This window comes from Psittacula echo, assembly GCF_963264785.1.
Source record: "Psittacula echo genome assembly, chromosome: 2".
NCBI lineage: Eukaryota > Metazoa > Chordata > Aves > Psittaciformes > Psittacidae > Psittacula > Psittacula echo.
In genome coordinates, this window is record NC_137737.1 from 26,904,274 (window position 1) to 26,976,362 (window position 72,089).

The 72,089-nt window shown below is 39.0% G+C and overlaps 1 protein-coding gene across 1 annotated transcript; it reads right to left on the minus strand.

Annotated features, from left to right (window-relative positions):
* Window positions 1-31,405: 31,405 nt before the first annotated feature.
* SP4 (Sp4 transcription factor) lies at window positions 31,406-58,541 on the minus strand. The gene is made up of 6 exons (XM_080610197.1): window positions 58,214-58,541; window positions 57,442-57,542; window positions 55,394-56,954; window positions 38,089-38,317; window positions 37,655-37,854; window positions 31,406-36,136 (listed from the first exon to the last, which is right to left on the minus strand). Exons 1-6 carry the CDS (start codon window positions 58,218-58,220, stop codon window positions 35,889-35,891), a joined length of 2,346 nt encoding a protein of 781 aa, XP_080466323.1. The 5' UTR covers window positions 58,221-58,541; the 3' UTR covers window positions 31,406-35,888.
* Between the last annotated feature and the right edge of the window lie 13,548 nt (window positions 58,542-72,089).

Consider the following 72,089-nt stretch of genomic DNA (forward strand, 5'->3'; position numbering starts at 1 on the left):
GACTGCCAGGTGTGGAAGAAACCTCTAATTTAGCAAGCCGGGTCTGCCTGCGGAGAATTAAGTACTTTTGTCTGAGCAGAGATCATAAATTCACTTGCCAACCCACAAGGTGCGTCTGTCTGAAGCCTAAATCTGCTTCACTTACATGTTGAATAGTTAGGAGCAGTGGCTCCACCACATGCCTGAGAGTATTGCTGCATCTATATGTAGAACATGAAAAACCATCACCAGGGGCTCTAGCACAAAACTAGGGAAGATTTTATTTGGGTCACTAGTTTATGTGGCAGATAAAGCAATAGCTATGGCTATGCAAATGTACTTTCCAATATGCCACTTAAAGTAATGGAACTGTATTAACACTGTATTTGCACAGTGATTTTATGATTCCAGTTGGATCAGAGCCATTTATTTTCACAGCCCTGATGATTTACATCTACTGTTCTTACCAATTATTTTACTGCACATAAAAGTATCCATAAATTCAATACATTCAAAACCACCATTCAGAGGGGTAAAGGAGACTCTTATGTCCATCATGCTACAGTGTGCATGACACAAGCATTATTAGATATGCTAACGGGAAAAAGTTCAGTTTACAGAAATATTCCTGGAAAGGGAATGCTGAACCTGAAATCACAGCCTGTTTAATTGGAAACCTGTTTCTAAGGCTCATCCCAGCAGAGACAGCAGTGATTCCAGGTGGTCCTCCCTCACATCTTATTGAACCAGAGCAAGTCCTGAAGAAGATTGAAGTGGTGCAGATGGACTTAGATTGGCAACATACGGGGGAATTATTTCTGGTGCCCAACGTGGGGCTTAAAGGGTTGAGATAACAGCAGATCTGACGAGAGTGTGTCTAATCGTATTTGCAATAAGCATTTATTGTTTCGGATTAATAGTCATTCATCACAATGCTGATTTACTGGCTCTCAAAGTTGTTGTTCTTGATCTCAGAGATTCAGCATGTCGTACCTTACTTCCAGCCAGTATTTGCTGTTTTAGTGTTTATCATAGGCAGTGATCAGCATTTTCTCTGTTCCAGAAGTTAGCATATGTGCCACAGTGCACAATGCAAAAGCAGAAGCATACAGTTATCTTAACTCCTTCTTTGCTTTTACCATCCCTATCACAGCATGACAACCCCCAGTAGCAGAGCTGGCTACATGGAGTCCATAATTTTTACACAATTTAAGCCAAGACTCCTGCTGTAAAGTCTGATTGTTCTCTTAAAGCACTGCTAATTAGGCATGCAATTCACAGAATCACAGAATCACACAATAGTTAGGGTTAGAAAGGACCTGAAGATTACCTAGTTCCAGCCCACCTGTCATGGGCAGGGACACTTTGCACTAAACCATGTCACTCAAGACTCCTGAACGAAACAAATCTGTAAAGAACTTTATACCCATTGGGTTCAAGACTTTCTTCTGACTTTCTTCCTTTCAACTTTTTTTCCTTTTACTCAACTACTGTGCTGTCTATGAAGCCCTGCTATTCCTGTAGTGTCCTGCAAACTGTCTGGGACAGGGCTCTTTTGCTTCATACTTCCCATTCCCATTAGAACTCTCTTCTGCAGGGCTACTGTTAAAAAAACATTGCAAGGGCCTGTTATAAACCCCATCCTCTTTATTCTTTCACATACTGCCTTAGAGAAGAGACATCACGGTTTTACCATGTACCTTCACAGGGACCAGAAACCCATCCAAGAGAATAAAGTTGTAAAGAAAAGTCCCCAAAACAAAACATGTTCCAAAACATTTAGCTTGGACATGAGTAATGAATCCACTGAAACATCAAAGTGGTTGGAAAGTATGAGGAAGGGGTGGTACTGAGATGGATGAATTGCAGAAAGGGACAGCTCTGGAACCTGCCTTGGCAAACCTTCTGAGCTGCACATCCATCTGTTCCACATTAATCTGTCTCCACTGGATTTTAGTCCAATCACCAATGCTGCTCTGAAAATACAGATAAAAGTGTCAACAACTTTTGGTAAAGACAGGCTTCTGCTACCAAACAGACAAATGGACGCAGAGGAAAGCCCATTGCTCAGCAATAGCTCCTGGACCTTATTTTTTTCCAGCCCTACACCACCACTACCTAAAAGCCGCACAAAATAATCCATCTTCTCAAACTTATATATAACATACCTTTCTTGAGCTATTAAACACACAGGCAACATACAGCTGCACCTGGGAATTTGAGAGAAACTGCTGCACCCCCTCCTGGCAATAGAAATGCTGTGCACAAAATCATGGAAAGAACATCTAGTACATATATTTTTAACCTTGCCTAAGAAAAACAACTTCTTGAGGGAAACAGACCTTTACAAGGCTGATTTTCCTTAGTTCTGAAGTGGAATTTTCTAGCTTTCTGAATTTTTACTGAAGCTACAAAGGTTGTTTTGCTTTGGAATTATCTTGCAATTGGTTAACTTCAGAACAGGGATATTTTTACTCTGTATATCCTAAAACATAGCAACTACAATTTCAAAGACGAAAGAAATTTGAAAACCTTTAGTATTTTAAACTTGAAAAAAAAATCAAAATTATAACACTTTAGGGATCAAATCAAAAGTACAACTTTCAACATACATTCTAAGTTTTAATATTTTTTAAAAAAATCTTACATTAATGTAAACACTAATGTCCCAAAGTTTCTTGAGCAACTGTGCATCTTGTCAACTTCGTTTCGTTTGCTTCTTGTCTGAAATAGCTACTTCAAATGGTTTTGCAGACTCATGCATTAGTGACATTCATTTTTCCAGCATCTCAAGCTCTTCATTTGTCTTTTAGAGGAAAAGAGCACTCGAAGTACAGTATATTTGGCTTACCTAAACCTGGCAGTGAAATCTATAGATGCTATATACATGATAAGCTGAGAGCAATTATTTCAAAGAGGTTAAGAAGCTGCATTTGTATTGTCTCTGAAAGCATCCAACAGGCATACAAGGTACTCTACATTTGAACCATAAAAAGAAAAGCCACATATAAAACAGTTCATTTATACTCTTGTAATAAAAATCTCCTATTAAACCACTTCTCTTTAAAGTTCTCTAAATATTAACAAATTTCCCTGATGATGTTTTAAAATGATGCATCAAGTAGACCACTTCAGACTTCTGTATTCAAGAGCACATTACACTGAGTTTTTAAAGGAACGTGAATAAAGAATATGAGCAAGTAATCTCTTTTTTATATATATCAGTGAGCATGTGCAACATTGTAAGAGAAACATGAGAAACCCACATTTGGTGGTGCTAGAACCAAACCAGCTTCTCAGGGAAAAAAAACCAACAAAACAAAACAACAAAAAACAACCAACCAATCAAACAAACCAAACAAAAACCCACCAAAACCAACAATCCACCAACCAACCACAAACCCAAAAAAAAACCAAAAAAAAAACCCAAACAAACTGAACAAAAACCACCCACAAAACCAAAACATAAAAACCTCTCCCGAAAACCTCCAAATATTTAATATGTAAACCAAAATATCATTTCATTTAGTACTGAAAAATTACAAACAAATATGTTTTTCTGAGATTCCCCACTACCTTATCAAGATGACCATGTGTATTTCTGCACTAAACTGAAAGAGAGCTTCCATTTTAAATATTTCTCTGAATTCTATCTGCTTCCCCTGATGAAACACAGGTAATGACACCTGTCACTGATTACATTCTCATAAAAAAAAAACAACACAGAGATTAAAAAGACTGATACCAGAATTGAACATACATCAAGTAAAGTGCATTTGTCCTGATAACTGCAACCTGAAATGCATGAAGAGGAGTTACTTTGTGCTTTACTGACACAGCTCTGTTCTTAATGGCATCATGTTTTTCAGGCAATCCTTATTTAACAGATTAACATTACCTCGAGGAAAAAACCCCATCACACACAGCAGAAATATATCAGTATTTTTTTTTATTAAACTAAGGATACCCCAACACCTGTCTACGAATAAGAAATTACAGTGAAAGATTTATTTAACCACAAATTTTATACTATGTCACAGCTTTTACTAGAATTTTTGTCAACTGTAAAGTAATTAATTTTATGGATCATTGGTAATTATATTACTACTTACGTAAAGAACTCAGTTGTTATATGTATAAGCACATAAAACGTCATTCAAAAATAGGTTTGGAATCTTCCACTTAATCAGAGCTTCACTCCTGCTGCTTTAATGCATTTTCATATATATAACACTGACCTGGAAATAGCTTTCTCCTTCTACAAATCTCCCCAAGATCTCTAGAACAAAACATTCAATAAATGACATGGGAAAAAAAAAAAACCCCACAAATAAAACAAAAGCAAACAAAAAACAAAACCAAACAAAAAAATTAAAAACATCAAATAACCGGTTTATTGAATTCTTATACATAAAAGGCCCCAAGCTTATAGTTATTCCTTTAGTGCATGTAAACATGGACACACAAACTCCATTTTGTCTAATAGTGACAAATCTCTGAGATACTCCTTAAGCATCCAGCTCCATTTCTTACTAATGCTCATTTTGAAAGGTTTCATATCCACTTGAATTTTTCAAGTCTTCAGGGTTGCTTACCTGAACTTAAAGATTTCATAGCTGTCAATCTTGAGCAGAAGAGAAATAAATCTATATACTCCCCCAATTCTTTTCCCCCACTAAATAGCCAATTGCAAGGCTAGTTGCTTTCTTGCCTGCAATTTCAACAGTTTAACAGTTGGAGGCTGTTGAGAGACTTAATCAGTAAGAGGCATCTTTGTGGATGCTAAACCACCATCACTGAGAAGGAATTGCTTTATTAGCTCAGAATGGTCTTCCAGCCAGAGAGATGCCTAGCTAGCGAGAGTTCTTCTGTACTCCAGGGCTTTGTCATTAACATTTATCAGTCTGTCCATAACCTCCTGCCTGATTTCAGACAGATCAGACATATTGTCCATATCATTCTAGCATCAGAACAAAAGTTTTGTTATTTCAGTAAGTGAGACTGTAATACCAGTTGGTTAAATTTAGATGCAGATGAAAGACTGGAATTACACCCCTTTTCCCCAGAGACTGATTAACATGAAAAATTACAATTCATTCAGCTGTTTCTATTTTGGGTTTACATTTTGTTATATGAACACATGAAACCAAATTGAACACATACCCTTTGCAAATTATTCAAAGCTGAATTTTTAATGAACTATATCTCATTCTGAAAACCAGTTTAGTGCATAATCCCTCACTTGTCTAAGAGATTAAATTTCCACTGTGCAGATTTACAGAATTCAACATGGCACCCAAGGTGGAAGCTCACAGCACAAGAACAGAGAGATAAATATCCAGCTAACCTCAGTTAGCTTTGCCGGAAGTGGACAACTTCATTCTGCTGCTCATGGATAGTAGACACAGAAGGTTGCTTTGGGTTTTTTTCTGTATCCTAGACTATACATAGCTTTAAACCATGAAAGACTAATCTGCTAACTAGATTTCCAAGTAAGCTTTCCAAGAAGAAAGCTGTCTAGGAAAGGCATAGTGCAGTCCTTTTTGTGCTCATGCATCACTCACTTTCAGAAGCGCAGGATGCTTTTCCCTGGAAGCTGCATCACAGTGAGAGGAGTGATACTGGTGTCTTCCAATTTTTCAGCCTTAGCCACTAGCTAGAAGAAGGAAAGAAACAGTTTATCTTATGTTTATCCTTTCAGAAGCCTCAACATAATTACTTTTTTTTTTTTTACTTTGCATTTAATCTCAAATACAAAAGCATTGGAACACCTTTTTGATGACTGGAGTATAAGAAAATATACAGGAGACGTTTTAATTAGTATTCAGCAATTTAAGGGTAGGGATTTCAGGGCTTTTGAAGTCTGATAACTTAAAGAACCTCTGCATTTTACAAGGTAAGAGCTAACTGTCATTATTATATTCTTCCATGTGTCTCTGGAGAAACAATTTACTACTGAAACAGCCTTCCTTACTCTTTAAAGCAAGAACTCTGCCCTGAGCAGGTACAGGGCAACTAGATTTAGTGACTGGAAAACAAAGAAAATAAAATAAGTAAGATTTAAGATTTCATTATTTACTCATACCTTAGTATATTACTATCATTTTATGAGGTCAAAGAGAAACGCCACATACAGATTTAGTTACAATTATACATACATATCTTAGGATCGAAATTCACACTCAGGAGGTGATTTTGGGGATTATGCTTAATTACAGGTTGGTCTAAACTAAACTGACAAATTTCATCCACCTGAACTTTTGATTCACAGTATGTCTGATTTTCATATTGATCAAGGAATTTCAACATCTCTGCATATTTCTGAGAAATAAAACCAGCTTCTGGACTTTCTAAGACTATGGGGGAAAAAAAACCCACACCTAATCATTTTTATTCTTTTAATTCCATTTTTAAGCTACCCATAGCTTTGCCAAATTGAACTAGAAGGGGGAAAGATTCATAAAGTAAGAGGTGAGAACACTGGGAACAATTGAAACTTTGGGAACAAAATAGCATATGCCACTTTTGCATGTTACTAGGTATGTCAGTGGCCAACAGTTGGAGTTGTTATTACTCTATAATTTAATTCAGGTGTGTCTAACACTCATACAGGAGTTTTCCATCCTTTGTGCTGCCATATAAAAGCATGTTTGCTGGAGGATCAGGAAAGGAGAAGGAGATAAAGGACAATTTTCAAATAACCTGGATGTCTAGGTGTCCCATGAGTATCTTTGAAATTCTTGTCACCATAGACAAATAATACTGCTTATGTGGGATATGTTAGTGTTGATGTGAAGCAGAGAAATTCCTGGGTTTGCTTATTATTGACTTATCCAAACAACCATCAAGCAAATCTTAGTTATTGAAAAGCAATTCTGAGAACACTAATCAGTGCATTGCAACACAGAAACAGGAGGTTTCCAGAATATAGCAGATTTGAACTGTACACATGCACAGCATGAACGTTTAAATTTACTGAGTAAGAGATCATATTTTGCAAAGCACACTTGTTCAGTAATTAGTTATGCTTTATTTAAAGGCTGTTAACTTGCCACTAAATCAGTGGCTATGAACACTTACAGGTGAGACAGGACCAAAATATCCATATTTGTTCCTTCAGTTCTTTAGGCTATTTAAGGTTTCCTCAAGTAAGTGGCATATTTTTGTTAATTCTTTCATTCCCTCCTTCTGTCTGCTTATTAGAATAGAAATTAGGTCATTATGAGCCAACAAGAAAATAATCTTTCATTTTTGCATTGTGCAATACCTTTTAATGTGTTTATCATGTATGTCTGCAGTAAACCCAGTTTTTCATTAAACATTTCCACTGAAATATTGTAATTTAGGCTAAATACCTCCATGATGACAAGTTCTTTTTAAAAGCTTCCAAAGATGGTTAAATGATTAAAAAGAAAATAATGAAGAAAGACAAAAGAGGAAAAAAACCAGCAAAGTAAGCTTTAGAGTTCTCTTTCTGTAATCTCTACTTGAAAACTCATCCAAAATGCTTCTGAAGTATAAGGACTGGAGCTGTACTAAGCTATACTTTCAGTATGTGCATATGCTGATAAACAGACCATATATTTCCAAATATGCTTTTTTCCTTTGTTAAATATGTTAAAAACTGATCATCTCTGAGAAAATATTTTTTAATTGTTATTATTTATAGTTTGCTGCATGTCTGCTCTGTTGTAGCTGCTTGAAAAATAAAGGAAGAAATAAACAGAAGTGCCAGTAGCTATGTTGGATGCTTGAATACAATCCAGCATCTTTGGAAAGGCATATCAAATTAACTTTTTTATTTTAGAATCTCATTCCATTCTAATCCCCTTCCCCCTCAGGTAATGTGTTTTTTGTTTGTTTGCATGATTTTTTCTAAACGTGCTGCACAAACCCACACATAGCACATGACTGGATGAATTACACGCACTTTTCTATAGCAAATAAAGAAATTCAGATTTAGTTCTGTGACTAGGTGTGATATGTATTTAAAAATATATTTAACATATCAAGAATTTATTTGAGACAATCAGTCCAAGAAGCCCATATTTGTGCCCTGAAAGCTAAGCATCTTCTGGTGCTTTTTGGGGTCGGACCCCCCCAGTCACACCACAAACCAAACCATTGCTCTGCTCTGGATTTCAGGCAATTCCATCATATATTAACCAAACACATACTGCATACTGCCTACCCATAAGCATGTAAAACTTGTTCTTGGAAATATGTGGACGCTATCCACATATCATACACTGAATAGCATGAACCTTGGAGCTTCTGACAAACAAATAAGCTATGACAGCTATTGCTTGATAAAGCTTCTGATTAGTATTGTCAAACCCAGAATCAAATAGTTTCTGAAGAACCTGAGTGTCGTGGTTTAAGCCCCGGCCATAAATCAGAACCACGCAGTCCACTTCCCCCCCCCACCTTCTTCCCTCCGCTTCTGGAAGGACGGGGAGGAGAATCAAAAGAATGCAGCTCCCATGGGTTGAGATAAGAACAGTTTAATAACTAAGGTATAACACAAATCACTACTGCTACCACTAATAGTAATAATGATAAAGGAAATAACAAGGAAGAGAATACAACCGCTCACCAACCGGTACCTCGCCCCCACCCCGCAGTGATCCAGCCCTTCTGGGGACTCTCCGTTCTACATCCTGGGCATGACGTGCTGTGGTATGGAATACCTCTTTGGCTAGTTTGGGTCAGGTGTCCTGTCCCTGCTTCCTCCCGGCCTCCCCTTCTCCCTGGCAGAGCATGAGACTCACAAAGTCCTTGGTCAGTCTAAACATCGGTGTTATCAGCCCTGTTCCCAGGCTGAAAGTCAAAAACACAGTGCTGCAACAGCCACCAAGAAGGAGAAAAACTGACTGCTGCTGCTGAACCCAGGACACTGAGGAAAAAAATATTTTAGCAATGACAGTAAAAGCAGCACAGTAATTGATGCTTGGTATTCCACTTGTACTTCCTCTGTCAACACCGATCCTGTATACATGAGTAAAAGTGGCTCAAACTTGAAAACTAATACTCATTGACTGTACTTGGCACAAAGCTGGAAAGTCAACAAACTTACAACGCAGAATTGTTCAGAAGGTTGCTTTTGTCCTTAGTCTGTCATGTCTCTAAGGAAGGACCCACTGCCTCAAAAACGGATCAGCTCCAACCACTTTACAATCTATGTCTGACCAAATATAAGCTGCTAGGTAAAGCACAGCAATTAAAACTGTCATTCAAGCATCTCACCAACATTTACATTTATACACTGAGTACGCAGGGATTCCTCCATAGAGGTATAGGCAAAAACAGGCAAACTACATACAGACGTGGGAAAGGGTATCTTGAAACCACATCTCCTGCAGACAAGAATGTTTCAGAGAATCCTGCTGTCACAGAAGGAAAAGAGAAAAAAGCATCAGTAAGTTTTTCCTGCCACTCACTTCTCCATTCCCAGGCAGCCTTGTGCAGGAATTAGCAGGAATTTTAGTGTGAACCGTAAAGGACTTTGTCAGGAGCAATGAAATTTAGAAGTACAATATAGTGAGGCCTGACCTTAAGACACGGGATGCTTTGCTGTGGATTTGAAGCAGTACCAGCATTTTACCCCAAAGATATTAACAACTTTGAAAGGCTTCTGCATGAATTAAACCTGTGCCATTCATTTAGTTCAAATCTGGTATATGGTCATTCCGCTAGGTTTTAAATTACCTAGATTACGCCAGATATTTGCAAGAAAAATCAGTGTGTGTACACACAGAACATTTCCTACCACATCTAACAGAACAGTACATTTCTATATTCTGCTAATTATTGCATTATTATTTTTAGATATTATTTTAATAATAACAACAACTTTTAAAATTGGGTCTTATTCAGAAAATTTGCCTGTTAATATAACACCTCACTCATAATACATGTTCCTTGTACATGCAGTGCTCTCGCTCCTTAACACACTGCCAAAAATGGCACACAGCAGGTTGCAGCTTCCCAGGGCCAGCAAAGCTTATACTCGCAGGGAGACTGAGCCCACTGCTTGCATCTGAACAAACAGGGTAGGGCTTGTGGGTACAGAGGTGTCAGAAGCACAGGAAAATGGCACTTACATAGCTAGGAGGACCAGCTGGCCTGAGGATTTTGAGGGGAGGAATGGGTGTAAGTGTAAAATAAAACAAAGGTCGTCCAATAGAGAATCAAATTTCATTTAAGTTCATTCAGCAAACAGATTATAAGAAGTATAGTTTTAGTGTAGATTATCCTGTCTGTGATAGTAACATTTTGGATCAGGATGCCAAGAAGAGTCATCATGGGGCACCCACTAAATCTGCTGCTGGGGCTCGGGCTGCGTCGTCCCCCTGTTGCTGCCTTACCTCCACTGGCTGGGGAATGCCCTTGGTTCACCAGCCTCCTCCTTTTATGGGGAATTTAATCAAAACATCCTGCTCCCAAAGTCAGTGCTCTGCTCCACAAAGCTGCAGGGTAAAAAGGAAGGAAAAGAGAGGGAATTTGGCTGCCATTCCGCCAGCCATGCCAAGTGGAACAGCAAGCAGCCTGAGGAGCAGCCTAGGGGCTGGGTCACTCAGTGGGCACTGGGACCAGAATCTGCTCTGAAGGCAGCAAAGCCAACTGTATGAAACAGTAAGGTACTTTATATGAACTCATGTTGAGGAATAAATCCTGCAGAAAATACCACTTTCCAAGTTTACAGATACTTATAGCTATGAATTAAGACTGAAATCTTGAAAATTACCTCTCCCTGAAAAAATAAAAAGTTTATGAAAAGAACAGTAATAAACAGTCTTTCCATTTTATCAGATACACATACTGTGACTGTTAGTAAGCATAGTGTTAGGAATTATTTTAGCCTTTATTGCAAGACATCACCACATACCAGCATTTTAAAAACCATCTCTATCTTTCAAGTAGAATCTACTGATTTATTATTTAGACAAGAACTGCATATGAAATACATCCTAACACTAGGAAAATAAGCTTACAGAACCAACTGTCAGTTCTGTATATTACATGTCAATAATTAACTTTTTTCTTTTTTTTTTAGATTTTGGGCAATGTTGGTGGGAGATTTTGTTTCACTTTATCCAAATTTATTTTAATCATTCAAATTCTTTGGAAAAAGCTATCTGAATGCTTCTCCACATGTGGCACTTCTAAATAATTCAGTCATCTGATCAGAAGGAAGAATACAGAAATATTTTCTTAAGAAAATTAATTTCTGGTTTAAAGAAGTGGTAGACACTTGGATGCTCATCTCATGTCTAGTTCCTTTCAGCACTATAAAATTCACAGCTTCACAACCTCCAAGTTCATAGACAATTTTAAACAAAAAGGAAATAATAGCTTATGTGCAGGGTGCAAAATTGCCAAGTTATTGTAATCTGAAGAATCACATATTCTTTCTGAAAACTTCACAGCCTGCCAGGAACTCTTAATTCATTCTGCAGATCTGCTCACTTAAAATTTTCCCCTTGATTCCACCCTACTCCAACTTTTTCAGTTTTTGAAATTCCAACATGATCTAGGTATGCCTTTCTAAAAACCAGTAACAAACTTGATGTTTGAGATGGCTTTTGCCTCATTTGACCTTATATGAACCCTTATAGCTTTTTCAGGTAGGTTAAGCAATTTTTACATGCTCCAATACTACTTCAGTTTCTCCTTTGAAAAGATTTACTGGTGCAAGATACAACCTTGGAATTAAATTATGGACCTTTGGAATTTCCCATCTCCTAAAAGAGCTCGATGTATTTTCCCCGTGGTCTCAGATACAGATCAGTATTTCAGCTTCTGAAAGTTCTGCAAAAAGATAAAAGGGAAAAATCCTACAGTTTAAGAGATTATCACCTCCAAACTAAGCTAGACTCAACAAGGAATGCAAAATCATCCTTTAAAAGAGAAAGATATGTAGCTTTTAGGGGCATGTTACAGCTAAAGATTGCTCATAAAACTGCACTGAGGTCCATCACAGGTGGCTAGGATGGTTCTCATTTAGGATGCTTAACACTGTTTTATAATCAGTCTGTTGTTCCTCTAACCACTGCCAATCAGGCTAAGGATAAGCAGGAATGATTGCAGATGCCTAAGTCTTGGAAATGTTAAATTCCACCTTGGAATGTAATTTTGGAAAGTCTGAAGTCTGCAATAATTTTAAACAGGTGTGTGCTGGATAGGCCAGTTCTGTTCACAAACGATCAAATTATATCGACTAATACTCCTGACTAATCTGGCTTCAAGAGGCAAGTGTATCTTGCCGTTTTGGAAAGGGCTGTGTGCTCGCTCCACTGCACCTTTCAGCGTTGTGTTCAATGGCTTGGTGTTTTTCAGCAAAGGGGAAAAGCGCTCCATGCCTTCTTCAAGTGGGATGCTTAACAAACACTGACAACTTTTTCCCTTCATAGACTGCGGAAGCTTGTGATGTTTTGCCGTTAAGCAGAAGGCACAACAGGCATGCTCTGGACTGTGATGGGGAGGATTCTGACTTGTACAAGCAGTTTGGTTTGATCTGGTCTCTGTTCAACACAGATAAAGTCTGCCCTTTTACTGCTCAAAACTTTCATTAAAATTAAAATGAAAAATGAAAAATTAAATGAAAACTAAATGAAAATTAAAAATAAAATGAAAGTTTTAGAGCAATGACAGCCCTTGCAGGTGGCAAGGTCCTAGAGAAGAATGTCTTTCCATTGCCTGGTAGGTACTCCACACATCTCTGGCCTCAAAAACTCAGAAAAGACCTGAAAGTTTTTGCACTCTGTCACTGTAGACTGCTAACCAAAGGCACCTAATGAACTATAGAAGTTTCAATCCTTTCTTTTAGACATACATCAACAGAAAAGCTGTTTAAATATATTTCAGTTCATTAATATACAATTACCACCTCCATCAAGAAATCAAAATTTTAATGCTGTGACTAAAAACTAAAAATGTAAACATGTGAGTACTTTAAGGTTTTATTTCAAAACTTTAATGGTGTTCTTTAACCATGAGTAAAATAGGCAAGACAACACTTCTGCCTGTAAGATGTTCAGAAAGCTGGTATCTCCTAAAGTGAATAACATTATAAAAGCTGTCATTTTATTATATACCATTAAAGTTTAATTTCATATACAAAGTAGTATATTAGCTAAATATTATAGTATATTGGCTAAATATGTCTTTATTACTGACATTTAATTTCTTTTAGCAGTGGAATTTATCTATCTACAGATTTACTGCAGCTAAAGTATCAAAAATTGTGCTGAAAAAATGCACGTATTAATTGACTTTGCTACTGCTGTATCTCTCACCTGGTTGTATGACAGGAAAGTATCCACATGAAGTTTAAACAAAAAAACAAAACCAAAACAAAAAGAAAACAAACAACAAAAAATGAGACAGCTCAGCACACAAAGGAGCTTGCTGAGCTGTGTGCCCCTGCAGCCCTGGTATATCTCACCACCATGACCTACACTGATACGTCAAGACAAATTACAAATTATACTGTAACACACACACACACACCCCCCTACACACAGACAAAATATACATCTCATTCACTCTACACTTACCATCTTCTACTACCTTGAAAATGTCCTGAAAAGCAAGATAATAGCTGCTTTCTTTGGAGTTTAAGATCTTAATAATTTTTTTTTTTTTTTGTTAACAAGAGTCTGAAACTATAATTTAACAAAGGAGAAAGAAAGCAATTAAAGATCATGGCTTCCTGTCAAAAGAATATAAAGGGTAGAAAGAAGAACTCAAGCAACTTACAATTGCACTCATAGAATTAATGAATAAATGTATTTTAGGTCTTCTCACAGATAAAGGCTGATTTATGCCAGCTGAAATCCATGGAAAGGCCCCAGAAGCTTCCCAGTGATGAATGAACTGGACTGTTCATAACATTCAATCTCCTGACATTGCAACATTGCTAATAACAAACACAGAAGCAGCAGAGAATTAAAAGCACAGCTACCAACAAGATTTCATATTTCAAAAGTAAATAACCTTGCATAACGTTTCATATTAAAAAGAACCATTTCACTTGCAATAAGCTATGATTATTATAATAAACAATAACATCAGTTTCATAGCCAAATGTGGTAATTGTTTCCTGAATATAGATTTTGTTCTCAACCTCATTTTCTCCAAAGTTTGAGAAACTTCATGGGCAGAAATTTAGAAAAGATGGACAAGAACAACAGAATTCTTTACAGCTACATTGCCCTTCATCACTTTCAGTATCCTCTAATGTTTACCTCTGCTTATCTTTGGTAACTTATGCCAAAGCCTGATTACTCTGGGAAACCACTATAAGCTATTTGCAAAAATAGAACAACAAGAAAAAAAATCAGTTTGATATCTCATTTCAGAGTGCATGAGGAAAGCAAACCAAAAGAAAGTTCTCTTTGATGTTTACAATAAAGACTGAAATCACTTACTTGCTTATTTACATATAAAAGGCTGTCTCTTCTTCCTTTCCAGAAGTTCAGCTCAGTTTCTGGGTCTGTATGAAGGCTGTGCAGAAAGGTTCAGCAGAATCCCCGTTCACAGTGTGATGAATCAGATACGGCCACCTAATAATTGTTGTTTCGATGGCAAGTAGCACTGCCCTGGAATTAGGATCTTGTCTGCAAAATATGAAAAAAAAACCCTGAATTTCAAATCAATAAGTGTATTGTGACAGTACAGAGGTTTTCTTTTGTCTCCCCTCCTCCCTTACATTTAAGGATGAACATCACTGAAATTTGGAATTTAGTTCTGACCAGTGGAAAATCATAAGAAAAAACCCTGAAGACAGAGATAAAAAGGCTGTTTATGAAGACGCAGGTCACACTTCCAGACGTATTTATTAACCAATACATGGCCAAACACCCTCTTATGAACTATTGAAAGCAGACTCTCTGAATGGTTCCTTTGCAATAATTCAGAGGTGAAAAAAACACATTTTACTGTTTAATTTTTTAATAAGTAAGTTAAGTGGTAATTTGGTGTTTGAATGAATGCTGATAGTTAACATAAATAATAGATTTTATGCACTATATTTTTAATACATTTTGCCAGTGCTTACAAAAAAAGAATAAATAACAATACACAGCAAGGCATTTAAATAAAATATTAATGGAACATTAAAGTTTACATTCTCCCTTTCACACTCTATCTTATCATAGAATCATAGAATCATAGAAGAGTTAGGGATGGAAAGGACCTTAAGATCATCTAGTTCCAACCCACCTGCCATGGGCAGGGACACCTCCCACTAAACCATGCCACCCAAGGCTTCGTCCAACCTGGCCTTGAACACCACCAGGGATGGAGCATTCACAACCTCCCTGGGCAACCCATTCCAGTGCCTCACCACCCTCTCAGTAAAGAATTTCTTCCTTATATCCAATCTAAACTTCCCCGGTTTAAGTTTGAACCCGTTACCCCTTGTCCTTTCACTACAGTCCCTGATGAAGAGTCCATCCCCAGCATCCTTATAGGCCCCCTTCAGATACTGGAAGGCTGCTATGAGGTTTCCACGCAGCCTTCTCTTCTCCAGGCTGAACAGCCCCAACTTTCTCAGCCTGTCTTCATACGGGAGGTGCTCCAGTCCCCTGATCATCCTCGTGGCCCTCCTCTGGACTTGTTCCAACAGTTCCATGTCATTTTTATGTTGAGGACACCAGAACTGCACATAATACTCCAAGTGAGGTCTCACGAGAGCAGAGTAGAGGGGCAGGATCACCTCCTTTGACCTGCTGGTCATGCTCCTCTTGATGCAGCCCAGGATGCAGTTGGCTTTCTGGGCTGCGAGCTCACACTGCCGGCTCATGTTAAGTTTCTCATCGACCAACACCCCCAAGTCCTTCTCTGCAGGACTGCTCTGAATCTCTTCTCTGCCCAACCTATAGCTTTGCCTGGGATTGCTCCAACCCAGGTGTAGGACCTTGCACTTGGCATGGTTAAACTTCATAAGGTTGGCATCAGCCCACCTCACAAGTGTGTCGAGGTCCCTCTGGATGGCATCCCTTCCCTCCGGCATATCAACCGAAACACAGCTTGGTGTCATCGGCAAACTTGCTGAGGGCGCACTCAATCCCACTGTCCATGTCACCAACAAAGATGTTGAACAAGACCGGTCCCAACACCGATCCCCGAGGGACACCACTCGTTACCGGTCTCCAGCTGGACATCGAGCCATTGACCACAACTCTTTGCGTGCGGCCATCCAGCCAATTCTTTATCCACCGAGTGGTCCACCCATCAAATTGATGTCTCTTCAATTTAGAGACAAGGATGTTGTGTGGGACAGTGTCGAACGCTTTGCACAAGTCCAGGTAGATGATGTCAACTGGTCTGCCCCTGTCCATCAGTTTCGTAGCCCCATCATAGAAGGCCACCAAATTGGTCAGGCAGGATTTCCCCTTAGTGAAGCCATGCTGGCTGTCACCAACCACCTCCTTGTTTTTCATGTGCCTTAGCATGCCTTCCAGGAGAATCTGCTCCAGGAGTTTGCCAGGCACAGAGGTGAGACTGACCAGTCTGTAATTCCCTGGGTCATCCATTTTCCCCTTCTTGAAAATAGGGGTTATATTTCTGTTTCCAGTCATTGGGAACTTCACCTGACTGCCATGACTTTTCAAATATGATGGCCAGTGGCTTAGCAACTTCATTTGCCAGCTCCTTCAGGACCCGCAGATGGATTTCGTCAGGTCCCATGGACTTGTGTACATTTAGGTTTCTAAGATGGTCTCTAACCAGGTCCTCTCCTACAGTGGGCCTAGGATCCTCATTCTCACAGTCCCTGTGTCTGCCTTCCAAGACTTGGGTGGTGTGGTCAGAGACTTTGCCAATGAAGACTGAGGCAAAGAAGTCATTAAGAACCTCAGCCTTCTCTAAATCCTGGGTAGCCAGTTCTCCCAATATCTTCCGAAGGGGCCTACGTTGTCCCTAGTCTGTCTTTTACTCACTACATACCTATAGAATCCCTTCCTATTATCCTTAACATCCCTAGCCAAGTTCAATTCTAACTGGGCCTTAGCCTTCCTCACCTGGTCCCTAGCTTCCCGAACAGCATCCCTGTATTCTTCCCAGGCCGCCTGTCCCTGCTTCCACCTTCTATAAGCCTCTTTTTTCCTTTGAATTTTCCCGAGCAGCTCCTTATCCATCCAAGGAGGTCTCCTGGCCCTCCTGCTGCACTTCCTTCTAGTTGGGATGCGACATTCCTGAGCTTGGAGCAGGTGATCCTTGAATAACAACCAAGAGTCTTGGGCCACCCTGCCCTCTAGGGTCAGTCCTTTCGTTTAAGCTAATTCATCTCCGTTTTAGCTTCATGCTTACTTCCACTATTCTGTCTGGCACACCTGTTTCACTGCCATAACATAGAGCAAGGAGCTGATCCTGAACAGAGCCTTCAAATCATTTGTTACTGATGGGATGACAAATCTTCACTTACCTAACAATTTATTATCTACCAGTTCTGTTCACACTCTGCCCTAAACTGAAATCAAGCCTTTGGCTTACTTGAACTGTGAGTTCCCTGGGACATAGCTCTTTTTATTGCTGCTCTACAGGTAACAGACTCACATCCCAGTGATTAATGCCACACTCCTTTTTGATGCCACCCTTTAAGATTAGTACTAATCTCATCAAAAACAGTAAGATGCCTTTTATGATAAGAGTTCAGTTGACATTAAATGCTCAAGACAACAGAGAAGTGCAATCTACTGGAAACACAATTAAAAGGTAATTCAACAGAATAATCCTATTTTGTACTCAGGAAGCAGAGCTTCACATGATTCCAAATTCTGGTGACTCAATGGCAAGCTGAAGTCTTGCCTTTGAAATTTATAAGCCCAAAATATAAATTCCTGGAAATTCTTGTTGTCATATGACAAAGCAAGTAAAGTGTTTAAAATCAAATAATTGCACAGAAAATACTTTGACACAACTTTTAATGATTAAGAAAAAATATGGGTAATAAAAATATTTGGAACACTAAGCATTTAATTACTTTCTCATTAATGCAATTCACTACCAGTTTATATCGGAGACTAAAAATCACCAAAAGGAGTACAGTCTTTTTGCCCCCTTTTTTCCTCCCTCCAGTGTTGTATAGGTCACACAATAGTCTTTCCTTATTTATTTTCAGCATATATGCAATACAGGTCAGGCTTTATCGCAGATGTGCAAATGGGAACATGAGTTCTTCTTGACATTAGTCCTTTCACAATCTGTGGTTTACTTTTCATGATTTCCACATGATGCTTCATATCTTGGGAAACATAACCTGGCCAGGAGGTACGGTTTTTCTTATAGCTTAGAATAGGCACTAACACCTGGAGGCAGAGGGGGGAAAGTAACATTACAAATCAGTAGTAACAGTAACTTGGCTATTGGCGACATACTGCAAACTGCTTCTTTGAATCTGAGAAACTAATCCAAACCATTTCTCAAACTCATGACTATGTGAATCAAAACTCAACTTTATTTTCCTTTTCTGTCAACAGAAATACGTACTTGAATCTCAAATTGTACTGTAGATGGAAATCATGTTTTGGGGCAGTACTACTGCTCAGTCAGCTGAAAATGAATGCTGAGCAGCTTCCGAAACACAGACATTTACACCACTTTTATGATTTTTCTCCTTCTTCCCTTAGAAAACAGAGCCAGATGGGGAGTAGGGAAGAGGGAAGCAGGCATAGTTCTGTATCCCCTATACTCAGTATTTTCCTAACAGGAGAAATATATCCCATTAGTAGTACATATCCCCCTTTCCATGGTTGAATAGCCACTAATATATACCACTTATAGCCAGTTTCCTTGCAGGTTATAAGCTCATGTTTTAAATTATTTCCTAGAAATAGGCACCTACGATATCCTTTGGAAAGATATTTTTTCTGTGATGCAAATACATAAGGTTGACTATGAATTTTGCTTCAGGTCACACATTTATTTCATCTTCTTTCAGTACCTAAACATTTTCTAACTTTTCTCCACTTTGTTTTTTAAACCATGTCACTACAGAGTTCTGTTCAGGAAAGCATGTAGGAATTTGAAGTATGCTACTCTTTATCATGACAAAATTAAGCACATGGTCAAATCAAATTACTTTACTGAATTAGGTCCAAGCCATAGATTAGTTAAAACTTCACACCACCATCCCAAGTGAGCTTCACGAAGGAATGTCTTCATCACCATATGGACTTCAGTCACTTCATAAGGCTCAAAGTATTTTATCACCAAACATCAAAACTGATAAGTAATCTTTGAGTTACAGAATTCAGGCAGATGGACCCTTTTTATGAAATCAATTTCAGAGCCTAGCTACATCCATGTGCTGCTACATACATCTCCCATTAACTCCTCTTGCTGACAGAGTGATTTACCAATAAGAAGTTGAAAAATAACAGCAGGGAAGCAACAAGGAAAATAGTGATGCAAGTCTGCTCTTGCACAAGTAGTTACGAACTCGAGGTTCATTTTAAGAGTCCAGTTTTGCTTGTTTTGACAGTGAAGACATGAATAGCAGATCAGCCTTATCATACCTATTGCTTTGCAATTTTTACTCAACTGTGGTATGTAAGCAGGTAGGCAAAAATACGAGCTAAGGAAGCTAAGATGAGGAACACAGTGCTTCTGTTCATCTGTTTTAAGCATCATCCCTCTCTTGAGACCTAATTTATTAGGCCCTGATAGAGTAACCAATTGTGTTTTTTCAGCACTTTGAAGCTCCCATTCCATGCAAGCCTGCAGCAAAGCCTGTGGCATCCTGTTCTCCCCTCCTTAAAAGCCTTTCCCAAGATCTGTGGCTCTGGCCAGTTCCCATCTTGCTCTTGAAGAGGGGATGCCTTTCGCGGCTTGTATGCTCCCTAGAGACCCATAAGGCAGACATTAATTTAACGAGCTCATTTGTGGCTTTATGAAGGAAGTTATGCTCCCTTAACATAACAGACCCCTTGAACTTCCCAATCTTCATAAATCCAATAGGGTTTGCTCCAGTATGGAGAAGAGAAACAAAATGGGCATTTTAGGGGGTTATTTTTCTGTTATTGAGCACTGAAGTCAGAGTATGAGATGTCGCTTGAGTTCAGAGACTAGACTTAAATATCAAGGCTATAAATGAAATATTGTGCATATGCTGAGTGAGCACTAAATTCATGTCAAAAATCTATAAACTTTCATTCCTATTTAGTCTCTCCTTTGGAAAAGGTTTTAAAATATATTACTATTAAAATAAGTTTCTAAGCACTTTCGGCTGAAGATTGGTGGTTTTTTTCATAACACAAACAAGTAACACATGGAAACTGGAAGTTATGAGATATTTAAGTTAAAACTTCAGCATGTGCTACTGCTGGGAGAGTTTGGCTACTCTAGTTAAGTAAACAGCCACAGTAGCGCTACAGATGCTTTTGTGACAATCAAATCTTAAATATGTGTTTCCATAACATCAAATCAAAGGAGAAACAATCGCACTCTCATTTTAAGCAGAAATAACCAAGTCAAGTCACAAAAATCAGCTTCCTTAATATATAAACCTAGCAATGAACTGTGGACTTAGCTGTCAACTTCCTCTTTATGCTAGTCATGATTTACTCTTCTTCTCTTCCTTAATAATCTTTGAAAAAACCCTTAACCTTTCTGAACTGCCCAGCAGTAGATTTCAGATGCATTCAGGTTGCTGTGCTTGAAATCCTTCCCCTTTGAAGTTGACAGAAGTTTTGTCATGGGCTTCAATCAGGCAGAGCTTTCTGTCTCAGCAGGAGAGTTGCAGTTCTATCCCTGCCCCTATTCATAAGCCCTGTCTCTCAAGGTCAAACCACTGAGATAATGACCAGCCTGAAATCTGCTGCTAACAAAGTGCTAAAAAAGACAGGAAGATGAAAACTATTCTTTCTGTCTCTGCAATCAGTATTTATCCACAGTACCTGTAGTACTCTGGCATAAGTGGTACACATTTATTCCCCTCCTGAAATACCAATTTTTCACAGAATTGCAGAAGCAACAACTAGAACTGTTCTGTGAAACCTGTTTGGCTGTCCTGGCCTTAAATTTCAGGTTCCAGAATCCTGACTATGGACATGAACTACTATATTGGTCTTTTCATCCATCCAAAATTTGATCCTGGATCTGCAATTATAAAAATTTCCTCAGACCTAGAGTATTTCCATTTAAAATCATGTTATTTTGATGAGCCAACACCTCAAAATTTCGGGAAAGAATCCCAGGTAATCAGGGTCAGGACCACAGACATGACTCAGGACCTGGAAAGAATAGTAAAACACCTTTATATCCATGACATTGCCTTTTTGTACTAAAACCAGATTGGCTTAAATCAGAGCTTCAAATGCAATTCTAATGGAATTTTTATTGCAAAGGTAGGAATCTGATCTGCATTTTTTCTTTAAGATATTCACTTAGACTCAGCTGCACTTCAAAATTAAATAATGCATATTATTCCCAGAACTTTTACAAGACAAGAACAACAAAAAAATGCCCCAAACATCCAGGCCTAATTCTGAATGGCTTCTACAGTGTCATTAGTAAAGCAAGCGGTTTCTATGAAACTACAAGATATGTACACTAAAAGAAATAGCACATATATGAATTTAAATACTTATGCCTTATTCTTTAAGAAAATCTCATGCAAGTATTTGGTTTTTATAGCTTAATCCTAATAACTCTTCTAAGTTTTGAAACCTTGTATATGAATCTGATGATTTACATTTCAGAAGCAACACAATTTGGGAAAACTGGTGGAAAACTAAATATGCTTCTTATTACCTTCTTATGAGCTTTCCTACTTTATGAGCTGTAAAAGCCTTTAACCATGTGACTTTAATAAACTGTTTTTACATCATGCAGTCAGCAGAGAGCTGATTTGAGGTAGTGATTCCCTGTGTGTCTAACTGCTGGCATGGTAGCTTCACCATGCCACTGCTCCTGAAGGAGAGGGGGTTACTCATAGCTGCCCATAAGGAAAGCAACTCATCTCTCGTCTTTCATAATGACATATACTGGACACGTCTTATCACTGCACTGGGGATGGCTCTAGAGACCTGACCATCAGAAAAAAATACATATTTCATGCTGTAAACAATTCAGATGACAGCAGTCACATCCATTATACAAAAAGCAAGAAAAAGAGTGAGGTGCTACATAGAACTAAGCCTCCAGCAACAGGCTATCTCTGTTGATTACATAGACAGCACTGTTTTTTCAAAGAGGCACTGTTTTTCTCTCATAATAGTCACGTTGCATCAGCTGTCTCTGGCGCTAGTTAAAATCTCAGCCTTGTTTTTGCTGCTTTATTACAAATATCTGGCTATAAATACCTCTTCTGTGAAAGTGACTGTACGTTGGAGCAGTGTTTAAGAAAGTTTCCCAAAGGGAAAACAGGGTTCTTTCTCTTGTTCTCCATTCCAAGGTGTTCTGTGGTCTTCTAGCAGAGACAGCTTTCTGCATCACCTCAGGTGACACCTGAGGCAAGTAAGATGCAGGCTATCAGTGTGACAATGTCACTGTTGCACTACAGCTAAGACAGAATGAACAAGAAAGGAGAGGCTCAGCTACCCATCAGAGCTCTTCAACCGATGCATCATAAAATTCAAAATCTCAGCATGTTTTGCTGGGACTGAATCAAGAAAGCATGATATGTAAATAGGTAAATTGCAAATCCAAAGAATGTTTTTCAGAACACTTACACAACATGAATATGCATATATGCCCTGGTCTTCCTTCTAAACCTGCTTTTCCAGCTTCCTTATGGATGTTCATTGATCTTTTCCAAGCCCTTGAGCTTGGAAATATGACCATGCAAATAATCTTTTGGAAACCATTCTTGGATACCACACCACAACATTTCATTGGTGCAATATTTCAATATGTGTAATTGCATTTAGTCATTTATACTTTGCCAAAAGGCTGTATATCTCATCTTCCAGAGAGCTTGCTTTGAGGCTAAAAGACACAGAATCAGGGTCACATCTCCAGATACCAGCAACGCTGCATTTTAGGACGTGAGATGAGGCTGCTTGCAGATCTACGTTCGTCCCACTCTATACACGACTTCTTTTTCAGTTAGTGGAAACCAAAAGAATATTTCAAACAGCATAATCTCACCACAAATTATGTATTCATGTCCAAAAATAAACTAACTCTTCAAAATTTTGTTTGCCAGGGCTTTGCATTTCATGACTTGGTAGCTGTGCAAGTTACTATGAATTTCACTGCTGGCTGAGAAATACCAAATCTGACACTGAAGCAAAATACTTCTAACCTGAAAAAGTTAAAAGCCATAACAGAGAACAAGCTGAACTGTGTGCAGCTTGGGACCACGCTGACAAGTAATCGATTCACTCCGTCATGTGAACAAGCACATGTAGCACTAAGAGACCCTTCTAGTTAGGTTGTAGCCCACTTAACGTATCAGGTAACGGGCTAAGAGGGACTGAGGCAGCTCCTCAGCAGAGGAATAACCCTCTTGGAAAAGATCAGCATGCTCCTGGTGTAGATCACAACTAGAGGTGAGAAATAGGGAGAGTACTACCCATAACACCAGCACAACTCCAGCAGCAGCAGGAGAGGAGGAAGAAAGAGAGCTATTCTATGCCCAGCTAAAGTTTTCACAGATTTTCCAGTTGCATGCTACATTAATGAAAACAACCCATTTGTCACAAAGCATTTTAATCAGGATCAAGCTTTACACAGCTCTTGTACTTCTAGTTCTCAGCACAGACACCAGAGAGCCGGTACAGTGGAGGAAGAAACCAATGACTTTTCTCAAAGTAAATTGTACAGAAGATCTTCAAAGCCACATATATTCAAGGGAAGAGAAGGAAGGTGAGGACAGGAGGAAGACCATCACTGTAAAGCATCAGTATTTCTACCCCTTGGTTTGTACCGCAAAGTTAAACTATTCTTAAGATGTATTCAGCTCATTTGAGAGGAAATACTAGCACACAGCCTCAAGGCGAAACAAAGAAGTGTTACATGAACAGCTAATTTTCAAGCCACCTGGTCAAACCAAGAATCAGCTTGAGGTTTTGTCCATCTCCTCCTAAAAATAAAAATAAAAAAATAAAATAAAAAAATAAATAAATAAAAGGAACGAAAACCTCTTTTATCAGGGCTGAAACTACTACACCTCATTGAGAGATGGCATTCTCACTCTCCCCTCTGCTATGCTCTCCAGACTCAAAATAACACAACCCTCAGAATCGAAAATTTATACATATATATATGTATAATATATGTAAAATAAGCGCAAACCCGCTGCTTTCCCACTACTCACTTCTCTGGGGAACACACTAAAACCCTTCTAAATACGCTGGGAAGAGCTCACCACGATCCCGCTGCGGTCCCCCGAGGCCGGCAGGAGGCACCCGCTGCGGCGGCCAGCGTGGCCTCCCAGGGAGCGGGTGCTGCGGGAGCGCCTGGGACAGTCTCCCGGATCCGGAATGAGAGCACCGCTCCGCTGCCTCTCCGCCGCGATTTACCCTTCCCTCCCCACCCCGGCGCCATTACCCCTCGCCTCCCTGTCCTTGCAGCTCACAGCATCCCCGCTCCGTGGGGATGGCAGCTCCCGTTCTCTGCCTGCCGCTGCTGTCGCCGGGGGCGGGTGCGGAGCTCGGGAGACGGGGCTGCTCCCTCCGCCGGCTGAGCGGGGCTAGCTGCGCCCGCTCTCCTCTGCGGCAGCCCCGGGGTGGGTTGTAGAGCCCCCGCAGGAGGGCGGGGGAGGAGAACGCAGGCGGCGCGGCCGGATTTGAAGGAATTGGTGAGCGTTCACAGCATCGGATCCTTATGGAGCAACGCTTGCAAATCGTCAACATCCCACCACCTCCCGCAGAGAAAGTGTGAAAGGTGGGTCCCTATCTGTTTGCAAACCTGCCATAAATTAACTGCTTGCTGTCTTCATCAGTGACTGTAGTGACAGGACAAGGGGCAATAGGCTCAAACTTAAACAGGGGAGATTTAGGTTACATATAAAGAATAAATTCTTTACTGTGAAGGTGGTAATGCACTGGAACAGGTTGCCAAAGGAAGTTGTGAATGCTCCATCCCTGGCAGTGCTCAAGGCCAGGTTGGATGGGGCTTTGAGCAACCTGGTCTAGTGGAAGGTGTTCCTGTCCCTGGCAGGGCTGCTGGAAGTAGATGATCTTTAAGGCCCCTTCCAACCCAAACCATTCTATGATTCCATGATTCTGCCTGTACTTGCTAGCCAGCATGCCCTGGGGATGCCAGATGAAAGCTCTTAGACCAAAAACAGACTGCAAATGTCAAGTTCCCACCTGCACCCAGCACCACCACATCCCCTAGAGCCCAGCCATCCAAGACAAGGGGTCAGATGGAAGCGCTGTAGCTACTGAGGTTTTCATTTGAGCATATCTTAGTTAAACTTCAGGTTATGAGAAAAGTAACTGCCTCTTACACAACGGTGCAAGGAGAGCTACTTTCTGAAGTTACACTCACTGCATAATAAATGTTTTCTACCATTATTTAAAACTACCCCTTGGTTTTTGGTTTGTTTAAAAGAAAAAAGAAAAAAACACAAAAAAACCCCAAAACAACAAACCAAACCCCCCTCCCTAAAAAAACAACCAAACAAAAGAATCAGGTCACTAGTGTTTGCCTTCCCAACTTCACAGCAGATAGAACTACCTAATTGTGTCTGATTAAGCACAAACAAAATACAGATATTTGCAGAATATATGTTTTCAACCCAGTCAAAGCAAAAAAATCTGTAGATGTTCGGAAAAACATCCATTATGCCAGCTGCAAAGAAAGCCAGTTTCATGTGGGGTGTGATGGGCTTCTCTCTCAGGTCACTTCACTTCAGCACTTACAGGCTGTTCATTCCTCAATCAGCCCATGGTGGTCAGCCCACCTGCTGGTCAGCCAGACTGTAGAGCATCTCTGTAGATGGCCACACATCTCAGAAAAATATGTGATGAATTCAACCACACCCTTATAAAATACTAAGCCGTGAGCATCTAGATGTCTGTGATCATGGAGCTTTTTTTCAAGACAAATTAGTTGCATCTAGGAAAAACAAAACAGTGACTATGAGTTGAGCTCTACTACCAGCATAGACCAGAAACCAGTACTGGGAGGTGGGCAAAGCTCTGATCGCACAGAGGCCTGCTGTGCTGCATGTAAAGCTCTCTCAGAAGTGGAGCACAAATAGCAAGGTAATGCCCAGCTACAGCAATCCACCATGTGCCAGGCTGCTGCCCTGCAAACCTTTGGAGCTGTCTTGCCTTCTCACCTTGTGCAAAAAATTGTAGTGCTCCTTGATGAATTTTTCTATCATTCTTCTGTAGGGTACATTATATTTCTTCCCCTCGTTTCTTTTCTGTGAACACCTTTGTCCTTGCAGCTTTAGAAAAGGGGATTAGTTCTCCCTCTACAGGGGCCAGTCAGAGTTCAGAACTCTTGCTAGGGCTTGGAGCTTGGCTTTTGCTCCAGTGCCATCCATTTGCTTTTCATGCTTCATTTGATCAATGTTTAGCAAGTAACCAACTTTTAGAGCACTTTCCACCTCTCTTAAGGAAACAGAAAAGAACGCCTTTCTTTCAACTTCTCTTGCTCTTCAAAGCCATCAGTCCGCGCAATATAGCTCCTCACTTCCTTGATCTGCTTCTTTTTTCTGGGCTCACAGAAAACGTTCTATTTTCTGTGAAGCAGAGAAAAAATAGCTGTTCCAGTATAAGTGCAGGGGGCTTTGAGGGCTTCCCCACAGACAAACCAACCTGCATCTTGGATCACATCCGGAGCTAGCTACAAAATTAAACGGGCACTGGCAAGAAAGTCTTACCTATAGGCAAGTAATTTCCCCATATTCTTGGGGCTGAAACCAAGTGCAATATTCTTTAAAGCAAATAAAATCATTCTATCATTTAACAAAGACTAAAAATCCTAAAGATTGACCCTAAGTATCTTGTTGACTTCTTCTGTAGCCTTGGTGACTGACATTGTCCTCAAATCTTATTTGCCTTATTCTTTTCTGATAATCTTTTTGCTTCTTTAAATCTTGTCTCAAATATTCAGCAAAGCAGAAAGTCTTCTAGCCATGAAATTCAGCAAGAGTTTGGTTGAAAGCTTAAACATAAATTTTGTCCCTAGCTGTCGCTAGCTGCAGCGTAATGAATAACATTCAAAAAGATATGTAGAGTGGATAGTCAAATCTCTTAGTTGGCCAGCCAGAAGGACAATTACTAAATTATTAGCAGACAAATTCAACAGTAATTTGAAATTATAATCCTAAATCTTGAGGGACATAAAGTGAGAGTTAACTAGATGTACATAAAACAGATATTGATCCTTAAGGTCTCAGTGAAGTAGTTAAATAGCTTTTGTTCTCCACAATGAAAAGGGTTGGCATTTTTTGAAAGTCATGTTCTGGTCCTTCTTATAAACTTCTGTTTGCAGAATCTTTGTCGAAAGTTTTGGCTAGCTAATTCAGCTGAAGGATTACATGGGACATTCGGTGAAGTCATTTAAATGGATTCATACAGATTATTGTGATAGATGAATTTTCATTTCTTCAACATGACAAAAAGGTAATCCCCCAAAATTCCTTCTCTGTCACATTTGAAATCTGCTGTCATTTTTCCCAATAAATTTCACTTTTGATTTTACTCACCATATCATGTCCAGCTGGCAGGGGTTAGTTGTAATAAATATTTGTCTCAGCCAACTTTTTTCATTGCATGTGTTTTATATCTTCCCAAGATCAGGGATAATTCCTTTTTTTTTTTTTTTTCTGCAGACCACATGAACTTGAAGAAACGAAAGAGGTCAAATAGAGACAGGATGAAATTTAGCATTTTTGCAGGTAATGCCTCTTTACATATTGGCTGTTGCATGCTCTGTTGCTCTCCAGTTCTCTACTCCTCACACACATGCTACTGAGTGATCAGTCAGCTACTGTCAATTAATTAGGTAACAACCTAATACATCTAATAGAGTTCTTCAAAGACTAAGAAATATTATTCCAACAGTGTGGTAACAGACCACTATGCTAAACCAAACAGAAGATAGAGGCTATTGAACAGTCATAACTAAATGAAGAACAAAGGCACAGTCATTCACTACTACTGGCTAAATAGCAGCAGTAAGTAGCAGAGTGGTTTCTAGGTGATCCACAATGGCAAAATATTTTTGAAAGCCTGAAGTATAAAAAGAGAAGGCTACCCAAAGGTTTCAATATTAGCTGCAGAAGAGGCTTCAGACATTTAATTCAACAGAAGTAAAATGTCTAAATGTTAATGTGGAAGCGTGTATTGGGTTTAATGCGAAAGCCATACTGACCGTAATACATCTGAATTACATAATTTGAATGCTTTCAGTGAGTTGATGTTGGAATACAGTGAAATGAGTTCTGCCATATTTAAGACAAGGACCTTATATGTATTGTTATTTCATGTCTTCAGCTCCTACCATTTAAATCAGAGTACTGTTATGCCCTCAAGATTAGCAACTTGATTTCCATGTAGTTTCGTGGTGCTGTAAAAGAAGAAAAAGCTGAGGGAAATTGACTTTTTTTTTTTGTGTAAGTGGAAAAATCTTTCTGGTTTATGACAGCCTGTAAAAATTGATTTCTTATTTTGATGTAAACAGATGGTAACAGATCCAGGATGGCTGACATTTACTATGTCCATGCACAACTCCCGGGGGACTCTAGTTTTAACCTAGTCCACTGTGCTTGCAAATCCAGCAATTCAGAAAAATAAACGCTAACAAGGATTTCCACTTTTAAAGAACTTTTACTAGTGATTTTACTGAGTATTCAGTGACTTCTACTGCTCATCAAGCCAGAATGAAGTTGCCTGCATCATGTGCATGACCGGTGTTGTTTCTAGTCAAAAAGATAAAAAAACCGTGTATTTGCAAAGGGAGAATCCTACCTATCCTCCACTTCCTTCTAGCTCAAAATGGGAACTACTACTTTTCCTACTCATCTATTATAATTTTAGATCCCATTCAGGTTTGTTCCTGGATTTTAGTGTCCTGTTTTGTAATTTATGTCAGCTTTTTTTGTGCAAATTGGGTATTTTCTCATCCCCCTCATCTCACTCTCGAGTAATTTTTGCCTCCTTCAATTATGTTGACTTCTTTTCCCTTTACCAACAGCAGTAAGCTTTAATGCCAGCTGTCAATAAAAGCCCAATAAAATCCCCTAAGACTTAAAGGGGAACAGGTACACCAACTAGAATCCTGTTCATGCTTAGCTACCTTTTTTTCCTTTAAATAAAGATTTCTTCCACATGTAGTTGTGGAAGTTTCCTGTTAGGAACTGACAAAAGGTGGTGATGAAAATCTGGCATGCCCAAGTAAAAATTATAACAGGATAAGAGTAAAATATTTGCCTAGAAAAATGTTAGTTCACTTAGTTTGGCTTTCACTTTCTTGGCTTTCCACCTGCCTGTGTAATTTTATATACTGGATCCTTATAATTATAAAACTGTAAGCAGAGGATGTGTATTTTATTTATAAGACTGAAGTAGAACTGACTAAAGGGAATTAGAAAGAGGATAGTGTTTCATATACTTTTTGATGGACAAACTAAGAAATCTTTCAAGTCACTCCTGAAAGATGCGTATACATCACTTGAGAGACACCCACCTTACCTATCAGCAGTAGTTTTAGTAAATTGAGCTACTAAATAAATATCTCATTAATTCAGTTATATTTTTTAAAAGCCTGAATGTGTCTAGGTGTATAGAGAGCAGGCTTCTCTTAATGCTATTTTTTAGTTGTTTTAAAAGTCTGCTACAACTTTGACAAACGTGAACGCCAAAAGGGCAGCCAGCTTTGAGACTGGGTTCTTCTCTTCAGGAATTTGTCCCAGGACTTTCCTTTGAAATATACACAAGTGACACAAAGATATGCATTGAACTTAAATCCACTTAAAAATTAACACTTAATATCATTTCAGACCAGCAGTACAAACTTCCTTTGAGAAACACCTCCTTCCCTGCAAATTTTATATTCCATTTTAAACTCTACTGTGGGCTATGCTTCCATAATAAGTGGAGATGGAACAGAGACCTTATTCAACTGAAATACTTTCCAAAAGAGTTTTCCAACATAAATATTTGAGACAGTGCTTCTTTTGTCCAGTCTATGAGTTTCTGCAATGGTTTTACCAAGAAGCAGGAGATTATTAAAATAAAAAAAACATAGCAATTTAGAAATGAAATAAGAAAGGTCTTAATGAAAACCTAGGCTAGGAAACAGCATATGGGACAGGTGTGAGAGAGAAAGGGAAAAATCCTAGAACTCCTGTAAAATGAACTGCTGGTAAAGAAAACTCAGAATATTTATAGTCTCCACTTTTAGAACAGAAAGTTTCTTCCTAGGGGAAACTCTAAAGGTTGATATAGTTTTATATTTTTATTTTATGAAAATTTCGCTCTAAAAACCATTGTTAAAAAAAATTATTAAATGGTTCAAGACTAGGCATTTTCCATACATAAAAGCATAAATGATAAACAACCTATATAGTATAAATCTCACATTGCACAATCCTGCTCACATAAGTCAAAGAAAGGCCTATGTTCCTTGATCTGGCCATTTAGAAGCAGGTGATTTTTGATCCTTGATAGAAACAAACAAACAAAAAACCCCACCCCAATACAACAAATAATACCAAAAAAACCTACAGTAAAACTAGACAGAAAAATACCTCAGCCGTGCTAGTTGAATGATTCTATGAAATGTTTCACTTGAACAATTCCCAACAATCAGAACCTGTTATTATAACATATATCCTCTGCAAGCTGTAAATCTTTATCCAAATGCTTCTAGATTTATCTATATGTTTCATTTCCCTGGCAAAATGAAGGAACCTTCAACATTTCCATTAATGGTAAATGGGTTATGGAATGGGCACATGCAATGCAATCTTCCACTCCTCACTGTGATTTACTGTCTAGCTCAGTTGCGGAAAGTGCCTTCAACAACATTCATGTCAGTGGATTGCATCACCAATAGAAGTTATTCTAGCGAACAAAGATAGTGTATGCTAGCTATTGACCACCACAGTTTTTCCATGTGCATTGACAAGTCTCAGGATATCAGGAAATTATGCAAGTAGCTTTGGGGATAGGAAAAGGAATCTGAAGCAGAGATGTGGAAAGCATAAAGAAGTTAAGGTAATTGGCAAGAAGCTGAATTAAATATCAACAGGAATATCACATACAGAAAAATACACCCTGGTAGTTGCTATCTAGCTGGACATAAAATTAAGCTAATGGAATAAATATAAAATGTGATTTCAGAAAATTACAGCAACAGTACTGAATGTAAACTTGCAGGAGAAACAACTCAATTTGGTATTGCACTTTGTGCTTCACAGAGTAGAATCATCACATTTAAAGGACTAAAAGGGTAAAATGCAACATGCATATTTATATGTCCTTACATTAGATTTTGTTACACTTTATGATATTATACACAGTGGCTGTGTAAGCAGAAGACTACTCTTACCAATAATCTAGAAATTGCTTCAAATCCCCGTGCATTTATTAACAATAAAAATACCAGTGCCACACTACTAAAGAATTGGCCAATAGCTACATACTAGTTGGTCAGATGCAGTTCCTTTGAATTACGACATAGTCTGACTTCAGTTAATAAGTTTGTCTGACATTAGAATCATTACATTTTAATAGAGGTTAATGAGACTTAAAATTAAACGGGTATTCATGAAACATGATAGAGATAACTGATTTTAAGTCTCAGTTAGGAAAGAGGAAAGATGATTCTGGCTTGTAGTACAAGGCTGGAAGCTGCAAATTTTAAATTCCACCTTCTTTTGGAACATGGAATAAGCAAGCAGTCATGCATGTAGATGTGGCACTTAAGGACATGGTTTAGTGTTGGATTTGGCAGCGCAAGGTTCTGCTTAATGATCTTAATGGTCTTTTACAATTTAAATGATTCTGTGATTCTGTATTTATTTCTTCCTTTGTGAAATACTACTACTTGTTCACTGCAAAAGTATGGCAAGGATTACCATAAAAATTCTTCTAGTATTAAAAAAAAAAAAATAATTTGGATACCATTATAATTAGCAATTTAGTATACCATCAGACTTATTTTAGTATAACACAATGCAGGAGCCTGTTTACATTTCACTAGGAAAAGCTCAATATAGTTTCTGAGTTGAAGTCAGTACTTTTCATGGTTCCATTTATCTGGTCTATTCGTTTGCTATCTGCAAGACAGTTATGACACCTCTATTATTTATCTCCCTCTCAAATTGATTTTTTTTTCTTTTTTTTTAGTTTAATCATTTTTGTGCTTGTGTATGTGTGTATGCATACTCCTTACCTTAGAAAAGTTCTTCCTTTGGTGTATTCTGGAATAACCATAACTTCCATTTGCAAGAGCTGAACAAACCACACAGAACTCACGCTGAGCTAGGATCTGCTGGTTTAATTCCCTGCCGGGAGTCTGCCAGTTGGGAAACGCTGACCATCAAGTACAGGTCTTAATTACACACATCCAGAGGCTACTGCCAATCTTTTCCCATTGAGAAACATTTGCTTTCTAGTGTTCTTGATGACCAGATTATCACTCAAACATAATTTATTGCTGCTTTATATTGTAAGTAATTAAATGAAGAAACCTTTTAAACTCAAGGGAATTTTAATAAGTTACTTGCAAAATGTTATTGCAGGCAACAACTTGTACATGATTTTAGTTCCAAACCCACCAAAAAAAAAATAATACAAATCAGCATTGTAAAAGTGTCAAATTAATGCCTTACAGGCTTTGCTGGCAGAATTAATTTCTAAATTCTAGATGTGGGGAAATGCTACTCTCCTTTTTTTCCTTTTCCATCTTTTTTTTAGAAAAATTTACAAGTGAAATATTACTACAAAACTTTTTTGTAAGGAATTTTTGCAAAACATTTACATTTTTACCATCAACTATTTTTCTGTTTCAAAATCATTATGTAGATTTAATACCCTATGCTGCACATCAATTCTTGCAGGATGACAATTCAGTGACATGCATAAAAAAACACCACAAGGCATTAAAATGAAGACTTAAATACAAATATCGTTGCAATAAAACAGTTATAAAATTGAAAAATAGGACCTAAACATCATGCTTACTTAGCTTTGACTTTTTCTCCTAGATTACACACTTTTATTACTGCTCTCATGAAAGAATGTGATAAATAATGACTTAACACCAATTTCTAATGTAATTGGCAACACATACACGAACCTAATCAAAGAAAGTATATTGTAAGAAAAAAAACTATTCTAACACTGGAGTTCTACCATGGTAAATACACTTTGCACTGATAATTACAATAAAGCAAAATTTTTAATGTTGTCGGAGGGAATGAACAGTGAAATGCCATTAAACAAGATACTACTGCACATCTGTGCCCTATTACTTACAACAGCTATATCCCACTGAGTCAAATAAAGGACATTGAAATTTACAATCCTTTTAAGACAGAAAAATGGATTCAGGATGGTATGCAGAACAGACTGTCAAAATGTTTCTAATTCCAGCAGTAAAATGTGCACCTGCTAATACATGTTAATGTACTTAAGACACTATGAAGCCAACCAGATTGATATTTTGATACATCTATAATATAGATTCATTGCAAATTAAAAATTACTTCAGTTTCCTATCTGCATACAAAAGTATGCATGAAAAAATTATATATGAAATGGTTGTGCAGAATGCTCATAACTTCAGCTTACAAAAACTGTTAACTTCTAGGAAACATGGTATTAACATTAGGAAAGTTCTTTGCATAAAGAAATTTATAGCACTGATTGTGAAACAATGATAAAATATATATTTGATGTTTCATTTCCTATATAATAAAATTAACAGTTAATACTACCTAATGTTCATCTGTATTAAATGTAACATCTAATTGATTCCGATGTTTAATTCCAGATACATCAGTTAAGAGTACTTTAAATAAAATATACAAAATAATGTACAAAACCCAACTAAGATTTAAAGACTGTTACAAGTCTACAAAAGCTTTAAGAAACTTGAAATTTATAACCACAGTGTAAAATTGCTTTTCTTTAATCTCAAAGCTTTTTATGTAAACTGAAAGTATAAAATACCCTCAGCTTAGTATTTTGCTACAAAGGGCTGGCCTAAAGTGTACACAGTGTAAACAATGATTGGTATTTCTCTTGCTTTAAAAATACAGAAAACACCACAAGATTGATAAAGTATTCAGATGAGAAGTATATATTTTGTAAGGGAATGCACAAGGTATCTGTTCTGTCTTTCAAACCAACAGCTACCACACATTCTTCCTTTCATAATCTGCAGGGGAAAATAAAAATAATCTTACCCTTCTTGCACTGTACTTCCTTTAGTTACATAGAAAATATTTTGGTGTACAAATTTTTTTAAAAACTGCTCATGAGAATTATTATCAAATGACTGTATATGTAAAAGGTTACATTTATGTCTATGGGAACAATTAAAAATCCTGACTATGAAATATTTGGCCACCTTTCCTCCTTGTACGAACTGGAGTTTTCACATAGAAAATGCAGTTTGTTTTTCATTTCCTCTATTTTTCTTTTAAACTGGCACATCTGCAAATGAAGCCAAACCTTTGAAATCAAAAGTCATGTAGTAAAAAGGTAAGTATATTCCTCTTTCCCCAGTTGGTTTAATGGTTGGAGGCTCAGTGTAAGATTTGACAGGTAACAGGTATTTATTACCATCCCACATATTATCCTTTAAAAGAAAATAAAGACAGTAATATTTAGGGAAAAAGAGAGAAAACATTTACTTTCAATACCTTTTTTTGGTTAAAATGTGATAATTAATTCTTTTCTTTGGCTATTAAGTCAAAGCATAAAGAACTCAAGCACATTAACCACAGTATAATAAACTAATATTTACAGAGAGAAGATACTGGAGAATGAGCTACAACACTCAATTGTTTGATTAATTTCCATGAATTCTAACAAAATTAAAACATCCAAATACTTAAAATTTTGAGGGTTTTGTGATTCATGTTGCCTATAAGTTAGAAATGGACCACAGATGTTTGAAAACATAATGAATTGAAATACTCAAAATTAACACAAAAGTTGCAGTATTCATTTTTCATCCTACATAAAGATACCACCACTTTAGTAAAATCTCACATTAATCTCTTTCTAAGGTTTTATCTTTCCTACTGTATACACGAATTCTACATAACCTTAGCTCTCCAAAGAAAGAGAGGAATTAGAACTGACTGATTGTCATTTATACACACTACTATAATGCAGTGGTCAAAATCAATCTGAGGCCCACCTCAGAACCAATCTGCAGCATGCATTATCCAGCTGCAGTTTGTGTAGTTTCAAAATTTGAAAAAAGACAGCCAAAATCAACTGACGTGTTCTATGGACTGAGCAAAACCCTTAAATATTTCCACTCCTGTTCAACCTGTAATGCTTTGCTGTGCCTTGTGGGAAAAGGATGCTCTCATGAAAATATTACAAATCTATTTTAAAACCAAAGTACCTTCATCAAATGATGCTAATCCCAGCCAAGGTCCACCCTGTTTTATATTGATATTATCTGTTTTTATAAACACATTACCATCCAATGCTGAAATCGGGCGACGGAAGTTCTTTTAAAACCATTACATGATATACAGACATATAACTAAAAAAGTACAGTATGGAAACAATATTCCCCCATCTGTTTATCCAGGACATCAATTTGCGCTGTTCGTATTTTTTAAATTTTAGTCTTTTTGTACCGGTGTACACTTCCCATGCTGACCCTCCAACCTGGAACACTTGCAGAAGTCATAACTAAAAATGTGATTTCCTGCTCTGTAATCCACTTTACCAGCCCACATCCATATCCTGAAAGGTATGTAAACTTAAGTGCAGCACTAGGCGTCCATATAAGTGATCCTTTCAGAATTCTTCCATGTTTGTTGAAACATTAGGGGTTGCTGGGTTTGAATCTTGAGAAATGGCAGCAACAGTGACAATTCTTGGAGAACCAAGAACCTCAGTAACTGAAGAGTCCAGCTCTCCTGAGGTAACAATAGCAAGGGCTGTTCCACCACCCTTCTTGTTCTGATGAGTTTTGACATGTTTTGAGAGATGGTCACTTCGCATAAACCTTTTAGAACATTCTGGACACTCAAATCTCTTTTCACCTTTTTTAAAAGAAGAACAAAACCAAAATGTTACTGAAAGAGGGCATTGAACACTGCTTGATCATTTGAATCTGACACTTTTCTAGTCAACATTTGAAGTGTCTTTAAAAGGATACAAAGTTTTCTTCTCTACCTGTCTGATTTCCAGGTGTGCTCTGTTCAGTCACAGGCCTTTGGCAATCTACTCTTCACTACTAAAACGTTCTCAACAAATATTTGCTATGCTATGATTGTCTGGTGAGCAGTTTGAATTTCAGGTCACCAGAGAATTTTCATAAACTTCCATAAACCTGACAGAGTAGAAGAGAAAAAAAGCCCTGAAAGAATGACTTGATAGCATTTTTTAAGAACACTTTTGTTATTTAGATCTTTTTATTATTGAAGAGAATTTGGAAACATGATTCTCAAAGCTTCATGAGGTACAAGACCTACATCAAAACCAATTCTTTCAACATACTAAAAAGTCCTGTCATTGCTCAAATGTAATTAGCTCTTAGACTTCAAGTGCTATCTTCTTTTCAAGTTGTGGGAGGGGACAGACACCTTCTTGGGGCTAGAAACGAGAAGGTTGATAAAATTTTCAGTTTCTAGAAGGTCCACCTTTCCAATCTGAACTCTTATGAGAACATGCTTTACCGGTTCTCACTTGGAACTTCAGGAAACTTCCCAAGAAGACCAAGTCTGATCTATGGACTAGGTTAATATATTTCTTAAGTATTGAGCTAGTCCAAGCGAGGAGATAACAGCCCTGGTCCATGGCCAATCCTATGTGATCAGAGGGCAGGAGCACCTCTCCTACAAAGACAGGCTGAGGGAGTTGCGATTTTTCAGCCTGGAGAGGAGAAGGCTCAGGGGAGATCTTAAAGCAGCTTCCAGCACCTAAAGGAGGCCTACAAAAAAAATCTGGAGAGTGACTTCTTACAAAAGGGCATGTAATGATAGGACAAGGGGGAATGGCTTTAAACTGACAGAGAGCAGATTTAGGTTAGATATTAGAAAGAAATTCTTCCCTGTGAGGGTGGTGAGGCAGTGGCACAGGTTGCCCAGAGAAGTTGTGTCTGACCCATTCCTGGAAGTTTTCAAGGCCTGGTTGGACAGGGCTTTGAGCAACCTCATCTAGTGAAAGGAAGCCCCCCCATGGCAGGGGGGCTGGATCTAGATGATCTTTGAGGTCCCTTCCCACCCAAATCATTGTACAACACATGCCTGATAAAAATTTGGTAAATTCAGATCAGGCACTAGCTAATGTACATCAGCTGTATGTGATGAAACAGTCATCTTTTTCTAGTATAGGTACAGAAGAACAGTTTGAATAGATCTCATTTTATTTATTTCACTTCAGTCAGCTTGATTTGATGAAAACTGAAATCTACCACTTCCTCTATTTTAAAGTTCATTTATTTACATTTAAGAGCAGTTTTCAAAGATCCTAATGAGTGAGAACTTTGATATCACTATTTAACCATGGCCATATGATTCAGACTTGCCACACTATGCATATAGACAGAGCTAACCAACCTGTGTGGGTTCTTCTGTGTCTCTGTAACTCATCACTCCTTGTAAATCTTTTGCCACAAAACATCCAGTTGCATACAAATGGTCGTTCACCAGTATGCCAGCGCAGATGTGCTCGAAGATGAGATGTCTTGCCATAAACTTTTCCACATCCTTCAATATGGCAAATATGTTGTTTCTTTTTTCCTGGCTCATTGCTGCCTCTAAAAAGATCAAATTTAAACAGCTAAGTAATTATATTCCAAAATATTATTAGCTATTAGGAACAATATTTTATGCTAATAGAGACAAGTATAATCCCATGTCTAAAAAGAATACATAAACATAATTCCTAGTAGAAAACATTAAGAATGTAGGCAGTATAAGAAAATCTCATGCCCAAATGAGGTGAGCCGTGATAAAATGCCTAAATACATACTGATAGAATTTACATTTACCTTCCTTCTCCTTCTCTGCAATTAGGACATGAGCAAGCAACTCTTCTCAGTCTCTTCCCAGGTTGCACTTCCTGGTCAGAAGCTTGTTGAGCTTGTTGTAGCTGCACTTGTGTTATCTGATCAGGACTAACAGCACCAATTGCTGCATTAGCAATGCCACCTACTGCTACAGTAACAGGAGCTATTGTGGCTTGCTGTACTTTTACTCCATCCTGTCCTTGCTGTTGACCTGTAAAATATGAAAGTACGTATACCTCTTCTTAGTAACTTCAATATATGAAATGCATAGATCAACTTTCTGCATTTTATAGAACAAAAATACACCTGAGGTTAAGGGAAGCCACAAAACAAACATTAAATCCAGACATTTTCCTGAAGCACTACCACAGCACTTCTCTTAGATAGCCCTATTTAATGTAATTTGTTATTAGAACAGTACAAGACCACAAATTACTGACTGATATTAAGAAATACGAACTACTATATAGTTTTCTTTTTCTCAAAAACAGAGATAAATGAGAAACTATTAAATAAAATCTTACACAGAAATATTAAACTATTGCCAATTAATGTCTTACTAATAACCTTTGAAAACATATCTACATTCAGAAAACTACAATTAGCTAATTATAAATGTTGCTTTATGGCGTATACAGAATTGTCACCTACAACCTGTTCTGACTCAACAGAGCCACAAAGTAACTTTCACAAACTAGACTTGAACAAGCTACCATGTCAGAGCTTTGCAGGTGTTTTTCCACAGGTTTCTCCATCTGGGATGGGTAATCCTTGTTATACATACAAACTAGGGGAAGAGGCTGGAGAGCAGTCTTGCAGAAAGAGACCTGGAGTTTGGAATGATGGCAAATTGAGTATGAATCAACAGTGTGCCCTGGCAGCCAAAAGGGGCCAGCTGTGTCCTAGGGTGCATCAAGCACAGCATAGCTAGCCAGTTGAAGGATTGTCCCACTCTACACTGTACTGGTGCAGCCCCACCTCAAGTACAGTGTGCATTTTGGGTGCCTCAATATAAGGACATCCAACTATTAAAGCTATGTCCAGAGAAGGGTGACCTTCGGTGAAAGGTCTTGAAAGTATGACTTATAAGGAACAGCCAAGGTCACCTGGTTTGTTCAGCCTGGAGAAGACAAGGCTGAGGGGTGCCCCCCTTGCAGTTTACACCTTCCTCAAGGGGGGCAGGAGAGGGGGAGGTGCTGATCTCCCTTTTGTGACCAGCAATATGACACACAGAAATGGAATGAAGCTGCACCAGGAAAAGTTCAGGTTGGACATTAGGAAAAGTTTCTTCAGCTGGGAGAGTGGTTGGTTACTGGAATAGGCTTCCCAGAGAAGCGATCATAGAACCAAGCCTGTCAGGGTTCAAGTGTCTGGATGATGCTCTTAGTCATATGGTTTAGTGTTAGGTGGTCCTGTGAGCAGCAGGGAGTTGGATTCAGTGATCCTTATGGGCCCCTTCCAACTCAAGATAACCTATGATTCTATGATTTTGTTTTGCAGAAGGGAGTATATTTTTAAGACTGGAAAAGCAGCTAACACTGACTTGATGGATTAAGAATTCAATTTCATTGCATAAAATCATTGATCTCATTTGCGTTCTTGATGAAAGGAAATCAGAATTATTTTGCTTTAATATCAAGACAGTAAAGACTATTCCAATATAGGTAAGAAGTGTAGTTTCTTGAACAGCGGGGCAATATATTTAAAAAGTTAGTACTGTGCAGTCTAGGAAAATAATGCGACAAATTAAATGTGCTGCAGAGATAAGACTTCCAGCCGCTGTCTGACAACACTGAATACCAGTCCTGCCAGTGACAGGAATGTGACAAAACATCATTAGGTGCTGCCATGTTCAAAAGTTCAGTGCCTTCATACAAGTGGGAAATAAGAGTAAACACTACATACTTATTGAGAGAGTGTAATGACCAACAAGAGCTCGTTAGAATAGACCATAATATTTTAAGACTTGAAGAATCCTCAGTATCAAGACATTAATTTAAAACTTAGAAATCCCCTGGAGGTATAATGAGAGATTCAGACAAATTCAAACGGGTTCTCCAACTTCTCAAGCTTCCATAACAGACACCATCTATGGGGATAAGACTAGGAACACGATTTGAAGTCTAAACTGCTTAGCTACCAAATGAGCTCATATACAACATAGCATAGGAGAATGACTACTTCATTCACATGATTGCTGAGGAGCAATATATGCTTGATCAGGCTATATGGTATAACATCATGATAAGAGCCATAGATGAAACCTAACACAAACCCCCTAACACCACCACATACACACAGACAGGTTAGGCCAAAAGAACGTGATATACAGAGAACCTCCCTAAATGACTTGACCATACTCTAACAAACCACTGCTGGCTACAGGATATAGGATAAGTATATTCATGCTTAGGTCAGTACACCAGGTTACCTTGAAGCGCTGACCAAATTTTCCTAGTTATCTCTCTTAGTTTCCTCCTGGAACTTGCACCCGATTGGCCTAGATATAGATAAACATAACTTCCTTATTTTCTTAAGCAGGCCACAATTATTGACAAATGCTAAGTAATTTTGGTACTTAGAACAAGGAATAAACCCTTACTTAGAACAAGGTACTTAGAACAAGGACTTAACACTTGAATTCCACTTGCTGTTAGATAGATAGTAAAACAAACACAATCTTTTAGAAGTTTGGTATTCACAGAAGAGGAACCACAGAAAAAGAATTACAGGCTTAAACTTGAGTGCAGAGTCTTCTTAATATGTCTAGGGTAGAACAAAGTCTTTCTTTTCATAATAAATTTAAATCCAGTCCATTGTTATTTATTCCATATTCTAATGAGAAACAAAAGTGCTCATGACAATCCTTGAGGAAGAATATGATATGGCAAGAAGGACATTATGGTATAAATTAATATAGTAATATCTAGTACTTGGGTCTAACAGTGGCAGAAGAGGACATAAGAGCTTCCAAAGTACTAGTCCAGGGGCAATTACTTTCCAGGCTGTTAAGCTGCTAAAGTGCTGACTGAGTACTATGAATAGCCAGAGTCAAAAAAGGCTGATCATTTTTGTTATATCTAATGCTCATCTTAACATGATAACATGATGGCTTGTGTTAAAAAACCAGTTGCAGTTTTTGGTTAGCCAAAGGTAAATAACAGGAAGAACTTGCTCAGATTGTCTCCTGCAAAACACAGTCCACACTCTCTCTGTTAAACATACTCAAGACGCAAACTCCTTTAATTCACAGAGCAGCACTATAAATGATAAGCCTACGAGTGGTCACTGCAAAAATTAAAGGTGTAACAGACATTATGGCCACACCTACTGCAGCCTCTTATTCTGGTTTCACTATCAGTCACATTTTCAAGTACATTAATAGGAAATATCCCTTGTCATTACAATCTGTTAGAGGGATGACTCCAGCCATGTCACAAAGTCCTGTTTGAGAAAAAAAGTCCTAGGATCTAAGCAGTCTGCTGTCACAGTACAGCTGAAGAGCATGTTTTTCTCAGTTTTCCCCTTCTCTCCAATATTCTTGAATTGATATCAAAGTTTCAATGCAACTTCCCCCCTCAAGGCTGCTACAGCAAGGCTTTCCAAGATGTGAATTAAGGAACATGAGCTTTGAGGAGGACGACTCCTTGATTCTTTTTTTTTTTTTTTTTTTTTTCCACTGTGACTATTGCTAATGAATGTCCAATACATAATTCTTGCTGGATCTGGCCAATCCACATTTATGGCCTGTTCAGCATTTCTAAAAATCCAATATATTGTGCTGATTCAATGCAAATCAACTTTCAGTCTCTAAGTCATGAGATGATAAATCACACAAGGGTCTTCTGATACTTCTTCAGTGCTGACACGTCCTTTATCTGCCCCAAACTTTCCCTCTCCCATGTGAGGACCACACATATCTTGCAATACAAGATGCACACTACTGAGCTACAATCTTTATTTATTAAATGTAATATAGAGTTATGTCTAAGTTCTTCACAATAACTGTAAAGGTGACAATAAAAATACAAAAGAATGCCAAAGTAAGGTTGAATAGGCAGACAATTACATTATCCATATGGTTTCAGTTAAACACTAATTAAATGACTGCTCTTTAGATGGCATTAACAAGGGTATTACACTTTCTGATGTGAAGGTTGATTTTCTTCTTTAAATTTAGCTCACCAAGTTGTTATTTTAAACTCCCTTCCCTTGGATTCCACTTACTAAATTCAAAACAAAAGGTTCTGAAACACTCAAAATATCACACAAGTCTCCCTATTTAAAGATCCAGGGTATAATATTCCATAAGCAAATCTCTGCTTTTTGAAATAAAAGAGTAATCGAAGAAAGCACACATCTCTGACAAATATTCTTTGCCAGAGCTTTACGTAATTATCAGAAAACACTGAAAAGTTCAGTAATGTGATTCCTGAACTTAATTTTTGTTTTGTACTCCTGGAAGAGCATCACAACAATATACCGCACTAGTAATATTCAGAAGAGAAAGAAATGCATCTATTCTCATTTTTAAATTGTTAAACAAAAAAATATTTATTCTTTTTCTTTGAGAGTAAAATGAATGGATTTTAGCCAGTTGAAAAATCTTTTGAAAGAAGAATCAGAAAATTTTCACAAGCCAACTGATTGAACATACCCTAGTCTAAATCTCTACATGAGCCTGCTATGGTCTTAAGTTGTATGGGACTTGGTTGTGGGTTTTTTTTTGGTTGTGTTTTTTTTTTTTTTTTAAAAAAAGCTATATACTAGAATCCACTCTGGATCACTAATGGCTTTAACTTTTACATCATTAATACTTATTAAGGAAGATAAAGAAGTTTCATTATTTCTTCATTCAAGTTTGCTGAAGAAAAGATGTAACTGTTGATACAAGTTTGTCAGCAGCAACAAAATTATATCACAGCAACTCCTGAAAGTTTATAAAAATTAGGATTTTTCAAGAGAATTAGATATAAATTAGCTTTTCATTTGAAACAAAGCCTGAGTATTCTAAAAACAGGTGGCTGAGATCATCTTATCCACACAGAAAGAAAATGATCTACTGATGCTTTCTACATGGAGAAATAAAGACCCATTAAAAATAATCCAAATGGCTTCTTACTAGGGGCACTGAAACGCCATTTAAAGCCTTCTAGAAATTCTGCTACAATCCTGAGGTCACTTGACATTGCTTCTTGCTGATATACTCCAAACCACAAGACCTGATATCATTATACTTCACCATTCATAATTAAACCTTTCAGTAACAAGAGCTCTCATGTTTCAGCACATCTAAGAAAAAGGTCTAAACAAATCATTATATGAGGGAACAAAGTCACACTTCAGTTTACATATGTTATCCTGTACAAGTTGTTAAAGCAGGCACTGCACATTTACACCTGCTTTTAAGATTAAATGTTTTTATCAAGTTCCCATGATTCTTTTAAAAGTGATTTCCTGAAATTGTGAAACATTCTAGATTAACAAAGTCATCTCTGACCTTCTGTATATCTGAACTTTATTATACATGCTGTCAGGTTATAATGTTAAGCTACAACAAAATGTTAGTGTGCAAAACACTGATGCCAATTACTCCATTGCATCTCATTTTCTCTCAGATCTAAGTTCTCTCTTTCTTTTGGGTAGTGACCGCAGCAATTTGACTACAGGACAACATGCAGACAACAAAGCAACCCAATATTGTATTTATTTTGCAAATCAAGTGCAATAAGACTCTCACTCATTGCACTATTGCAAATATGATTATGACTAAATGTAATTAAGAATAACTATAGAAATTTATAAAGCTTCTCAAATTGAAGAACCTGAGTGACTTTAGTCACTAATCTCTTCCCTTTAAGCAGTTAATTAAATGCATTACTTACTGTCATAAGATACAGGATTATCAAGATAAAGGATTGCATATCCTTTGTTCTTCAGCATCACTTACTCAGCTTTCCAATTTTGCAGTAAAACTGCATCTTAGCAGTTAGAACTCATACACACTGTCCCCATATGAGTCCAATACATTCATGCAAAAAAATTCACAAATCTTAAGTAATTAGTACAGAGCCAAATAATACATACATAGACACACATCTCAATCAGTTTTAGGCTTCAAAGCTAATCTGTGAAATAAAAATCTCCCATAACACCATGTGTATGATTAAAGAAAGCTATTGCATGGTACCTAGGAAGTACTTTCCTACAGAATAACTGACCACTGAAGAACACTGAAGGTTTGGCTATTCATTGTAAGTCAAAACAAGTTTCCTTTTACTACGCATTTCACCTGCATTCCTGTTCACCTGAAGTAGCAAGCATGAAAAACTACTCTTTGAGGCAAATGGGGCAGAAAGGGAAGAAAAGGACTTAACTTGAATGATCCACAGAAACAACGGGTGTCAAGCTTTAGAAAAATGAATCTTGGAAAGAAAAGAAATTGAAGACTGAGAAAAGGATACTTCTAGTTTCTGGCACTTGGTTTCCCATAATAATTTGTTTAGATTTCCTGTTCTTGTGCAACCAGCATTCACCAGTCAAAAAGATGACAGCATTAATGACAGAGTTGCTTCTGTAGCATGCACCTACTGCAAAATCTGTGGAACACTTTGCGAAATAGGGCTGGAACAATTAATGTTGCAAAAAAAGAAAATTTGTTCAACTGCATATTCTAAAAATGAAAGAGAAGGTCACAAGTGATGTTCATAATTCAATGCATATTACTGCAGGACAGCTAAGTCAAGTCAATAACAGTCTGCAGAGTTCCAAAGCTCTACAAGCATCAGAGCCAATGCAGCAGTTCACCTATTCAACAACTTACTGATGCAAAGCAATGGGGGAAAAGAGATTTCTCATTTCCTCTTACCCTGCATACACCAAATACAGTCAGCTTGCCAACATCCTTTACGCTAATATTCTTTTTCCAGTGACATACAGCTGACTTATAATATTTTATATATTTACACGTATTAATTTTATATTTATAATACAACATATTTATATTTATTATAACATTTTATATATAATCTTAATTAATATATAGCCAAGGTTTAAAACTTAGAAAAAGTCTGTGGCAATACTTTATAGTCAGAGATAATTTTTTACACAGAAGACTATACAATTCAGTACTACTTAAGTGGTACACAGACAACTCTGCCCACTCTCCTACCCTGAAGCTCTTGTTTATAAAGGCTTGTGAAGAAACAATATGTGATAGAGGAGAAATTCCTCAGAACAGAAACTTTACATGGGCTGATGCATGGGACCCACACACTCTGTAGAGAAGGTCAGTTTGGAATAAAGGAATTGGATACACCCAGCTACTACAATAAATTTGAGTCAGCACAGCATAGCAATGTGTCCAGATGCTACTACAAGCAGAAAGTTCCCAGTGCAAACTGTAGCATCAACTAGACATCTGTCTTTTCTACCTCCTATAGGAACATCCCAGCAAGTTTCTATCTTTTGCCTGTTGCCAACTTGGACAGGATTTGCAAGAATTTGTTATCCTCTCCTCCAAATTCTTCCTGTATGAAATGTCTCTGTGTGTTCAAAAATTACTGAACAGCATCATAATTAAGCTTAACTTCTGTGAAAAACACCCCCTAAAAGCATGAGATTTAAGGCAGTAAAAAGTAAGTTTTGGGGGTTTTAACACCTTAAACGGATTTTTTTTTTTCCTTTTATGCAAGAATTTTATCAGCAACACAAAGACAAAACAGTGCCCAAAAGTTTAATGAAGGTACTTCAATGACTCTTCAAAAACATAAGCTTTACCCAAGTGCTTTAGGACAACCTGATGTCACTTCAGTACTTTGAGAGAGAAAAGAAGTTTTCCTACCTAGTAGTATCTTTCATTGAACTAAAAGCCAGCTTTATTTTTATTACTTTTATTACTTCATTAAACATAGTAAAGAGCTGCCACAAATACAACAGACAAAGACCTGCACAGAAACAACATGATCAACCCTGGAATTACAGTTTCACAAACTTTAGTCTTCCACAACAGAGTTGAAGTTTCAGTCAAAGCAAGGCAATGAGTCTGGTTGTTCTGGACACCGTGGCTTCAAATGGAAAGAAAATATGGTCAATTTATTAGACTTTCTAAAGACAAAGTTAGAATCAGAAAAATAACTTTTTATACTTCTTGCTAAGGCAAAAGACCCTTCCAAAACCCTCTGATTTTCATAATCATTGAAAGAACAGTCAAAAGTGAAAGTGTATTTGGGATGAATGTTCAAGAACATTTCTCTGCAGATGAACACAAGTAATACCCTGCATACCGAACCTCAGAGCAAATAGATAACTGAAACCCGAAGTTCCAACTGTGCTGCAGAATGTCAGACGCACTGCATGAAAACTAGTAGTACATCTAAGAAATGAGAGTTTTAAGTTTACGTTTATGGAACATCTCCCTCTATCCCATCACCCTGATCCAACTCTCAGGTTATTCTATAGGTCATAGACACAACGGAACATGGTCCACTTCTTTTTTCCAACTCTTCCCCTTAACTGTGAAATAGGGATAGGACTAGAAAAAAGCCACTTGCTGACTGTTAGTCTCTACAGGCTGACTAGAGGAGCTTAATACCTGACAAACTGAACAAAACAAACAAAACAACAATCCCCAAACAAACAAAACAACCAACCAAGTGCCTGTCTTACACAGTTCTGCCACATGGAAATTAAAATACTGGTCTCACAAAGTGTGTTTTCTAGCATCTCAGTTCAATTTCTACGTATCACCCCGGAAATAAGAATAGCCTAATCCTGAAAGGACAGAAGGAGGCTGACACGAAAAAATGCAAGCTAAATTTCCAGCACTCAGTTTTGGGGGAGTTAAGGTGTGTGTGTGTGTGTGGAGGACTGGTTGTGTTTTGTGGGGGCTTTTGACTACAGTTTAGCTAGCTAGCATATTTTACACTTGAAGGTTCATCAATGTCCTTATATTAAGCATTTTGCATTTTGGCTATATGAAATGTTATCTTTATATTGATCAAGATGAAACTAAGTATGCCTGTATGCACAGGAGGGATTAGTTAATAGTTACATACATGGAAAATCCTTTTAACAGAAAGGAAAATAGCTGACTTTAAAACTAAGTAAAGTTGTATAGCAGTTGATAAGTTATTCACAATTAAAAATAAAAAGAAAACAAATCACTGGCAAGGTGATTAAAAGTTATCAGGAAAAACAAGATTCATGAAACAATTTAAAAGACCTGTTACAGTAGGACAAAACATGAGACACAGCCTATGGGTTGATAGGCAAACCAATACAAAAAGTACTTTGTTTATTAAAAATGTAAAAACTGTAACTTTGTTACAGCCTTCAGCAGGCAAGGACCAACAGAGCTACATATTATAGAATTACAATAGAAGGACCATATAAATCTCTAAGATACAAACCCTAAGAAGCTCTGCCATCGTCTCCTGTAACATTGTTATCCCTATAAAACCATAAACTTCATCTTCCTTCTTAGTTCAGAACAAACTGAAGAGCTTCATGTCCTCGTCAGTTACTTCCCGATGACCAAACAAGACAAGGCCTATATTTCTTAAGCTTTAGTATTTTGCTCAAGGGAAAAGTGGTCACATCATCACTTGAAACTGTAATTAAGGAAAGTGAGACTTGTACCTACGATGTAGCCTATGTTGGGTTTTTTTTTTTTAAGCAGGATAGCAGGAGGATATGAACTTATTTTTTCTTTACAACAAAATTATAATCTGCCAATCTAAGTATGCATGTTGGGATAACATGCTTTACCAATGACCAGCTGATCAGGGTATATAACTTACCTACTGTCAACAGTATTAAACACCACTGGACACTCCATTCTTAAAAATAGATGCATACAGAAATCCATGTAACTATACAATTGTACTGCAAAATAACCTAAAACTAAAAACTATATACCCAAACTCAGCATGTGCTGAGATGCTACTTTTCTCAAGAGAATGTATATGTCCAGAGCTATTGTTTTGGTGAAAGTGTCATGACACGAGCAAAATATTAATTATAAAACCTGCATTTTCTTATGCAGTCCTAACTACTTCCAAAGTTACTATGCTACAGCATATAAACAGAACAATTTTTATTAACCAAATTATCCATTAAAATCACTGACTACTGAAAAACAGTGGTTTTTCAACAGTAACATTTATAATTGAAATTAACATTCCCTTTAGAACATGAGGTCTTATTCCATTATATAATTTTTCAATAGTCACCATTGCCATTAAACATTTTTAATACATTAAATCAGTATTAATGGATTTATCTTATCTAGCAGTACCAAAATGATATGAAGCTTAGTACTCCATAATATAAGTTACACTGAGGAAACTATTGAGATCAGATTTTTTATATGCTTCTTGCTGCCCCTGTGTCCCAGGTGGTAATGGAAGAATGAGAAGGTTGGTTTAGCATGGATCTAAGCACCATTAATTAAAAATAAAAAAACCAAACAGGCTGATGAAGATGTGCAATGTCACTCAGTTTGCTTGCTTGACATTTTCTGAACATGAAAGTTCAGCTAATTCATTTCCTGTTCTATGTGCTCTCATTTCTGACAGCAAGGAATGAGAGAGTGGATGGCAAAACCTGATATTCACAGAGAGTGCACTTATACTGATGAATCATTTTTAGAAGACCCATACTCTAATACGGAAACATAGTTTTATTAGCATTATTTTTTTAAGACTTAGAGACTTACATTTAATCTAAACTTACAATTTAATTTAATAGGTTTCTAATTAGCTGTTTCTATGCTATTTCACCTAGCAATTCTAAGCAAAGTTGGTACTTGAAATGCTTCCTCTTCCCATTTTATCTACAAGTAATGATGAAGCCAGGCACTGCAATCCATAGGTCAGGCAGAAAAGACTTGTTTTACTGAGGCATTTTTACCAGTTTATTCTCCATAGGCAATTTAGCTGAACAGGTATACTGCACATTCCTTACACATCAAGTTCAGGAACTGTATGTTGATACTTCATTTTTAAGCTACCATCACCAAGGCAAATGTTTGTTTTCTTTAGCATAGGTTGTTATTAAACTGTTTCTGCCACTGTTTTAAATTCAGTTTAAAAAGTTAAAAATAAAAAAATCTCCAAACCAAACCACTTTTTGTCATTAGAAGATTAAATGTTTCTCCTATAATTACTCCAAAGCATTTGAAGGGGATGCCAGTGCTATAATATTTAGAACACTGTGGTTCTGCAGCAATTCTCAGCTCAAGACAACCTGAGAACAGTTGTAAGTGACCTTTCATGACTTTAGAAAAAGTACACTAAATGTCCATACTCCTCCCAACTACACCCTCAGAATGCCAAGTAGTACACTAAGTAAAAACCTAGGAAAGACTCCTGCATTTTTCCTGGGTTTGTGGAAGACAGCTCAGTGCTTTGTACTTATCTTCTTACTGCAGTTCCCATAGCTTGCAGCTTGCTTCTTTCAAGGTGTTTGCTACAGCTTGCTTGCAATAAACATCCAGAAAACACTGGATGTTATTAAAAAGCATCAAATAGGGTCAGAAACACCTTTGACTCTTAAATTCATAGAATCGTAGAGTAGTTTGGGTTGAAAGGGACCTTAAAGATCATCTACTTCCAACCCCTTCTGCCACAGACAGCGACAACTTGCACTAGACCAGGTTGCTCCAAGTCCCATCCAACCTGGCCTTGAACACTGTCAGGGATGGGGCAGCCACAGCTTCTCTGGGCACCCCGTGCCAGTGCCTCACCACCCTCACAGTGAAGAATTTCTTCCTTATGTCCAGTCTAAACTTTATGGCTTGACAATACTACCAGAACCATCTGTTCCATGACCTGACCAGGCACAGAAGTGCAGCTGACAGATTGGCAGTTCTTAGAGTCCTCCTTTTTACACTTCTTAAAAATGTGTGTGCTTCTTCCAGTCACTACTCTCAACTTACATGCATTTAATTTTATGTATAATTTTATTCCTGCTTAAAGAATTTTCTACAGTGTTTCAAATTCCTCTGCAAAGTTTGAACCAGAACAATAGTAATATCTAAACAATGTCTTCAGTGCCATACAAGAAGAGTAAATAATGAAGAAAAAGGCCTTGAAGACAGGCTGAACTTGGATGCAGACAAATGAGAAAAAGCAGAAGAAAGCAGGAGGAGACCTTGAGATACTGACAAATTGATAACTACTAATAGCAGTGCAATGCAAGTAGCTAGTCAAACAGAAAACACCTTAGTAAGTGACATAACTACATAATATGAAACAGAAGGACAAGGTTCATTATGTTCTTATTGGGGTGTTTTAAAAACTCTTGGTATTGGACTTCATTGTCATTAATAACTGTTTTAGAGTCTACATTGCATCCCTGCGAGACCTGAAATATTCCAGTTCCAGTACTGCCAGGCAACAGACTGTTCCACTTAACAGAAGTCATTTCTCCAGGTCATTTTGGTGGATAAACTCTAAATTCCCCATAATTCAGGCCATGCCACCACTCATCTTAAACAAAAGGGCTTGAATTTGAGTCGCAAGTGATGGAATGTGGTGACTTTCACCTAAAGCAACTAATTACACTTGGACTGAATATGCATAAAGTACAGATAATATTTTTCACTATTTCCAAAACAAGTGTCTTATACACTTTTGTATGGCAAAAACACCATCATCATGTAACAAGATTACTTCAAAATGAACAGTTAGACTAGATACAAGTATGGGAGTTTTTAATTGTTGGTTTTGGTTTTTATTATGTAAGAAACAGAGAATTATTCTGAAAAGACATCTCCAACACCACCACTAAATATCCCACTGTCAGCAAAAACAATTAGTAAGTTCAGAAAAACCTTGGGAGCATTTCTGAAGGCTCCAGTAAAAGAAATCCTACAGACAGAACACAAGACTTTTACAGGAGAGCCACTAATACTCAGCATTTCATTACAGCTCAACTGTCCTGCTTTATCTCACCCCATATTCTTCAGCATCCACAAATGTTCATGTTCTGTCCTATTCTTAACACAAATATACTCCAAGCAAAATGTGTTGAGGGACAAAAAAAACCCCAAAAAACTTAGCCCACCAAAAGGAAATAGCTTTATGAACTATATATTTTTCTTAGAATCTAGTACTATATAAAGTTCCTTTCACATAATCCCTTATATTGCCATTAACACATCTAGACAAACAAAACAGCATGAAAATAAGCTTTAGAAAAGCAAAGGATACCTTACTTTAAGAAGGGGATGTGAACCCGGATGGGGACAGAATCCTTTGAACTTGCACCTACAGCTGTAACAGCAGAAACCTTGAAAAAAGGCAAGGGAACTCTGCAGTACCCACTGTCCCCCAAGCTCCTAGGGGCTACTACATTCAGGAAGTCACCAGCTATTAACATTAAAGACTATCTTGTTTTATACAGGACTCCCTGTGGAACAAGTCATACAGCGCAAAAGAAATACAGTTGACTTTATACAGAACTAGCTTGCCATGACTGATCACATAGCAAGGCAGGTATTTGTCCAAGTAAACAAAACTGTTCTTATATAGTCCATTGTTTGATCAGCTGTTAATTAAATAATTGTTTAAAGATCTGTTTTTTAAGGCCTAGACACTTAGTTTCCATCTTCTCATCCGGTTTTCTTCTGTGCATTTAATTACTCCTTTGACTGACACTTCGTATATCTTCTCAGCAAAACTAGACAGAATCACATAAATGTGTAGGCTGGAAGGGACCCGATGATTCCAGAGGTCCAACCCCCTTGCTCAAGCAGAACCATGTCCAGACAGCTTTCAAATATCTTCAAAGATGGAGAATACACAACAACTCTGGGCAACCCTGTGTCATTGCTTAGTCACTCTCACAGTAAAAAAAAATAATTTTTTCTCTACATCACTGATGTCAAATGACTTTTCTCTCAGGCCAAGAAGTGAAAGGATGCGAGAACTTCTGTGCTTTGCCCTGCTTTTTGACCACACACAACATATAACCCAAGTGTGATACTTATCACGAGCAACATTTAAACTTTTAACTAAAAAAACACACACAAGAAAATCCCCAAATGCACTTATTCGTCTTGCTTGGTTTACAGTAGAACCTATATATCTTGGAACCAGAGACTTTGAATGGAAAAGGTTATAAAAAGCAGACTAAAATATAATATTTACTTGAAGATTTTAACATTTTTCTTCCCAATGTGAAATTTATATCTTTTGGAATTTAGAATCCATTTGACCCAAAAGAAGGAAAAAAAAATAAAAAATGTCTATCTCAAAATAGTTCTGTAATTCTATAACTTAACATTTTCATAATAAAGCTAAGAATTTTTGTTACTTGCAGTTTATTTAGTGTTCTACTGTTTTACTATTTCATTTACTACTGAAAAACTAAGAAAAGGTACCTAAATTACCCCATTGTAGAAATACCTAGGAAAACCGATCTACAACACCCATAAGAGAACAGTTATTTCGGACAAGTACTTATTACAATTCCCACCCTACCCCTGAAACTCAGCTGGCTTGATTGGTTGGGTTTGCCTGAAAGACAAAGTAACTTTTTTCCCCTAACAAAGTTAGAGCATCTCAATCAATGCATGTGATGAGTCCTTCACACATTCTTTTCCCTGACACTTCCTGGACATCCTCATACAACACATTTCTAACACCTACTTCTACTGCTCATTTGTAGAAAATAAGCCACCTTTGGAGAGTCCAATTAATGTACAAAAGACTCCACACGTTGGCAAACTCAAGTACTAAAGAAAAAGTAGTCTGCAGATGTTGAAGTAACTGAGCTGTTCTTTTTTTCATAAAGGTGTCCTGTAACCATAAGAGCAAAAAGCATTTCAAATAAAAATCAACCAAATGCAAACACAAAAAAACCCAGAAAATCCCAGTTAGTTTATAGCCCTGATCAAGACAGCTTATTTCTTATAAGCGGCAAGAAAAGTTATGATTTTAGTATATTTGTAATTTTCTACTTCATAATCATTCTTTCCTTGAATACTTAATATAGTATTAAGGACTGTACATCATGTTCTTCACACTCCTTTCCATGCTACTGTGTCCTCCAGTCCCAAAGGACAGCAACAGGAAGATTCACAGGAGAGAGGTAGAGATAAATAAGAGAAAGAAATTTTAACTAATTTCTCACATTCTCAGTTTGTTCTTTCTCCATAACCTAAAGCCTTGGGGAACAGAAATACTACCTTATATACGAAGGAATGGAGAAAAGGTTGGAGGATTCACTGCTGCTAGCATAAAATTAAAGATACTGTGGAAATAGCTGTGAGGCCTACAAGGGGAGGGGGTAAGGTGTATGGAAGTGGAGGGGGATTCAATGGTCCCAAAGCTTAAGTTAATATATGAACCCTATATGACTAATGCTTGGCTTCTCTAGCGCAATACTTGTAACTCATTCCCCTCCTTTCACACTCAGTTACAAATCTCAATCCCTTTATTTTCCAAGGGACATCACCACGTGTTAGCAGAGGTACAGTCAAGATAAGAGCAAGACGATATCCAGCATCTCTTGTTCTAATATCTACTAGTGCATACCAAACACCATTAGCAAGCAGGAAAGACCTGTGTGTAGAAAGGTTCTTCCTGCACCCCCAAATCTAGGCAATTCCCAAGGCTGGATTCCTGTGAAGAAGTCCCTGCCAAGGTAGGGACTTCTGTCTAACAACAGTAGTCAAATAACGTCTTCCCATCAAGAAAATTTTTTTCCAAGGCAAACTGTACTGCAAGATGTTGTAGCAGCTGGTCAGCTCCAGCTAACTGAAACTTCTTTTTGAACCATTACAACTAAACACAAGGTCAAGATTTTAATTTTGATTACCCAGATTAACATCTCTGTAACACTTCTTAAGTAAGCCAGGTTTAGTGCATCTAACCCAGCTCTTCGTATTTCAACATGGCATCAAGTGCCAAAGAATACCATAGCCAATTGAATTCTCCTAATGGCAAATTTCTTATTATCAAACTATGTTTGGTCTCCTCAAAAAAGTTTCAATTAAGGGGAACAACAATTTGCCCAGTTAAACATTTCTCACCTTACCATACGATTATTAAGAAAAAGGCCACAGGTTAAGAGTCAACAGGATACTAACATTTGTTTATGCAGACCAGACAGTAGCTAAACATTTTTCTTACAGTTTTATACTGAAAAAGTGTGTCCATAGTTGGTTGCTGTTAAGACAAGAGTTCATCGTAACTACTACAGAAAGCAACTTTTACTTGTATGAAATAAAACTAAGCTCTTGTAAGCGGTTATCAAACTAGCAGAGAGAACCCCTAAATCAAGTTTTATCTGAAACATTCAAAGTTTGCAAATTTCATGTAGATTTGCCCTTGTGGGACACTGCAAAGACCTTGCACAGAATTTACTTTAGAACTAAGCTCTGTTATCCAGCCTAGAGCCTTTTAATAGCTCCTTTCCCAACTATTAGACCAGCATAACCAAAGAGGCATTTCATAATACGCATCAAGAGTTCATCAGCAAGTACTGAGGTACTGTTACCAATTGTTTTTATTTTTTAAAAAAGAAGTCACAGGAACTCTGCTGTGCACAAGCATTCCTTATCCCAGTCAATCTCTTTGCAGAATTCAAACATTTAAGGGAACAACTTTAGGAGCTGATGCAGAGTACAAATAGCTTAATACAAACACATGCCACAACACAAGATATCCAAGTTCACATACTGTCACCCATCTTACATCCCTCATGCAGAGATCAGAAATACTGCCTAATAGGAAAAAGGTTTTGTATTGCTGTTCTTTAAACATATCAAACTCTTTAAGAGTCTCCCATTCACTCCTAAAGCCAATAAGTCTTTAGTAAGACGGAGAACAGGATCGTTTAAGGATAGTTTATCAAACACAAACTGTTCCATTTCAACTGACACAACTGGTAATTTTAGCTCAATGTTTAAGAGAACTGTCAGCTATTTTAAAATCTGAATTTTAATGACGTATAAGTTATTTCCTCACAGTTAAGGGTTTAATACTTATTACAGAAAATCCTGGAAAAAATAAATTAATTTAAACCTGTCTGGTATTCTTCCAATAGCTAAAAAAACAAAACAAAACAAAACAAATAAACAAACAAACAAAAAAAAAAACAACCCCAACCAAAAAAACAAAACCACACCAAAAAACAACCCACAAAAAACCCAACCAACCAACCAACCAAAACACAAAAGCAATACCAAAACAAGACTATGAAACAAGCAAAAAAAGCCCCAAACACAACACAAAAAAAAAAACAAACCACCAACCCAAAACTTTGTCAGACCACTCACCTGCAACACTAGTAATGGTAACAGGAACTCCTTGAACTTGAACACCTGCAGCACCCAGGTTTGCAACACTTACTGTTTGAAGATTAGGTACAGAAGCAAGCTGGGCAGCATTCAGCGTGATGGGGGTACCAGCAACAGCTACTGGTGCTATCTGGGCAATGGTTGTGCTACCACTTGAAGACACAGGGGTAATGGTTAGCTGTTGGGCTAATCCAGCATTTTGAACTTGAAGATTTGAAAGGCTTTGCAGATTCTGAACCTGTACAGTTTGCCAGCTGATCTGCCCTGACGGTGTTAAGGTTGGAGCCCTGATGAGCACCTGAGTTGGACTCACTGTCTGCAGCTGAACATTCTGCAAAGGCTGCTGCTGGATGGTCTGTATAGTCTGCCCTGACTGGAGCTGAAATGACTGTGGAGAAATGGCCTGAATAATCTGCTGTTGAGGCTGCTGGATCTGTATCTGCTGCAGAATAGGCTGTCCTACGATCTGGACCTGCTGAAGGGAACCTGACTGATCTTGAATGTTCTGTAGTCCATTGGACTGAAGCTGACTGGAGCTCTGGGCTTCGGAGTCCGTAGCAGTTGTCTGAGGCTCTTCAGTCGTCTGCTCTGAACTGCTGCCTGCTGTGCTTGTTGTGTATTGGCCTGTTTCTGCAGAGCTTACTAGCGTGTCACTGCTGGTTAGAGATGTTGAGGCAGTGGTTGTAGAGGTGGAAGATGAGGAAGGAGACTCTGGCATTGTACTACCAGAGGCAGAAGTGACAGGTGTAGATGCTAGCTGATTTCCATTGGAAACTCCACTCTCAGTAGACTGGCCAACTTGACCTGAACCTCCTCCAGCTGCCACATTGTTTATCACTGGCAATGCTAGTGTTACCCCACCAATGTTTATAGGTAATGTTGTTACAACTTGAGCCTGAGTACCAGGAATAGTTTGCAGTTGCAGTGGTATGGAAACACCAGACCTAATTTGGACTGGTACTGTCTGATTTGCTAGGTTTTGAGCAATAACATTCCCAGAAGCTGTCCTATTTGCAGTTGTTAGGATAGCTTGATTATTTCCTGCAGGTATAAGCTGAATTTGACCCTGTATGTCTTGTAGGCCAGTAGCATTAGATGGGTTGATTTGTAGTTGTTGACCTTCTGTTGTCTGGATCTGTGGGATTACTTGGTATTGGACATTACCACTTGGATTTTGTACTTGAATGACCTGGAATTGTCCAGGGGTTGTTGCAGAAGAACTGCTTGATTTGTTTTTTGAAGGAGATGTACTGTCATTGTTACTGCTGGAGGGACTTCCTGCACTTGAGGCAACAGAAGATCCTTGTTGAGCAACATTATTTTCTTTTGAAGCAGAAGGAGCAGCAGCAACAAGCTGCCAAGCATTTCCAGAGAGCTGAGTTGTTACCAATTCTAACTGCTGTGGCTGATTCTGAAGCTGCACCATACCTTGGTTGGGATCTATAATAATCTGCTGCTGTCCAGTTCCTTGATTCTCACCAGGAGTTCCTATTTTGCTGCAGGTGGCTGCTAGCAAAGCGAGAGGTGAAGGCTGAGAATCCTACCCATAAAGAGACAAAACAGAAGAGATTCAGAGAAGCATGAGTACAAACCATCAGAAGTAAGCATTTAAAGTTTATACAGGAAGCAGAAAAAAAATGTGCTTCTGCATAGAAACCAATGATATATCTCTGAATAAGGAAGTACATATTTCTGTAAGTAATCTTTAAACAGAGAGCCCCCAGTTATCAACGAATATGTGACAGCCAGGACCTCAACTGCATCCCTCAACCCAATATTTCACCTGCCCCCCCCAAAAAAAATTAAAAGAAAATCTTTAAAAATGCTTCTATTGCATGGAAAGCAGCTGATCACTGCAGAGTCCAATCAAAAAAACCCATGCTCAGGCAGCAAAAATATTGCCCCAACCAACTGTGTTTCACCCAACCCAAAGAAAGATGCCTTGAGCAGGAAATGCCATTGGCTGAACATTTCATTTTAAATGCTAATAGTTTAGGCACTTTCCTATTCATGTGTGCGTGCTTTACCTGTGAGCCTCCAGATTTCCCTTTTTTATTATTATTGTTGTTATTCTCTGCCTCAGGAGATTTCTCTCCCTCTGTAGGCATAGTTTCTTCCTTCTTTTGATCTGCAAAAAATATCAAGTGTAACAGGTTAATTATTCACCTTCATTTATACAATAATAAAACATACGAGCATATCCTTTTTGGTTCCCAGCTTGTCGCCTTTACATAAAAACAACAGAGCAAATCATCATTACAAAAGAACGAGTCCTAAGAAACGTGGTTTGAAACCCAACCCATGGGGGCTGGAGGGTTAACACCCAGAAAGGGGAGGTTTGGTTTTCTCTCCCAGAGACAGCAGGAAAAACCACCCACAACCCTCCTCCTCCTCCTGCCCCCTAAAGCATCGACGGCCACTCAGTGGCCGTCGATGCTTTAGGGGGCAGGAGGAGGAGGAGGATTGTGCATGGGAGGGAAAGAGGGAGGAAAAGAGGAATGAAGGAGGGAGGGATGTGCACAGGAGGGAGGGTTAGCGAAGAAAGAGGGAATGGAGGAGGGAGGCACGGCGGAGGCGAGTCGGAGGAGCAGACAGTGGAAGACGAGAAGAAAGGGGGCATGCGAGGAAGCGGCTCTGATGGGTGGAGGGGCAACGGGAGAAAAGCGGGATAAGAAGGGGGAAGTAAGGAAGAAAAGGGAGAATTCAGGAGGGCGGGATAGAGGGGGGATGAAGGGTGGAGGGAGGAGCAGAGAGAGGGAGGGGTGTGCACAGGAGGGAGAGAGGGAGGGGGTTACATACCGCTCATCCCGCATTAATGCCCCGCTGAGGCGCCGCTCTAGGGGGGAGGAGAAGGAGGAGGAGGCGGAGGGTGGAGTGGAGTGGGGTGGGGTGGGGGTAGCGGTAGCGGGGAGAAGGCCGGTCGCAGCCGGAGCTGGGAGGAGCAGGACGGCCTATTTTTCCACGAATGGCCGCCGCTGGGCTGTGGCGTAGCTGCCTCTCTCTCCGCCCGCCGCCGTCGTCGGCCTCAGCCCGCCGCCTTGACTGACAGCTGCGGGCCGGCCGGGAGGCGAGAGGGAGGGCGGCCGAGCGGGGGCGGGGCCCGCCGCGGCCCAACCGACGCCCACTGAGAAGGAAACCGAGCCCAGCCGCCAGCCTCTCGACCGCGCCGCTCCGCCTCAGCCCGGCTCCTCACGCCAGAGGCACAGGAGGCGGGGCGGGGGGCGGGACAAGGCGCCCGGTGAGCCCGGCCCCGTCAGGCAGCGGAGCAGGCACCGGACCCTCGTCTTCCTCTTTCTCCTCCTCGTCTTCTGGCCGGCCGGGAGGGGGCGTGGCCTCCGAATAGCGCGCCTCTGGGGCGGAGACGACAGCTGCGGGCTGCCGCTGCTCCCGCGCTCGAGCGGATCTTTGACAGCCCGATGGGGCGGGCGGTGGGGCGGGGCCCGGCAGGAACTGGACCGTACCCCACTCTGTGGCGGCCAGCAGAGGTTCAAGCCGTGATTGACGGCCAGCGCGCGCCGGCCAATCTAGGCCAAGAGTGGGCGGGGCCTCGCTGGGCACCGGCCAATCCGGTGGAGGCGGCCCTCCTGGCGCGCTCGTAACTGATAGAGCGCGGGAAGCCTTGCAGTTGCTATCCCTCCGCCGCGGCCCCCTCCCTCAGCGCAGCATGCCGCTTATGCCCCCACCCCTGACCGGGGAGGGAGGAACACCATGGTTTCTTCCGGGAAGCCAGGACTTATTTCGTTCTCCCTCTCCGTTAGTCCTTTGTAACCGCCTCCCGAGCCAGACCACTGCCTGCGCTCCTGGCTCCGAGGGAGGAAGCAGATAAACAACCCCGTCGTCCCTTGAACACCTGCTGGGGTATTGCTCGCAGCCGGCGGCAAGGGGGAGGGCACTGCCCTCTTCCCTTCCCATTGGCTCAGCAGCGGATGGTGGGCTCGCGGGGCACTCCGGGATATGTAGTTCTGTGCTGGTGCCGTGGCGGTAGCGTATGCGCAGCAAGGGTGGGAGGCGGGTATTTGGTGGGGAAGCGCGCTACGGCAGCTGCTGTTGGTCGCTGTCAGTCGGCAGCGTGGCCTGTGCGGCCGTGTCGGATCGGAGAGGGGAGCGAGGCTGCGGGTCGGGTCAGGTCGGGTTGGATCGGGTCAGGTCGGGTTGAGTCAGGTCAGGTCAGCGCTTTGCAAATCCTCCCTGCAGATTGACAGAGCGAGAGCCAGCCACCAGCAGCCTGTGGTGGGTCTGAGGGATGGAGTACCTCTCCTATGAGAGAATACAAGACTGCGGAGACGTTAATGCAGCCTTTCAGTCCTTAAAAGGGGCCTATAAGAAACATGGGGAAGACTTTAGCAGGGCTTCTTACAATAGAATGAGAAGTAATGGTATTTAAATAAAAGACGGGAGATTCAGTCTGGATGTGGGGAAAAAGTTCTTTACAGTGAGAGTGGTAAAACACTGGCAGAGTTTGCCCAGAGAAGTGGTAGATGCCCCATCCCTGGAGTCATTCAGGGTCAGGCTGGGTGTGGTTCTGAGCAATCTGATCTAGTTGAAGATGTCCCTACTCATTGCAGGGGATTGGCAGGGGATTGGGCTAGATGACCTTTGAAGGTTCCTTCCAATTCAAACTGTTCTATGATCTACAAAAGCTAGTAGCGTGGCAAAGCCTGTTAACTCATTCAAGTTTGGCAGAAATTTAACTGTGGTACACCTGTGCAGCTCTGTCAGCTTACATTTTCTGTTCTACATGCCTGAATTCTTTGTCAAGTAATACTGAACATCTACTAACCACAAATTGGTGACAACAGTGCCAAAGAATTTCTTTACCAGCTGTTCTCGGTTTTGTCCTTCAAAGGGATGAGGACACCCTCAATTTCCACCCCAAGCCTCCAGCACACCCCCTGGGAGACAGGAAATATAGACATGCCAAGCTCATCCATCGTACAGTGAGCAAATGATCAGAAATAAAGGTGGTGCAGGCAGTTACCAGGCATAGTACACAGTCAGGATAGACAGGCCACAAGCAAAAAATGACCTTACAAATGCTGAATAAATTGCGTTCAGATAAGCAAAGGGTAATACCTCACAATTTGCAGCTTGGCCAAATCTCAGTCCTTTCGTCTAGGCAGTGCAGGGGAGCAGGAAGATCAGGGCTTCCCCAGAGGGAGCTGGCTGCTGAGAAGACCCCAGCCTGGCAGAGCAGTGCCCTCACAGGCAGGGTGCTGTCCCCACATCCTGGCAGGGCTGGGATGGTGATGGGACCTTCTGATGGTCCAGTGGTCATCAGATGAGCAGGAGATGGGGCCACCTCCACCACAGGGCTGGGCAGTGGGCAGGAGTTCTGGAGGAGGTGATGAGGGCACCACAGTCTGCCTGTGCACTCAGCACCTCCTGAATCAGAGGTTGCATGAAGAATGGGCAGGTGTATTAGCGAGGCCACTCTTCATTTTTTAGTGAGACAGATGTTTTAAGTCCTATGGAAGCTTTTAAACTTACAGTAAATGCCCATCTGTGGCTGTAGGTACAGTGCTTTTGAAAACCTGGTTCTAGGGTACAAAAAGTAAAAACTCTGTCTCAACTCAGTAAGTGACTGAAATGACGGATAAAAGATATTGGTGGTGTAGGTGGTTTCAGTAGGGGCATCATGATTTTTATATATTTTTACCATCCACAGTTACTCCTATGCCACCTACTCTTTCCCAAATTCCAAATTTCCCAAATTCTTTCTGCCAACTTACACTGTCTGAGCCTGCCTCTTTCAGCATTGTTCCCACATGAACCAGTATCTACCCTCTGCATCCTGATTCTGGTTGTTCTCTGTGGATTCTCAAAGAAGCCAGCAGAAGTCACCTGTTGAGTTACATGGAAATAGGAATAGCTCTGAGGATGTGTACATATTAACACAGGAATCCGAACTACTATTGGAATAGATGAAAGAAAAATATCAGAAATAGGGTCAAAAATAAGCAAAAAGTTTTCATCATCACTTTTTTTTTCAGGCAGAAAACTTTAGAAGTGCAAAGAAAGAACAAAGCATGGAAATGTGTGGGTGAGCAGAGACCCACCGAAATGCGAGGTTCCTGGCAGGATGTCAGCCATAGTATCACATGAGGGTGGCTGTTTTGTAAAACAGCCCAAACTAAGAAAATCCACTTAGTGCTGAGTCTCTACTGCTTGGCATCTTTCACAGTGTATATATATCTTGTTTCATTGCAAAGAATTTGGCTCCTTGCTTTTAATACTTGAATTATCCTTTCTTTGTATTCATATGTGCAGTTTTCGTCTGTCTTGTTCATCAGTTCTTCTAGATTTTGGTTCTGATTTTCCAATCTTTTGATAGCATTCCTGATGCATTAGTACCCTGATTTAATTTTCTCTATTTTCTCCATCTTTTTCCTCTGTAAAGTTACTTCCCTAGATCTTGCTTTTCCCATTATTATTTTTGTTTTAGCTACATTCTTTCATGGTTCTAATACCCACTCTTTTCTCCACCTCAAAAATATTCTTTCACCCAAATTCCTCACCTGTGTAATTTATTTATTTAATTATTTTTCATTTTTAAGCTCCCGAGCAATTTGTGTCTTTTTTTTATATCACTTCTGGCTCACTCTAAGCTGTCCTAACATTCATTGATTTTTTACCTAACAGACTGATCTTTTTGACTCTATTGAGGCATTGCTCTGCAGAGCACAATGAGGTTTGTAATGCTGAACAGAGGAACACCTAAATATCCTTACCAAGAAAAGAAAAGAGACCAGAGGGGCCTTGAGAAGGGAGGGAGAGGTGTCTGGCTGCATGCTCCAGTTTCATTGGTTACCCTTTCTACTATCTGCCAGCACTTACATAGGTTGCATGTGGACAGAAATTGATGAGTGGCCAGCAGCTGTAAACAACGGAGACCGTAATGACACAGTGGCTTCACTAAACTGTAAATCCAGTTGTAGGGTAGCTAGGATTAGATCAACAATGCTGCTGCCCTTAGGCACAAGATGCTGAACTAGTATAAGACTACTCTGTTTGACTAAGGGGGTGGTGGTGGTGAGAATATTTAAATAAACAAATGAAGGAATAATTTTTATCCGGCAGGATTATCCAAGATCAGGTATGAAATAACCTTATTTATGAATGAACTTTCTTTGCCAGCCCAAAGGCTCTTTGATAATTCTTTTGTGCTCCCTTTCTGCACTTGATGCTGCTTTGTCATGGAACCCAAATTTTTCCTAGAAATCCCTGTATATGCATAAGTTTAGGTGCATGTTTTTTGTCTTTTATTTGGGCCCTTTCTGGAATGCAGCATTTTGTTGTAAACTGTCTTGGCTCCAACAACAGCAGCTTTGAAGAATTTCCTGATGGCATAGTGTTACTGATCAGACAGAGCCTGGACTACAGCCACAGTGGAAATCATGTTCTTGGCAAGCACACTCCTTAGGCACTGTTCCACATGATACCAAGTGGACCAAATCAGAGGTGTTTAACCTGCTTTGTTTCTGTGGAAAACATCTATCAACAACACCGTGGGAACTCAAGGCATGAATTCTTTGGTAGTGTCCTTTCTTTGGAAATGTGTTAACCTGAGGACCTGAAACAGTGCAGAACTGGGTTAAGAATCCTGCCTCCAGCAAGGCCAATAGTAAACATGAATGCTCCAGTTCTGCCTGCCATGGCCCTAACTTGTCCAAACCTAAAACACAGAAGAGCTTCCCTTCCCTTCTACCACATCTATCACCATTGCACCTGCTTCTGACTTGCCTGATGTTCTCCTAGGATTTTCTCACATCATAACTGTGTGGTGGCAACTGTGAGAAAAGAGGTATGTCTCAGGCATTGAATCAATTTGTTTATTCAGGGGCCCATGTATATGCAGGGCCCATGCACTCCATACTCTGTTACTATATCAACTCTCACCATTGGATGACGTTGAATCAGACATTGTAAAAGTGAACTTTTAGCTTAGGATTAAAAAGTGGAATCCACTTGACATTACTCTAGACATCAGACTTTTTTCCTTGTCACAGTGACAGGTCACAGATGCAGTCCAGGACTTTAGCATTTCCAAGAACACAGGGTGGACATCAACTTCAGGAAATTCATTGGTAGGCTTCCCCAGCTTAGTCAAAGATGTGCCTTTTCATCACCCAGAATCATGTCGCACAGCATGAACGTGACTTACATACCTTAAGGGAGTGTATACTTTTCTATACCTGATCTATCACAAGTTTGAAAACTAAAAGTCTTGCCCAAAGTCTGATTGATCTCAGGGAACTGCTACTTGACTCTACATGTCATTGTTATGAAGCATTTTTGGCTTCTCTCCTCCTGTGCTTAACTTCTGACAGATCTCTGCAGACATCTTCACTTCTTATTTCTACCAAACCATTGCCAAGTATGTAACATAACCTACCATCATCAGTGCTAAATTAACTAGAGAAGGAAAAAACTTGGGATGTGCATCTTTGCAATTGAGAGATAGATACTGTTAAATACGTAAGAGAAAAAAAATATGGCAAAGCTATGGCTAAAATGAAGACTGACAGAATATCAACGATTTTTTCTTGGAGCTGGACAAGCCCAGACATCCAGCTATTATTTGACAGCAACTTAAGTAGTAATTGAAAAGGTCTCCTTGGATATTGCCAGTGGATGATCTCCTGAGCTTGGATGTCGGAATGCAGGTACAGTCACCAGTGGCTCTTGATGGGTCAGTCTGTTAATCTCAATGTGCTGTGAATTTGGGGGATCATATCCTACTTCTGTCAGCATGGCCAGGAGAGAGCTGTGGGACACCCAGACATCATGCAATTTCTGAATCACCTGTCACTGGCTTTGTCTTCTATGGTTGTCTACAACAGCTTGCAAAACAAATCAGTCCTTCCTTTTGATCTAGCAAATGAAGCCCTGAATATATGGAGAGTATTTTTTCCCCTTCAGTGATCCTGATGCAGCTGAGAAAGTATTCAAGAAGAGCCTACTACCCCTTCCTATTAAAATGTTTGTTTTTTTCCCTAAATAACTTTGCTTGCTGTTTATCTTCCCATCCCAACATGCTGCCAGACCACTGATATAGTAGAATTATGATTTGGGTCTCCACATGACTAGTTATCCTCCTCTACTTGTTCAACAACACACACTAATTGTTACCTCAACCAATAAGGGCTGAACTTGTCACAGATCTACAGTTAATATTGTACTACCCATTCTAGAAATCTCTTTTCACTGCTGAGCTGCTCCACCTGCACTTACAGAACTCTTCTCACAGAGCCAGACATGACACTCAAAGGAATCCTGTCTTTGTCATCAGTGACAATATCTGACTACACAGAAAGCTGTGCATGATGTAACTCCAATTTTGCAGTTTCGTTTTATGTGGCCCATTGTATGCAGGAAACAATGCTTCTGGCTCAGGAAGTCTGCGTGCATCTGCACTGGCACTGAAAGCACTGCTGCCGTGCCCAGATATGTGCTTCTTGCTCAGTTCATCTGGCAAAAACAGAGAGGCTGTGATGGTGGGTGTGGTGACAGGTCCATAGCGTTTTATATGAGTTTTTTAAATTGTTGGGTACTTTGTACAAAGACATGATCCCTATCCCATTTTCCTGCAGTGAAACCGGGCTGGCAGCTTACAAAATAGCAGAAGATGAAAAAGAGGGGTGCCGTTCAAGCGAGGATGCTAGTTAACATGCCTGTAGTACACATAAACATACACAGGATATCCTATGCTCTGCGTAATTTATGATCCAAATTTTGTATGCACTACTAGTGACCCAGTTTGCACAGATCTTGTATTAGTAAATCTAAAGAATGCTGCATGAGAGACGTGTAAATAAAACACTGGTCCTTTTTTGAGAAAATCAATGAATACACCCAGAAATTCGAGTCTACAAGTGCAGCAGATATGTGAAAGAATGTAAGGTAGAATTTTTATCTCCAAACTCTAATAGAAAAGAAGACTGACAAAACATGCACATTCTATAGTCTCAGGTGTATTTTCTAATCTCAACTCTTCAATATGAGACAGTTTTATTTTAATGAAGTTTCTGAGGTGACTGAACTGAGAACATGAGCCATAGACTCCTTTTTTATCCAGATCCAAGTCTCAGTGCATTGTGTGGTAGAGGAATGACCTTTGTAAAATAAGTGCACAAAGAAGGGTACAATTGGAAGTAAACTAGTAGCAATAGATCATTTCAAGTACCTGGGATTAGTGACCTAACTGCAAGTAGCAAATTTCTGTTACAACAAATGACTGCTTTAAGCAGTAGGTAGCTTTCCTGGCGCACAAGAGATTTAGTCCGAAGTAACAAACAAAATCTGATATAAGAAGTAATTACAGCTGACTCCCTTTGTCACGGTAGCTGCAAGATAGTGAAGGTTAGTGTAGTGATCTTAACTGCAGAAAGGGTGTCCGAAGGCATAAAGCCATGGAACCAAAGACAAAGTATTTAAGAAAATAAAATCCTTAAAATTATCTTGGTAAATATTTTAGCACGCCAGAGTAGAAGGGTAAAATCAATAAACATATTGCATTAGGTAATTTATTCTAGGAATAAGTAAGCCTACTAAGAATTAATAGCAGCCCCAGTGATGCCAGGAGGACTCATCACGAACAGTAGCAGCTGTATTCTGTAGCTGATTTGTGCATTAGAGGGGTTCTGTGGGGAAACATAAAATTCCAAGTGGCCAGAAATAAATCCAAAAGTAGATAAATATTTGGAATCCAAGACCTGCAGGCATCAAGGGACACATTAAGCTGTCTTGAGAGAATGGATCAAAGTCAGCAGCAGATCTAACCACTCTGCAGGTGTTACTACTTAAAAGGAGCAGACGGCCAGGGCAAGAATTTCTTTTTGCTTATCAGAAAGGCAACTTACTGTCAGAAACTGGCATGAAAATATTTAGCACTAAAGTCAAAAGGCTAATTTAAGTTACAAGTTTGTTTCTTTGATACTGTAACATCACTATCTAGAATGAAAAAAATTGCAGGAGCTCAAACTGTTTGCCTCTTGCTCCAAGGAATGAAGAATCTCTGATGCGTATTTTTCTAACCTCTTCTTAGAAAGATAAATGGTGGAGATTATACCACACCTCTAGGTGACCTATTTCTGTCTGTAGCTATCCTTGGAGTTAGAAGGCTTTCCTGTCTTAGCCTAAACCTTTTCTGCTGCAGTTGAAGCCGGTTAGGTTTTATCCTGCCCTCAGTGTCATGAAGAACAATCAGTGGAATCCCTGCTTATAAGAACCTTCTACATATTGAAAAGTTGTTATATTACCTCCACACTTGCCATCAGCCTTTATTTTTTAGAGCAAATATATTCTTTCCCTTTTCCAATCATTCTCTATCTTTTAAACCTCTTTTTTAACTTCTTTTTGTACTATCCTATTAAACTACATCAAACCAAGACTTCTGTAAGGTAAGAAAAACAATTACTAACTCTGTCTTGCATATGAGACATCTATTAAAATGTCCCAGGGTGAGTTTGTCTGTTTTTGCATTAGCATCATATTGTTGACTCATGTTCAATATGTGGTTTACTGTAACACCCAGGTCTCTTTCTACAGTGCTGTTACTATTCTCCATTTTGTGTTTATGTATTTGATTTTTTTCTTGCCTCAGTATAGTACTTGTTACTTGTGTTTACTAGGTTTCATCTTATTGATTCCAGACCACTTCTCTCATTTATCAAAATCATTTTGAATTCTAACCATTCAGTTTCCTTGCAGCCCTTTCTGCTTTGGCACCATGTGTGGTCTCTGTTCCATCAAACAAGTCATGAATGAAAATGTAGCATTGTATCAGATCTTGACTAAACCCCAGCAGAATTCTATACTATATATCCTTTCTGTTTGAAAACACAATATATGTAAGTCTTGGAGTATTTTCTGCAAGCAATTGTGTACCTACTCTGCAGCAATTTAGCCCAGAACAAAATAATTCTGTACACTGCCTAAGAGAACGTTAATGTAAGATAGCTTCCAAAGATTCCCTAAAGTTGATACACTTGACTTCTACTGCCTCTTTCACTGCAGGCCAGGTACTCCATTAAAGAAGGAAAATACAGCAGGTTTTGTTTGCAACAAATCTTTGCTGGCTGTTTCTTTTTCATTGACCCTCCAAGTGCTTTTAATGTGGTGATTTAATAATTTGTCAGAATACTGTTCTCGATGTTGAAATTATGTTGACTGCTGATTCCTCCTTTCTTTCTGAAGGTTATATTATATTCTCCTTTACTCAGACTCACCCATTTTTCATGAATTCTTGGAGTCAGTGATGTCAATGAGGTGTTATAAACGTTTTAATTCTAGAACCACTCCAAAGAAAATTTCTAAGGTAAATATTTAGGTAATGAGTGAGTGTAGAAATGATGACTGCTTAAAATGAATATTTGACTCTTGGCTTAAGAAGAGGTAAATTATGTAAACATTGTTAAAAACAAAAATTACAAGACAGAAAAGAATAAAGCAGAATAACTTGTCAGAAGGAAAATTCTATGAACAGTGTCTTAGTATTCTTTGTAACTTATAGAAAAAAAAAAAACACCACAACAAAACCAAAACAAACAAACAAACAAAACCCCTAAAACCAAAAACCTTCTAATACTTGTTAATTTTCTTTAACAAAACTAAATTATCATAACGTTCTGGTTGCTTACTTGAAATAAGTCCATGGGCAAAAGGAGTTATAAAAGTGAATGAAATGTTATGATGGAGATAATGAGATATAGAAATACACAGTATTTACTTTCAAACGGCCCTTTTTATCCACTTACCCCCAACTGTCCCATTCTTGTTCCTTCCCAAATCAGCCAAACCTCTTCCTTTTCCTGCCTTTTTTTCCTCCCCTAAACATCGCATAGTAAATCCTGTACAATCCCAAACTGCTTTTCTCCTGCATCCTATGATGTATCACACCCCTGCGTAGCTATCCCCTTAGTTTGAAAGGTGATCCAGATAGCTTCTTGCTTGCAGTGCCTTGTCATGATGCTTTTTTCACCTGGACACTGTTGTTAGTAAAATTTACACCTCTCTGGAAAGTACCCATTTTCTGTTGCCCTCGTAAACAAAGCCATTTCCATTTGATGTTATGGGTTGTGGAAGGTCCAATAATAACATGAAACTGTTATTTCTTCTGTTTTAAGGAAAAAAAAAAAAAAAAAAAGAAGTCAACTAACCTGTGAAGAAAATGTACCATTTTACATTGGTCATGTTTTGGTTTGGTATTTTTAGCAATGTTTTTGAGCTTAGTTATAATGGAAATGTAAAAAGTGCTTTCTGTTTTATAAAGAACTTAATGCAGATTGCCAAGATTCACCTCCAATGTGTTAGAAGTCACATTCTAAATCATAACAAAAGTCTTCTCTTTTCATCAAGTTTTAGTTATTGTGTGAGAGAAAAGAAAGAAATTGCTTTTGGATACACCTTGGAATTATGTGATGCTATAAGGAGCTGTTGCTAAGAAATAGGAGAGTTCAAAGCTTTTTTGTTTGGCAAAAGAGCATGGCTGTGAACAGTTCGCCATCTGACTTTGAAGAGCACCTTAATTTATAGCTCTAAGTTAAAATTTTATTTTAGAACCAGTTGCCTGACATCAAAGGCAGCTTTTCTAGGCTGTGAAATTATTGTGCTTTGCTATCTCGGTAGCTACATGTTGGAACAAGCAGCTCACATAAGTGGACAGAACCAGTTTGACACCATGTAGCCTATTCACGTTAATCTTCAGAAGAAGAACAGCTAATGAGCTTTAATGTCAGAGTTGTATCCCCTCTAATGGTAGATAACAACTTTGAAGAAGTTAGATGCATCAATAGCCTCTACTACTCTTTAAGCTGAACAGGAAATCTAGTTCATCTCATGGTTTCCTGCTGAAACGCATATTTGCAATGACATCTGTATGAGCACTGCAAAATTCAGTTACTAGATAGTGAAAGATATCTTTCGTATTTTGTTTTGCTGGGGTTTTTTTCCCACAATGAAATATTAAACTTGCTGAAAGAAGTGGCTAAGCTCAACATAAAATGTAACATGGAAATAATTTCTCTCTTTATCTACTTGAAAAGTGATAATTAAAAAATAATTACGAGAAAGATATATAAGTTTTCTATTTAAATGTGTATATTTTACATATTTAAAAATAAAATATATTCTCTCTGCGGTAAAGTCTGCCCTGAAGCTTCATGAGGGCACCTCATAGCGCTGGAGTAAGCACTGCTCTGCTGCCTAGCTGTGGTGACTAAAGAGAGACAAACTCTTCAGGTGTCATTAAACCTCCCTCTGTGGAAATGTACACATTCAATCACTAGGGAGAGGTAAGGGCAGAAAATAGCTGGGCAATGGCTGCTGCAATCAGACAGTGGTGCAAATGGAAGATCTGGTTCTAAGCAGCTAAACAATTTTGTCAGTTTGACAATAAATTATACTGTAGGTAGAATTTCCTGGTCCCCATCCCTATGCTGACACTACCAATTTTCCTGTTTCAAAGAGAGTGAGAATGGGAATGACAGGAATAACCAAAGTCAAACCTGACATATTCTGTTTAATGTGACCAGCATATGCTTTGTGCAAAGTTCTTGCAGAGTCTCTCTGTAAAGCTGAGATGGCCAGCTATGAGTACAACAAAGCAGGAAGCATCTCTGGAAGCAGAAAAATAGTACTCTGGAGCTTATTCCAGTTAAATCCCTTCTGCTATCCTGTATCAGAGGACATATTTGGGATTCCTTGGTTTTAAATCTTATTCAAAAATTATTCCCTTGACTAAGGGAATGAAATATGTGCATTAAATCAAAGTGTGCGTGTGTGTGTGTGTTAGTGAGATTGGTTTGGACCTGGACATGGTATAAATAGTATGGAATACAGGGTGGAGAATGTATTGGTTCTGCCCGTGATAGGCCACATGGGGCAGAGTTAGCTTAAATTATACGTAACAAAGAATTAAGCCCAGAATGAGGAGGAGTCATTCACAAGGACTCTGCATGAGAAATGGTATACCAGCAGCAGCAGGATATGTGGTGGCCTCATAGGAGATTTAAAGCATATAAATTAAATTTCATAGCATATGTGGACAACCCTACAAATAAACAATAAGAATGAAACAATTACTGTTACTTCTCAAAACATTTTTGAAAGTTGATCATCTATCATGTTGCTGATACAGGTAATTACAAGGAAAGGATAATGTTGCTCTAATTGATATAACACAGTAACACTCCCTGGAGAGCTACTACGGTCTATGAGAATGGCAGGTCCAGTATGCTCTTTGGCCTTGCTCCCAGCCAGAGGCTTAACTGAGTGACCAGCCTATTCCACGGGATTTACAAATCTCAATTCTGTAATTTAGAAGCTTCTTGGCTGGACATTTCATATTGTTTAAGAGCTTCAGGTCTGATATGATATTGTTTAAGAGCTTCAGGTCTGATATGATATTGTTTAAGAGCTTCAGGTCTGAAGTCTTGTTTTTTTTTTTTTTTTTTTTTTTTTTAATTATAGACCTTTTATTATTTGTTTTCAACAAAAAACAGTTGTTGATCAGCCCAGTATCTCCCAGCCACACACACATAAGTTAAGGACCATCATTGCCACATCCTAATATGTGCCTTCTGAGAAGAGGATGCTTGTGCTAATAGCTGTGCCAGCAGTTTGGGGAGAAGTGTCAAGGTTATTGTTAGCCCAAGTGTCTGATCTTCTCATTCATCAGAAGGCCCCACAATCTGAAGAATACACCAGAAATGTGATCCATCAGCAGATAAGGAACTGTCATGGTTTAAGCCCAGCCGGTAACTCAGAACCACACAGCTGCTTGCTCACTGCCCCCCCTTCCTCCCCCTGCTCCGGGAGGGATGGGGAGGAGAATCGAAAGAATGTAACTCCCACAGGTTGAGATAAAAACAGTCCAGTAACTGAGGTATAACACACACCACTACTGCTACCACCAATAATAATAATAATATATATATATATACATCCACACACATACAGAGAGAGAGATATCATTCCTTACTGCATGGACCAATCCCTATAAAGCTGCTGAGTTCATCTGGTCCATGATGTCAGGCTCCATCTCTTGTTCAGATGCTGTCCCGTGCAGTAAGTGCATTAGTTCTTCATCTTTCTTCACTGTATGGGTTGCTCTTTGTGCCTCTTGTTTGCTTTTCCACTTGCTTACAGGGGTAACCAATATTGGCACTAATTGGTCGTCTGGTTTAGCTCCAGTGATTATCACTGTGGATGGAGTGGCTGCAGTATCTATTGTCGGGGTTGGTGCAGCCACTGTGTTTGCAGTTTGAGTAGCACCAGCAGCTGCGCTCTGTTGCTGTCAGGGTTTGCATAGCTGCTGTACTTGTCACTGGGTTTGGTGTAGTTGCTGTGCTTGGAGCCGGAGTACTTGCATCGTCAGTTGTAATCAGAGTTCGAGTAGCTGCTGAACTTGTCACTGGGGTTGGTGTAACTGCTGTACTTAGAGTTGGAGTAGCTGTGTTGTCTGTTGCTTTGCCATCAGACCCAGAGACAGTTTTTTCCCTTTGAAGGTGATGGACAGTGTTGAACTACTCTGTAAGCTTAGGCCAAACCCCAGCACGTTACCTTGATTTGTCCCCCTCTGGTACGACCAAGATGACAACACATCTCATTTAAGTGTTTTACTAGTTTTTCTGGATTTTGCACTTGTTCAGTGGTGAAGTTCCAAAGCACTGGAGGG

Bases quoted from the DNA above. Each gene is read 5' to 3' on its own strand.
- SP4 (XM_080610197.1), bottom strand. The intron at 56,955-57,441 runs GTAAAGCACGCA...CTTTATGGGTAG, and splicing joins GGAAATCTGGAGGCTCACAG to GATTCTCAGCCTTCACCTCT. The intron at 38,318-55,393 runs GTGAGTGGTCTG...CATATTTTACAG, and splicing joins TACCATTACTAGTGTTGCAG to GTCAACAGCAAGGACAGGAT.